The sequence below is a fragment of the Salvia hispanica genome, chromosome 3 (assembly GCF_023119035.1).
Source record: "Salvia hispanica cultivar TCC Black 2014 chromosome 3, UniMelb_Shisp_WGS_1.0, whole genome shotgun sequence".
Classification (NCBI taxonomy): Eukaryota; Viridiplantae; Streptophyta; class Magnoliopsida; order Lamiales; family Lamiaceae; genus Salvia; species Salvia hispanica.
The window spans coordinates 53,565,821-53,627,029 of NC_062967.1; the positions used below are offsets into that span (position 1 = coordinate 53,565,821).

Consider the following 61,209-nt stretch of genomic DNA (forward strand, 5'->3'; position numbering starts at 1 on the left):
AAATAAGTTGAAAACAATTTGCAATTAAATTGGTCAATGCTTTTCCTAAATAACAATAGTCAATATAGGCAATAAGTCTCAACTCTCAAGCCAATACATGGAATGATGGAAATGCACTATTGACTTCATCATACATCATGCCCCATCCTTCTTACAATTGAATATAACTGATTTTCAATCTTTAATTTATTTGATCCTTTGGAAAAATACCACTTGAATTTTTCTGTATTTGACTTCATGTCCAGCTCTTAGAATATTTTACACAGCTTGATAATGAACGTTGATTTTTATTTAACTTATTCGTATTTCTTTACTACTGATCCTAATTATTTATGATTAGAAAAAAAGACCAAATCATAAATTAACAAATATTTTATAGTATTGATGTCACTTTTTACCTTTTGTGCTAAAAATATTAGTAGCTACTTCCGCCGTCCTATTAGAAATAAAACATTTACTTTTTAAAATAAGATTTTATATGGTGTTGTATTGTGAGTTAATAAGGAGATGGTAAAAAGAGAGACATAAAAGTAGTGATGATGGAATAATCCAAAATGAAAAAATTTTCATTTTTAATGGGACAATCCAAAAAAGAAAATATTTATTTTTTAATGGGACGGAAGGAATACTTAAATCACAATAATTAATGAAATTCTAGTTCGTCTAATAAGATTTAAGATAGAATAACAAATTACAAAATATCAAATTTTTTCAATTATCTGTACAAAATAACATTTTTAGTGATGTTTTAATTAAAAAAAAAGAAAGAAAGGAAATGAAAACAAAAGGAAAATATACTTCTTATATAATCAAACAACGTCGATTTGAATATCACCGAAAGATTATTTTTACACATATGAGTCAGTTGTGACAAATTAAAACTTCATCATTTCATATTTAATTTTCAAATACCTTATAAGACTGTGACCAAAATTGAACCAAATTTTACATATGTACTGTATGCATTACGTAAGTAGATAAATTTTGAAACGTAGCATGATGAAATTTTTTGTTTTGGGGCGATTGAGAAAAATATCAATGTTATAATATAATTGGGCTTTTAATCAAGTTGCGGGATAAACCAGAATTTAACCAAAATTCATGAATATTTTAGCCATTTACCCTGTATTTAATTAATAAAAAACCCTGTATTTAATTGCTTTACGTGAATAAGAGCTGATTGACCTAGAGCTAATTATAGTGCAAACGTGCAATTAATGTATGTTTCTCTATTATACAGAAATAGGTGAGTTCACAATAATATTTAGAATATAAAGAACGATATAGAATCACATTTTTGTTATAGAAATTAATATGTATGTTATCAGAGAGTTTTTAGATGTATTTTGTTAAACTGTTTTATACACATTGTTCTTACATCGAATAAATATATTATGGATACTGAAAGTGGTGTATTTAGCTTGTATGAATGAATCAAACACTAAAAATAGATAACGTAACATGTACAATGTCTAATATGAATCTAGATCATGTTGTTCTCTTTTATTTCCATTATGTATCAAATATGTAATCTGAAGTCAGTTGGATTCTAGTAGTACTTTCATATATGCAATTTATTTATTGGTTGGCGTAATGTTTAGAGAGATTCTTGTTCTCGCACCCAAGACTAAGTCAGATTAATTACACTAATCATCGACAATATTTTTTGAAATGACCAATCACCAAAATTTGATTATTACTATATGTACATAGAGTTAGATGTCAATTATTGAGTTTTAAATATTAAAACCTCAAATATAATAAGATATGCGAGGTCTCGAAGTAGCTAATTTGGATATGAACGATCTACATGCATGTAATAATAGTTTAGCCTGTTGATTTTCAACTCTTTGCTAATAGTGATGACAAAACTTAATATATAAAATAACATAACTAACCTTAATTAATCCGCTTGACGCTGCAATAACCCTTCGCAATCAAATTAATCCAATTGTGCCCCTTCAGGCGACCTTTCTGGTTTCGAATATCCAATGTATAGTACTTACTCCGTTACCGTGGTTCCGTCCGCTATTTATAGTCTCATTTTAACTTGAAAATACGAGTTTTAAGAAATTGTTTGATTTTATAAAGAAAAATATAAAATGAGTTGATGGAAAGTGAACTATGAGTGTAATGAATTAGGTGAATTGTGAGTCCCTTTTCCTATAATGGTAAAAAATAAATGAGACTTTAAATCACGGACATCCCAGAATAACAAAATAAGATAGTATTATTTCACGGAAGGAGGGAGTAACCCTTTTCTTATCTCATTATTCATGTCTTAAGGGCAATACATACATATTAACATTATATATATACGCTGCATTGACTAATTTGAGGTAATTATTAGATTAGTTATCTATTTTATATACTACATACTCCATGGATATCTCCGCGAAGGAAAGATAAATGAAAAGAGTATATTATCTATTTATTTTTTTAAAAGTGAAATACTTTCTTCGTCTTAAGGCAGTTGAGTCGTATTTTCTTTTTTTATTTGTGTAAGATAGTTGAGTCATTTCATTTTTTAGTAAAAATTTTATCTCATCTCTTATTTTATTCTAGATTTCTTCATCTCTGTTACTTTATTCCTTCTCTTACATTCGTCTCTCCACTTTAACTTTTAACAAATCACTTTCTTAAATCACGTGCTTAACAAAATGTCTCAACTACCTTGGGTCGAAGGGAGTATAACTTTTCTAAAATAACCAACTTAAAGTAGAAAAGGTATATAGAAAAGTAAAATGGTGATTTCCAAATGATATAAAATGTTAAAAATTATTTAGAACATAAATGATATTAGAAATGAGCCACTCGCCCTTTTAAAAGCCTTATAAGGGGGAGGGTTATCCACACTTTTATAGTTGAGCTAGGATCGTTACCAAGTCAATGTGAGAAAAAATATTAGAATTTTAACACGCCCCCTCATGTGTGGGCCGGAATGACACATCGGACTTCCTGATACGTGGGTAGGCAAGAGAAGAGATAAAGAGTTAAATCCATCATCGGCTTGGGCCGCTCTGATACCAAATTAGAAATGGGCCACTCACCCCTTAAAATGTCTTATAAGGGGGAGGGTTATCCACACTTTTATAGGTGAGCTAGAATCGTTACCAAGCCGATGTGGGACAAGATATTAGAATTTTAACAAATGAGCTCTAAACTAATCAAATATACTCCCTCCGTATTCAATAAATTAAAAAACATTTGAAATGACATGAGTTTTAATGCACAATTGGTAACGTAAGTAAGAAGAATTGGTAAAGTAAGAGAGAGGAAGAGAAAAGTAGTGAAAGTAGAGTTAATGGATTGTGGGGTCCTTGTCTTAAAATAGAAAGATTCTAAAGTTTCTATTTTTAAGGAACGACCCAAAATGAAAATAGTTGCTATTTTTAAAAAATGGTGGGAGTAAAAAGGCAAAAGCATGCTCTATGAACCCAATTAATATTAAACAACATATTTAACAGATAATATATTATAACAAATACTCCCACCGCCCATGAAATATTGTCCAAGTTTAACTTGGCGCGATTTTTAAGAAATGTAAAAAAAATTGAGTTGAAAAAATTAGTGGAATGAATGTCCCACATTTATATATTAGTTTTATAATTGAATGTGGGTGTAAAGAATTAGTGGAAAGTGATGTCCATTTACCAAAAACAGATAAACAAAATGGACAACTTTTTACGAACGAACCAAAAGAGCAAAACTGGACAATATTTCACGGACGAAGGGAATAATATAAAGTGTTAAAAATATTCATGTTGGTTTCTGGATTTACAAGATATAAGCCGGACGTAATACAACCCAAAAGAAGGAATACAAAGAACTAACTGAATCGAAATTACAAAGGAAGATTCGAAACAAATAAACCTGGAAAGGAATTTAGCCGAGTCGAGTAGGCCTCTTTCCGCAAGACGAGATACGCCCGATAGTGCTCTTCGGATTGGCGTTTCGTCCCCAAAGATAAAACGGCTAGCATCTCTGATGAAGCAACCACTAGAATGGCTAGCCTATTTATAGGCTCGCTGACGTGGAAACGGTGGTGGTCTAAAAAGAACTAGACCTATTAGCCTTGGGCCAAGCCCACAACTAGGCCCACAACCAGGCCCAAAGAACAGCCCAAGTCCAAGGGCACGGGCACGTGGCGGGCGGCGCGCGCGTGTGGGCTCTACAGCCCATCTTAGTCCACTATAATTATTCCATGTAATAATCCTTCTTATTGAATACTAGTTTAATAAGGTTGTAACTTCCAATGAGGGATAATTAACTCTCTTAATTATTCCCTAAGCTTCTCTCATAGCTCATTAAGTTTGCAATTTTGCACAACTTTAATCCCTTATTTCTCACTCACCGGGAATCGGATTTGAGAAAATGAATATACCACGGTCATCTACTCCGAACGTAGATCAACGCTATATCATTTAATTTCACAAAATTAAATGTTTCGTTAAAATTATAATTGGTCAAAGTTTATTGACCGGGCATAGATTCCAACAATTCAAACATAAATCAGCCCAAAACTATTCGAATAAAATGGTTGAAGCCTATTCCACATGAACCCAGTTCCCTACTCTCTAATATGTTATCCCAATCCTTCAAACAAAGAACCAAAGTACTACCCTAATCCCTCGAACACAAATCTCTTTCCCTTATCTTCTTCTCTAAATTTGTACCTTTCAATTTTTTTATTTTTGTGATATAGAAAAGTAATTGATTGGCTTTCATTCATTTTCAAAAGTACCTCAACTATATTCTTTCTTCATTTTTCACTTTGACATGCATTACAACTAAAATCTAAATTGCTAATTACTATAAAAAAAAAGATAAATTGCCTAAAAAGTCACATATTTTGGGGAAAGTTTGATTTTTCCAACAAACTATAAAAGTTACGCCTAAAGTCACGAACTTTATCGGATCGTGCAAATTTCCCAAACTACCCGACCTGACAACATATTTCCGTTAAAAACTTATCCCACATAGCATGCCGGAGGCGTGACTTGGAAAAATTTCTGAATGGGCACAAAACGACATCGTTTTATGCTTTTATTTGATTGAATCTTCTTTACACGTAGCTGATTTCATCCCTAAACCGTTTGTTGACAATTCCACTCTTGTCGATTACGTTTTCCGGAATTGCATCGGGGTTGCGCTTTCAAAACAGCCAAAAAGAGAGTAGTAATAAAATGCAAACTCATATATTGTACAAACTCTAAACTTTTCAGCACAGTGTCAACACAACTTCAACAACTTCAACACAATGCAAACAGTATACAATTTCAAAATTTTGATGTCAACACAATGTCAATACAACAATGTCAACACAATATCAAAACAATGTCAACACGGTGTCAATCGTTGAAACTGTGTTGATATTTTCTGCTGCTATTATTTTGTAATCTGTTGACATGTTTTATCGGTTCAGATCATAGTTTAGAGTTTGTACAATATTTAGAGTTTAAATTTGATTACATTCCTATAAGGCTATTTCTACTATTTTATAGTACTAGTATTTCTATATTTCTTTATTAAGTTAAATAAATTTTAAAAATTTTGACAAATCAAATAAAAATACAAATGACGAATATGAACCACCACTCCTATACATTAATTATATCTATCACATTTTGAATATATAATTATTTGGTTCCATTAAAAGACTAAATAGCGTTCTTACCAAAAAAAAGATGGAATCACAACTTAAAAACATAAAGTGAAAACTTTTTTGGTGAAAATGTTATTAAAAAAACTAAAACTAGATATATTCAACTAACAGCTTTTCCGCAATACATTACCATTTTCCTACTATTTCATTTTCTGCAAAGTCGTCATCGTTAGAATAGTCAAATTAGATAAATTCAACTAACAGCTTTTCCACACGGCATCACCAAATCACTCTTTTGAATTTTCAATTTTCTGTATTTTCCTCAGGGACATAATAGTCATTCTACAAAATGCAATATGCAGCATGTGAATCCAGAATCTTTCCCACGAGATTCCCTCTCATTACAGTTTCTCAATAACCAATATATTATCATTGATTTGAGTATTTATGTACATTAACATTTAAATTAATTTCAATTGCTCTGATTTATTTTATTGCTAAAAACGGCTGACATATCAATGGAGTATATTTTTTATCAACGTCTACTATAAAAGCTACTCACCTCTCTAGTCAAGTACAACTAATTTTGAGAGAGAAAGACAGAGGAAAACCGGCTGAATTCCTTTCACAATGTCGCTTCTTACAGATCTCATCAACCTTAATATCTCAGAATCAACTGACAAGATCATTGCTGAATATGTTTGGTGATTGTTCCTTTTTTTTGTTCATACAAATTCATTGATTTTATAAATAATCTTTCTACCTTGTTTATTTCGATTTGATTTGGCTAAAGTGATTGATGCAAAATATTTGGCAGGATTGGCGGCTCTGGTATGGACCTCAGAAGCAAAGCTAGGGTGATAATCTAAATTACTCTTAAAATTTTCCCTTTTTTATTGTTTTGATTGAAGTAAAATTTTGATGAAATAAGCTGTTTCATATATGCAGACTCTTTCTGGCCCTGTTAGCAATCCTTCGGAGCTCCCAAAGTGGAACTACGATGGATCTAGCACCGGCCAAGCTCCCGGAGAGGACAGTGAAGTCATCCTATAGTATGTTTATAAATATTTATTTTCACTTATTTATTTGGAAAACTTTATGTACTGATGGATGAATTATGATGAAATAGTCCACAGGCAATTTTCAGGGATCCATTTAGAAGGGGACATAACATTCTGGTGAAATGTTTTTCTGCTTTTAAATATGTTGATTTCCCTATATTTGGATTGAATTATATTTGATGTATTGTGTTTTCTTGCTTGTAGGTCATCTGTGATGCGTATACGCCTGCTGGCGAGCCTATTCCAACGAACAACCGACACAGTGCAGCCAAGATTTTCAGCCATCCTGATGTTGTTGCAGAGGTTCCATGGTATTATAATGATTTCTTTTCCGTCTGTGAGTCTGTGACATGATTCACTAGGAAATCTTAATTTTTGGATCTCCGGATCGATCGTGTTATAGGTATGGTATCGAACAAGAATACACTCTTCTGCAGAAGGAAGTTAAGTGGCCTCTTGGATGGCCCGTTGGTGGTTTCCCTGGACCTCAGGTCACGATCTCTCCATATTCCTTGTTTTTTTGTCCCTTGATCACTTCTTGTCACAGTTACCGAATTTCTTGTTCTTAGAGTTAGACTTGGCTTATGAATGTGTTTTGTATCATTGTATGTTGTTTTCTAGTGTTGGTTTATGTTTATAACTGCGAGTTACATATTAGAGTATGGTTGGATATAGGGACCTTATTACTGTGGAATTGGAGCTGACAAAGCCTTCGGACGTGAGATCGTTGATGCACACTACAAGGCCTGCCTTTATGCTGGAGTCAACATCAGTGGCATCAACGGAGAAGTGATGCCTGGCCAGGTAAAGTTTGGTTTCTCGAAAATCTTGTCTTAGTCCGTTTCCTTTTGTTGGCTCTCGAAAAATATATTGTTATTGCAACATCTGCAGTGGGAATTTCAAGTTGGACCATCAGTTGGCATTTCAGCTGGAGACGAGCTGTGGATAGCTCGCTACATATTGGAGGTATTGATTCATTTTATCGTAAATGGAAAGTACCAACGACTTCACTGCTTGTGCTAAAACATGTTTTTCAATCTTGGCAGAGGATCACTGAGATTGCTGGAGTCGTTGTGTCGTTCGACCCCAAGCCCATTGAGGTGACTTTAGTGCATCTTTTCAGGACTTAGCTTATTAGTTGTGATTCTTATTTTTTTTATGTGATTAGGGTGATTGGAATGGGGCTGGTGCACACACCAACTACAGGTGAATGCTGTTGTTAATCCCATTATGTCGATGCAAACTCGTGTGTTCTCGTTGAGGGCTTGTTTGCTTACTTCGCTTCGTATACACTATTGCAGCACCAAGTCAATGAGGGAGGAAGGAGGCTACGAAGTCATCAAGAAGGCCATTGAGAAGCTCGGGCTGAGGCACAAAGAGCACATTGCTGCCTATGGGGAGGGCAACGAGCGTCGCCTCACTGGAAAGCACGAAACTGCTGACATCAACACCTTCAAATGGGTAGCATTTCTTATCATGTTAATCAACCTCAAAAATCATCATCATTTTCGTTTTCCATTCTGAAAAATGTGTGTGCACAGGGTGTTGCTAACCGCGGTGCATCCATCCGTGTGGGGCGTGACACGGAGAAAGAAGGCAAGGGCTACTTTGAGGACAGGCGGCCGGCTTCCAACATGGACCCCTATGTTGTGACCTCGATGATCGCGGAGACCACCCTCCTCGGAAAGCAGTGAGTCTGGTTCTCATCAGCTCAAACAAGGGATACTGTTTACTTCATATGTGATATGTAGCATAGTTTCTCATAGTCCCATCTCTCTCTGCATGTTGTTTTACTTGATTGAGTTCATTGGTGTATGTTAATAATTTCTGTGAGGGGTGATTTTCCATGCCTTGCTTGGAAATTCAACAAACAGTGTCTTTGAAATGTTTACCTCATGCTGTTATAGCATGTTACTTCATTTTCAATTTATTTGTTTTGTTTTATTATTATGTGGCTTTGTGCAACTTTATTTCTGGATGAAATAGGAAATTGAACTATAAAAAGGTGTACAGTTTGGCATATGGTATAGCATTATCATTTTCCCCTAAGCACTGTTTGGCTAAATTTGGGAAGTTGCTATATGCTACTAGTAATTAATACTATTTCTAATTGGTCATTAATGTAGACATTGAATTGGTTGTTGGCTTTCTGTATTTAACATTTAAAATAATTTTCTGTTTTGACGATGGACCCATAACAAAGTCTCAACTTGTTATGCGTTTGTTATATTTCCACTTTTGGATTCTATTGATTGTAACGAAATTTGTGTATATTGCTGTTACCAACTTGTTTACATATTGTAAATTTGTAACAACTAGATACTACTGCATATAATACAATACATACATGTGTTTTAAAAAATTCCCTTTAATAAATATATATAAAAATTTTTTTTAAAAAATTCCGTTACGTTTAAAGAGATTTCCCTATCTATTAAATTTTAAATTTTCCTTTTTTAAATTTTTTTATTAAAAATAAAAATTTAAAAAAGAAACAATCTTCTATTTTTTTTTCTTATTTTTTTCCCTCTCTTCATTAATTACAAAACAACACTCTAAAAACAAAAAAGCAAATGGTATTTAATATACGGGGGGAGTATACATTTTTAATGGGGAAAATTTTATTTTGCATTCTAAAACCATAGAACGGGTTTTTAGCAAAAAAAATTTGGTGACTCAACTTATTTTTTAAAACAAAAACCCCCAAGTAGATGTAATGTAGCAAACAAAAAGAATATCGTATCCCAAAGACAATGGGTCAACCTAAGTACCACAACCAACCTCAACTACTTTTAGATGAATAAAGTTTTGTTTTTCAAATCTACTTAAAAACAAAGTAAAAAAAAATTAAAAACAAGGGGAACTAAAAGCAAATAAAAGAAAACGGATGTAGATCAAGGATGAGGAAGATAGAATCCTACGGATCGATAACAACTATCATATGCTCAACTAATTTCCAAACTATGCCAACAAGTGGTCTCAAGGGTTATTAAGCTATCACTAAGGTAAAACGATATCTTCACCGAAGCATACAATTTGTAGATTGCTACCTAGAACCAAAGTTTCCTTCCTAGAACTAAGGCAACAACTCCTAAAAGCTCATAAGATACTTAGCTTCATTCAAAGGCTCAAATCTCTCGATTATATTGGCAAATGCGCGTCAATTTCTTCTCTTTCAAATTAAACTACTCACTTCCCAGGTATTTTAGTAAAATCCACAGGCATTTATAAGGTGATCAGTCAAATAAATGTACAAGCATAAGAAATCAAATAACCACGTGAGCCGCGACATAGAAAAAGGAAATCGATTTAACATAAGAATCACTATATCTCCCCCGTAGAATTCTACTAAGGGTTTAGCTACTCATGTTCATTACAAAAGTCAAAGAAATCAAAGAAATGTTCAAAAACATTGTTTGAACAAAGGTAAAACTAAATATGAACTCCTAGAATTATATTCGGCGGATTAGAGGCCTCGCCTTCAATCTTGGCGATGAATAATCGTCCTCTGCTCGTTCTCTTCTTTCTAGGTGAAAAACTATGATTTTAGGGGTTTGGGGGCGTGTAAAGTTGTGTTGGAGGCGTTTCCTAGGCATATATATACCTGGGTCGACTTTAGCAGAAATAAGTCGCTTAAAGAAGCTAGCGGGTCGCGGTTTGGTGTGCTAAAGCTGGCGAGTCGCCAGCTGTCTACGGGATTTTTCCCGTGCGATATTGGCGGGTCGCCAGGTTCGTTTGCACGCGAACCGCGCAGTCGCGCATGTCAAAATGCTCGCGCAGTCTTTGTAAAACGGCAATAACTTCTTCTACCAAACTCCATGAGACGTTTAAGATATCCACGTGAAGTTTTTTCATAGACAAAGCGAATGGTATGCATTATGGGCTGATCAGACTTCGAAATCTCCAGAAAAACTGTCTCAAACCAAAGTTGTTGCACATCAATATATTTTGTACATTTTTCTACACATTCTTCACAAAATGATCAAAATATGATACACTCGGATTTTGGATTGTTTTAAGGCCATTATTTGATCCGTTTTGGTATTTTGACATGTTTTGTGAGAAATGTGCATATTTGAGCCTAAAAAGGGAGTCAAAATGCGAAAGTTGGAAATCTGGAGTTTCAGGTAGCGTCCGGCGACCTCCGCAACACTTCCGGCGACCGCGGCGCTCGCAGACAAAGACACGCCCGACGACCGCCCGGAAGTTCGTGGCAACCGCCAGAGTCGAAGCTTCGATTTACGCTACGCGACGGCTCAAGGTGCGGCGGTCCGCCACAAAAACGCGATGCACGACAGCTGTGTTCAAACTCAATTTTCTGGCGATCCTAAAGTCCGATCAGGGCGTTCTACATGTCATTCTCTTCGTTTTCAAAAGAGCTTCGCGTTGGTGTCACGAACACCTCAATCGGAGTTCTGTGGAGAAGGTTATGGTTGGAGAGCTTATTTTTGCAACATAATTCCCAGAGATTAAAAGTTAGATTACGTCATTGTGCAAGGAGTTGAAGAATGATTTCAAGAACATCAAGAACAACAAAAATTCAACCTACAGGTTTTATTTGCTTTAGTTTTATGTTCAAATTGTCTTCACTTCAATCTATGTGTTTAGATTATTCCATTATGTGTAACTAAACTCATAGGATTCTAAAAATGTGTTAGTAACGACTTTGGTTATACAATTCCTATTTTTTATTTAATTACTTTGTTTCTTTCCTAAGTTATTCTTGACGCTTCATGTCTAAGTGACACATTCTGTGTTGATCTGAGAGAGTTCTAGCGAATTAGGTCCACTTAGTAGACACTACAATTAGCTTCCCTTAAACGCACGTTGATTGAGAGTGAGGATTCCCCTTATCTCTATATTTTATCTTCGTGTTTTATCTGCAACTAGTTCTTATTTGCTTTTAATTATTTTCAGTTTTTAAAAGTTTCCAAAATCTTTCGGTTCTCCAAATAGTAATTGAGTTTTAGTAGAAGATAGACACTTTGTGTTTGTTTTCCCCGTGTTTGATATCCAGTCTGACCTTTAGCTATGTTGCCACTCGTATTACTTGGCAGTATTAATAGTGCTAAAAAATAGCTGCATCAAAATACCAACATAATAGAGAAGTAGGTATAACCATACCTCAAAGTACACAATATATGATTAAAACCAAGTAAAATACTCTCTAAAACCATGCAAAAACCAGTGAATCACATGGTTAACCCCTAGAGCATTTACATTACTCACGAATGATGTCATTTTTCATCATGTTAGAAATTTTTGACGAGAACGCCTCTAGGCCTTAGTGCGCTTTTGTCCATTCCAACTCCCTCAACTTGCACCAAACCGTCGCGCCGTGATGGTGTCAAATATGTCATTTTTTAGATATTTACTAAACCATGCTCTTTTGTGTTCCTCTCTCCTCTCTTTTAGTAATCTTTCTTCTCTCTTTAATTGTTCTTTCTTACCTCGCAACTTTTTTGAGTTTCATTAAAATGACGATTACTTCTTCCACAACCTACTCCACTTAAGGCCATGCGAATGATTGCAATAGTTGTAGGTGACTAAGGTTCACGTCAAAATTGTTGGTATCAATGATAATGCTTACAAAGTGGATCTTCAGGTAGTATAATGTGTCGGCCACATTAAATGTGGTCGACACATTATCTTACCCGTAGATCCACTTTATAAGCATTATCATTGATGCCTTCACAATTCGAAAGGACCATTCGCCCTGGCTGCAACTTCCCCAACCCCCTCTAGGAAAACGTTCCTTCCTTAGATGAATCCACATCGATCGCCTTCCACAAAAGCCACCTTTTTTCTACTCCTATCGCTCGCAACTTATAGTATCATTCGTTGGATAATGCGACGCCGTACCTGCTCATGCAACTCCTTAATCTGCACTTTTGCTCCTCGGCATCACAAAAGCGTGTCGTTGTCGGTTAAGGTACCAAATCCAACGGAGTAATCGATTACGTCCATAAACAATTTGAAACGGACTCCTCCATGTGGTTGTTCATTGATTGATTATAGCAAATTACGCATGTGCTAACACCAAGTCCAAACTGTCGAGGTTATCTCCAATCAAATTACGGCGAGATTCCCTAAACTTCGATTAACAACTCGCTCGGCCATCGGTCCGCGGGTAGTGGGAGCTTGAACCGAAGGCGTGAACCCACTCGTCTCCATAATGTGCGCCAAAAATGACTCACAAACTTCACATCTCGGTCAAAAGTCAGAGACTTGGGGACTCCATGGAGTTTCACGCTCTCTCGAATATATAATTGTGCCACTTGACTTGCGTCAAATGTTTTGTTGCAAGGAACAAAATGTGCCATCTTTGAGAATCTATCCACAACAACCATAATTGAGTCCTTCGTCTTTGCGTACGTTGCACCGACACAAAATCCAGCGACATCCTCCCACCGGTGCGTCGGGACGGAAGAGGTTTGTACAAACCCCGCATTGTTGTGGTGGGTTTTAGCGATGTGGCATGTCCGATATCTCTCCACAAAACGAGCCACATCCCGCTACATTCTTGGCCAATAGAAAGTAAGAGCGAGTAAGGTCAAAGTCTTGTCCTTGCCAAAATGGCCAAGGCCACCCCATGCGCCCGAAATAATGGCTGCTCCAGTGAGCATTGCGGGAAAACATAACACGTGTCCTTTAAATAGGAATTTGTCGTGTATCATGAACTGCTGGAAACTCCCATTAGCACATCTTACCCAATTATCACGAAAATCTAGATCGTCACAATACAAGTCACTAAAAGTGTCAAATCCCACGACTTTGAGTTTGCATCGTTGACAATAGAGAGTGTCGGCGGCTCAAAGCATCAGCTACCCTATACTATGTTCCCAACTTGTGCTTGATCACAAAATTGAATAATTGAATGAATTCAACCCATTTGGCATATCGAAAATTCAACTTGTGCTCTTTAATTTAAAAGGTTGGAAAAACGCCGCCTCCTCTCCACACGAACACCCCTTTGGACACTCGGTGATGGGAGAAATAATGCTACATAAAACCCTTAAGAAACGACGGTAAAATGAAGAAAGGTGGAAACCCCGAACATCATGAATCTTTCTTTTGGCCGGGCTAGTGATACTTTTTATCTCCTATTCCCCCGGGTGATTCCCCATCCCAAAAGGTTCCTCTCGGTTAGAAAATGGAACTTCTTCGCGTTATCGGTTTTTCGGCAAAAAAATATGGCTCGTGCTCTGGTGTTGTCTCGACGTAAAAACTAGGATGTCTCGAAGAAAATCAAACTTGCCAATAAATGGTAAAAAAACCTGGTTCATGAGCATAATATGCTCGGTGCATTCGCAATCAATGGCATAACCATCCACTTCAACCCTCCGTCTTAGGGCTCTTCCCACTCTCTCGGGAGAAGAATCGATGGTCCCCCGCAAATCAAATTTTGAAAATACCGAACCTAGCGGTCGGTAAATCATCAAACCAGGGAGGGGAAAATTTTTGTTTTGATCGTGATCTTGTTGATCCCCCTACTACCCATCGCATTCTTATTGATCCTCGCTTTGGAACCATTAAAGGTGGAAGGCCTGGACATCTCTCTCGAATAACACCTTAAAGCCTCAACACTTTTACGCAACTCTTGATCCTTTGACCCCAAACGGTACAACCTTGTTGGGGATAGAGGAACTGTAATTAGATCAATACAAATTTTTATATCTCGCATAGGAGGTAAACCGGCAAAAATTCCGGAAAACATTTGGCAAAATTTTACAAGGGCTTGGTGGAGGGGTTTTTATCTCGGTTTTACTCTCGATCCCACAACAGTAGCATGTTGGTGTCTCCTTTTGTACCATGAAAGTTGACCTTTCAAGGTTACTATTTCGTTCTTGTTTTTTTACAAGGGGAAACATCGTTCTTATCCCGGACAAAAACACCCCTGATAGTACCTGTCTTTCTGAATTTTTCGTATTTTTAAAACCCTCATCGACCTTGTGATCAAATTGGCCAGGGCAAACAAAAAATGACTCTCCATGGGGAAATTTCTCACACAAAACCTTTCATATGTTTCAAATGGCAATTTTGATCCCAAAAGATTCGACCCGAAACCCAAAATTAACCCGAAAACCAAAGTTTAGATTTGGTCCTTTTGGGGCCCCGATAAGAACCCGAAAATTTTGGGGTTTGGGTTTGGGGTTTGGGTCGGGGCGAGTTGGGTATCCTTTAAAAAAAAAATTATTTTGATTATTTTTATTAATTAAAATAATATATTAAATTTAAATTTTTTAAATTTTTTTTATTAATTTAAAAAAAAATTATAATTTTTAATTTTTTTAGTAAAAATATGATTAATCTATTATTAATTATTTTTTATGATAAAAAAATCGAATATTTAAATTTTTTTAAAAAATAATTATTTTAATTATTTTAAATTTATTTATTAGATTTAATTTTAATATACTTTAATTTTATTATTTGGATTTAAATATTAAAATTTAAATTTAAATTTTAATTATATAATATCATATGTCTTTACTTCTATAGCTTTTTTATATTGTGTAATAACTTACTATCTTAAAAGATGCCCAATATTTTTTGGATGACCGAACCCCACGAATCGACCACAAAATTTTTTTGGGATGACAATCCACAATCGACAAAAACTTTTGGGGGTTAACCCCAATAAAACCCATGATTTTTTTGGGGCCCCGTAAGATTGTGATATTTTCCCCGAGGGACCAATCCTTTTTTGGTCTTCTCCATCGTTATGGGTGGATACATCTGTATCCGAATTTGCATCTGTCCATGACGTGAAAGTTATGGAATGCTTTATTTTGTGTGTGTGAAAATAAAGGCAAGTTGATTGAAGAGCAGATGTTCAGTTGACCACTACAACAAAAAAATCCGTTTAAGACGATTTTTAGTGCAATCAAGGATGCTAATTTGTGTTCCTAAATATACCACCAACGCTTCAAAAAGCGTCCTTATTGTTGGTATCAAAACTAAAATTAGAGGACGGAAGTGGAAGTGTCTCATAAAAAGTAAAAGATTAAGTTAATTTGTCATTAATTTAGGAACACTTTTCTTTGGACCCTAAAATTGTTATTATTTTTTAAAAAATTTCAAGGCAAGTAATTGCGTCTGGATTTTTGTATCCTTAAAAAATAAGTTTTTTTGTAGTGGGCGGAGAAGAAATGTTAGGTTTTTGGTGTTAACCTAAAGGCTCTGGATACCACAATTGTTGATACTTATACACGAAAATACTACAAAGGAAATGATGGGGTTGGTAGCGGAAGCACAAATAAATCAGAGACTAAGATCTATTTAGCAAATTACTCAGACAAAATCTATTCGCGTAATTATCACATGTATCATGCTCATAACTTGAATTAAAACATGCTTTTGATTAATTGAAACCTAAAACATGCTTTTCTACGGAATAGAAGTTATACCTTCTTGATTCTCCAAAGAATCGCAGATTGCTCGTTACTTCTCTACATGAAGATCTTGAGTACTAGACCACATATCTTCTAACTGGTTCCCGAACTGTATTCTGAAATCAATGTGAGCTAAGCTTATCAGAACACTAGGACTTGAATAAAGAAGACAGAAAAATCTCACGGAGGAGAGCTGAAGAAATTGTTAGAGTATTGTATAATAAAAATCACCTTTCGAGTGATTGAATACTGTAGTAACTCTTATTTTATTTTTCAAGAAATGAAACAGATTATTTTTATCATAATGATGTTATGTTTTACATTTAATGGTTGTTTATTACATATTTAAATGTTATAAGAAACGTAACAATTCAATTTCTTTGTTTTAGTAGACTGGTTGTGGGCGACATCCACTTTAAGGTAACACAGTCAATTCTGAACAAAGAAAAAGAATGAATTTCACAACATAGATAGGCCTTGACTACCTATCGTGAAAGGTTGCAATATCAGTCCGCATATTTCTAAGCAGTACTGAAACAAGAAGACATTGGTGTGGTATAGCACTGAACGGATCTAACAGCAAGACATGTCTTTATGCTATCTACTGAAAGAAGAGGTCTTGATAAATAACTATTTCTTAAACAACATATGTTAGCATTGAGCATACGATATTGATTCCACACTACTTGGACTTATCAAATGGCACGGGTTTTTTATATCCCAATAATCCTGATATATTGGGTAGTGGTGATTAATGTCTAGTTGTGCTAGTAGGCATGCACAAACCGAACCGAACATGCGGTTATCCTAGAACCGGAACCGGAAGTGGCGGTTCGGATGGTTCGGTTCAGGTTCAAGAATTTGAGAAACCGAAACTGGCGGATCAACGGTTCAAGTAGGTTTTTTGGCTAGGTCCTAGGCTTTTCAGGTGTAGTGTTGCAGAAAATTGGTCAGGAACTGCCGGTTTTCCATCATAAACCTGCGATTTTGGTCAGAAACCGTGGACTGAACCGCCGGTTCCGGCAGTAAACAAGCTAAAATTTCAAATTTCAATTTTTTTTAATCTATTTTTTCCCAATTTTGCTCCTATAAATACCCCATTCCCCATCATTTCTACTCACCCCATTCTTGTGCTGACAATGATTTCTCTTCTCAATTTCTATTTTCTACTCTCATTCTCGTACTTCAATTTCAACATGTCTTCTTCTTAAAATTTACAAGTATATTTTAATTCATTGTTTAAAACTTCAAGTCTTTTGTAAATTGTAATTGTTGTAACTTGTAGTCTCGTTTAAATTTAAATCAATAAAGTTGCAATTTTCATCGTTATTGTTTGAATTTTATTGATGCACATTTCATAGATAAATAAAGACTAAAACACACACAAAAAAATTGAACCGCCGAACTGGCCCTAAATGGTTTTGGCCAAAAATCGGCATTTTTTTGAACCGGAACCTGAACCGCCAAAACCCTTGGCAAGTCGGTTCATGTTCATGAATTTTTTGAACCGTGAACCGCCGGTTCCGAACCGGAATCGGCGGTTTTTGAATCGTGTGCATACCTAGGTACTAGGATTGCTATTATGTTGGAATGCACGTGAGAGGATCCGGATGTCCTACGGAAAGGGGCTACCCGTAGGTGTGACCAAAGGGGAGCCACCAAAAAATGTGGGCCCGAAGGAAAAGGGCAGCAAAGGGGATGGTGGGCCCGTGGCTTTGGGTTTGCCACCCGGCGTGTGCCGTCCGTGGACGTCCGGTTTAAAAGAGGGATGGATTGATACGATCCCACATCGGTTTCACACGAAAGTGTGGAATAGCATATAATAGGGAGTCAACCATTTACCTTTGACCATGGTTTTAGGTTAAGTTAGGGCTTCCTATCTTATATGCTTATCAGTGTACAAAGAGAACTAAATCACTATATAAGTCTCATGGGCCCCTCCTCCTATTACCAATTGGTTTTAGGATGGAACACATGGATTTCTATCATGGTATCAGAGCAGGTCTCCGACTGTGGGTCAGACTGACCCAGCAGTATATCTAGCAGTACACCTGGACTTAATTTGGGCCAAATGGTCCAACCGATCGAAAAAAATTGGACCAGTTGTCCAATCGATCAAAAAAAGTCCAACTCTTCCAAGGTTCACCTTGAAGGATTTGAGGGAGGGTGTTAGCAATTGAAACTAAAAAAGTATATTACAATTATCCCACATCGGTATACAAAGAGTACTGAAATCACTATATAAGTCTCATGGGCCCTTCCTATCACCAATTGGTTTTAGGATATAACTCATGGATTTCTATCACAAAGAAATATGAATGAATATGTAATGTTATCAAATTCATTGAATATTGTATTTTTAAGATCATCTTTATGGAGAAACAAGTGCATAATTACCAGAACTGCTATAGAAATAGATAAATTAATTTATTGATATCGTAATAGAGAAGTGTGCTCTTAGTATATTATCTAAATCGAGGAGCAAAAACTTTTAGTTATCCGAAAGTTTTATATGAAATGACAAATCATTCTAAATTAATTTTACCACCGAGCTTGTTTGTGAAATGAGAAATCCATGACCGGTTCATAATTTTTGTGAGGTTGAAGGTGGAGCTTCAATCATGTCATTCCAATAGCAACTCTCCCAATTGTCACCTTCAAAAAAAGCCAGCGTGAAGAGACTGCAAAAAAAAAACATGAGAAAGAACCGGATAATAACAGGCAATCTATACATCCACCAACATGTACCTGGAACCTATTATACCATCACAAAGTAGATATATAAGTTGAATAAAAGAGATCATATATCAACATAGAACAATGATTAGAAAGCTAAAACATCCAACAATTAAACTATATCCATAAAAATACATAGGAGAAATAATTTAAAAATAGTTGCATACTTGTATTAGTCATTAATTTCTTGAGCATGAGATATCCAAGTTTATGCAAAACCATCACCATAAAGCCACATTTATAGAATATTGGAAGCCCTTCGAATTCTGCTCCTGGGCCTTCTTCTGTATCATTTCACAAATTAAATTAATGATAAACGTCTTGACCTTTCAAATTATTGTCTATTAAACAAAATTAATTTTATTTAATAAATATTTTTTAATTGAAATGACAATCTTGTAAATTTTTCTAAAACTCCCCTTTTATGTATGTATGTATACATAGATTGATATACTAGTACCCCATATAAAAGTATGACCCACATGTCATCGACTTTTTCAATCCACTCTCTATTACATATCTTAAAACTCGTGCCGAGCAAATGATGACAAATTATGGCGACTGAGGGAGTAATATTTTTTTATAATATATATTTAATTATGTACAGTATTTCGGTCCGACCAGTGGTTCAATCGGTCGGACCAGTTAAACAATGAACCAGTAGCCTCGACGGTTCGCTTACTGGTCCGATTTTTAAAACATTGGTCGGCATCAACTCAACGACATTAGGAATTGGGTAACCCTTGTAAGCATTAACTCACGACGTCGTTTAGGAGTTGGGGCGTGCAGAGGGTTTAGGGCTTTTGATCTCACAAAACTCATTCACATTTGATTTACTAATCTAAAAAGAAATGTCTTTTCGGCAAGCAGTTCGCAAATTGTGCAAGGAGCTTGCTAATTCTGCATCACTACAGACTAAACCCTTCAATTCTCTTCCTAATGCAGGTACTTCCTCACCTCATACTGTGTATAGTGACAATACCGTTGAAGCAATTGATGAAATGAGATTTATCTGATAAAGGGAAAAACACAGCTAAAAACTTGGATTTTTTGTGCATTTTCATTTTTTTTCCATTTTTCTGGTTGTTTTAATCAGTGAATTCTGATATTCTAGGTAGCTGAACCATCTGATTTTGTTCTGATTGGTATAGCCATATCTTATTTGATTTAGCTAATATGATTTTATATCCAGGAAAGCTATTTGAACTTGGAGGTCATACACGGACTAAGTCCCGTTTGGAAATACTTCAATGGATTTTTCTGTCTGGACAAGCTGGTATGTAGCATATATTGGGTTATCTTGGCATAATGTTATTGTTAGTACTCCATCCGTCCCATAGAAATAGGCTAATTGGGGATGACACAGGTTTAATACGTAATTGGTAAAGTAAGAGAGAAGGAGAGGAAACATCTCCTAGAACAGTGGTGTGTAGTGAACAAGTTTTAAGTGGTCTGATTCAACTGAGAATGTGATGCATATATGTGATTTTAGACGTTGTTATGCATTGGACAAGTACTACTATTGGAATCGGCCTAATTAATGTGAAAAGGGTGGAAGGATAGGAGCCTCATGGTTTGATCATTTTCATAAAAGATGATGCTGGCAAAGATAATAGCACAGAGATCTTCTATAGGAAATTGTTGTATAATATACAGATTTAATAGAAATGCTAAGCTCGGGGAAGGTACAGAAATAAACGTTCTTCACATAATTATCCCCAGTCAGGTATCTGGGTGCGAGTTAAATAATTTCAGTTTTAGTTTTATGTGGAAGCTGTGCTTATATGGCATGTATTTTTGGATAAAACTCGTTTTGCAGCATTCATTGTTGGAGCATGTTCATCAACTTCAATGGCTGAAGATGCGTCAACTGCATCAAGTTCTAAAAATGCTACGAGTACTGATGACTTTAGTGGCTTGCTAAAAGTAGAGGATGAATCAGTGATATCGAATGAGCATACATCTAAATGGAGAGTTTTTACTGATAATGGAAGGGAGTACTTTCTGAAGGCAAGTTCTTTTGTGATTCCTTTTCTAAATAGTCCATTTTTGTGCTCTTTCATCTGGAAATTTTGTTTAATAGTCTTTTTTTATGTCATCTAGGGAAATATTCCTCAAGCTGAAAGATTCTTTTTGTCTGCATTACAAGAAGCTAAACAAGGTTTTGGGGAAAGGGATCCTCATGTTGCATCTGCATGCAACAACCTGGTGGGTCTGGTCTACCTTATAAGACAGTTAGTATTATGATTATAAATTTTAATATATTTTTCTCATGGTCTTTTTCTGGCCATGATACTCATACTGAGTTCTGGGTTTACTTATGAAACCTGTAAGACCTACCGTTTTGTTTGACGTTGCTTGCTCTAGTGCTGCTTATACGTTGTTGAGCAATGCTTTTTAAAGATTTATACACATAATTAGTAACTTACATTCACAAACGTTTCTAACTTAATGTCATTTTAGTACGGACTAGAAGTTGCATGTTTTCTTCATTCCAGTTAATGAAGTGCTGCATGTTTATTTCATCATTTCATGGGAAGCCTGATTCCTTTGAAGAATTTGTCAGCACAAACTCCCTCTCTCTCATGCAGCACAGTCAATTTTAGTCTTTCATGTGTATTTGGTTTATGTAATTTCAGGCTGAGCTGTACAGAGTCAGCAAGGACTTCGACAAGGCAGAACCCTTATATGTGGAGGCCATTAATATACTAGAGGAATATTTTGGAGTAAATGACGTAAGGTACATAATGCTGTCTGTCATAAATCAGTTCTTATGTGACAGTATATGGGGGGGAGAGATTAATAAATTTATTATCTGGTAGAGTCGGTGCTGCCCTTCATAATCTTGGCCATTTCTACCTTGGACAGCGAAAATTGGAGAATGCTCGTGTATGCTATGAGGTAATAATCACACAGGTTTCTGCCGATGTAGCTTGGCTTCATTGCATCTGTTTTATAATTGATGTTACTACTCAGTTTATAAATTGCTCAATCTAGATACTACATTGAATTGTCTCAGCTTATCCACTATGTAAACGACATATAGAAAACTTGAATGATTACTTATTGCCATATTTTCGTTCTTAAACATCAAATTGCTTCTGATATATAGTCAGATCCAAATGAGCCTTTTTATTTGAAATTGTCGTCTACTAAGAATAATAATCTATTAATCAACATAAGAGCAATTATAGTTGATAAATTTGACATATGAACTGATTGAAGCTCATGACATTCCAATGTAATAACTATCCTGTTTCTCTACGTAGTCTTTCCTAAATAAACATGTTAAAGTTTGTGGTTGATTGGGTTCACCCAGTTAGCTTATTGTGGATTAAAATCTCTTTTAACTTCGTAAATATTCGAGCTATACTATTTACTTAATGACTTGGTCCAAACTATCCTGTAGGCATATTCAATCTATACTAACATGCCTTGAACACCATAACTAAGTAAACAAATATTCTTATTTCTAACACCCAAACAACTACATGATGTACGGATAATAGATATTGGTACTTGGTGGTTAATGTTGTCAAAGTTGAAGTATGATAAAACTGTAAAGGAAATTTGGCCCTGGCACCATTTCCCGTAATCAGCTATAAATGTGGAAGTACACCTCTTGGCCTTGATTGATGACCATCTGCATTTGGGAACCTAAGTCGGCTTGGCTTGTTAGAGTGACAATGTTGAATGTCTTCCTTTATCAATTGCTTTGAGATTATGGGATAGTCATCCCATAAACATGAAATATCACTGAGAACTCTATTATGTGAATAATATCTACTCTTTTGTTATATATGTGCCTTATTTGAAAGGTTGCCCCTTCTTTTCATCTAATACTGACAAACTTATATTTCTTTGTGGCCAATTTTCACAGCGTGCATTGAAGGTTAGTCTAAATCACTGTAATCAATCTTTGTCTTCTTTAGTTGTGAATTTTGGGGAAAACACTTCTCATACAACAGATTTTGATTGATTAGATAAAGCGCCGTGTTTTGGGAGAAGCTCACACAGAATATGCTGATACTATGTACCATTTGGGGACTGTAAGCATGAAAACCTCCTCCTTGTGAATCACACAAAAACTTTTGGACCATGGAACTGATGCTACTTTATGAAAAAATTTTGTGATACTTACATCTGACCAATAAATTCAAACTGCAGGTTTTATACTTGCAAGGGAAAGAGAAGGATGCCGAGGACCTAATTCTAGACTCTATAGATATCATGGAGGTCTGCAATATATATTCAAACTGAATGCTGATGGGTCTTCTTCTTTTTTATAGAATTTGTCTTCCTTACTGCTTTGCATTATCATGTAGGCAGGTGGCCACGGAGAATCTATATCATGTGTCAGAAGAATGCAGCATCTGGCTCAGGTTAGTTCCATGTCGAGCAGTTTGAAGCATGCACAGTTTATGCAAGCATCTCAGCAGCGGGATTGAATACCCTGATCGAATCCCTAGAGAATCAATTTCACTCAAATATAAACCCAGCCATGCCTACTAGTGCCCATCTTTTTTCGCAAGTCAATAACTCAATAACCATTTTGTTAATATCTATTCCTGCAATGAAGTTATGTTCACCCATCCATGGCAGACTTGGTACATATAAGCATACAGAAGTTCTCATCATTCAACTTTTAAGCCATGAGACATTCCAAAATTGTGAAATCATGTGGTATGACCTGTTTCTCCTTATTTCAAGGGATGGAACAAAAAGAGAGAATGAGAAGAAGCAATATTCGTAAAGAGAATTGCAATATATGTTCTCAAGTTTCACCTAAGCCACTTCCTACGCACCATACCATGTCAACTTAAATTCATAGCTCAATATACTCTTGCAAGAAAGGTTGCTGTAGAACTGAGGGAATATGTATAGTTTCTGGGTTGAGTATGTCATGAGTGATAGAGTGAGAGACTACATGACAAGTAAATTGATCTTTAGTTAATTAAAAAACGTCTTTTGACCATTGTACTTTTGTGTTATGCGGCAATGCTTCTTTTTGGAACCTTTTGAAGTGCACATATATTCTATTCTAGGTGTGTTCAGTACTATTTTCTTCCTGGTGATTGTAGATATACAACAAGTCCAACCGATTTCCTGAAGCTGAGAATATATTGAGAAAGATTCTTCATATGATGGAATTATCAAAGGTTTATCATTTTCTGCTATTTATGATCTATTCTACAAAATCTTTCAACTCTATTGTAGCTCAGTCATTGGCCTTTTGTATTCATTATCTACCTCTTCCTATTACTTTATTGATTTAACTGGGAGTCGAAATTTTCTGTTGTAGTACTTATTTTTTATATTAATATTTGTAGATTATTTTATGCCACAGGGTTGGAAATCTTTAGATACTGTTGTTATAGCTGAACGGCTTGCATTAACCCTTGAAGCAGCAGGGAAATTAAAGGAAGCAGTAGAACTGTTAGAGAGGTACATTAATTTTAAGCACTAAAAGTAGGAGCAAATCCAAATGGTTCCTAATGGATATTAACAAATTCTCTTCTGTGGCAGATGTCTTGATGCCAGGAAAAACTTGCTTCATCGCGAACATATTCAGGTTTAATGGATTTAGGGCCATGTCCTTTCCTAAACTTGCTTCTACATGTGCATTGACAATTTCATAATTCTGCTGGTTCAAAACTCATGGCAATAGAGTACATGAATCATCTTAAAACTTGACTGTGTTAATAGACTGTCAATAGGAATTAGAAGTAAAAGGGCCTTAATTTATTTATTCGCTTTTCACTCTTATCGTGGGACCCCTTATTGTCCTCAAGTCTTATTGCAACAAAATTTCCTGTCAATAGACTGCTGCTGACATGCTCCACATTGCAAGAATGAATATTCTCATAATCAAGGAGCTACCAGAGGCCAACAATTCTCAAGCTATAGCTGAGCGTGATAAAGCCAAAAGTCTATTGAACGAGTCAGTAAGGTTAGCATGCATGAGCATTATAACATAGTCTCGCTTGATGGAAAAAACTCTAACCATAGCTGTCGTAGTATCAGGCAGATACGCTAATAAAAGCAATTTTTTATTCACTTTATGGATGTGGCTTTTGACTGTTTAATGGCCATCTTTGCAGGATAGCTCGAAAACTCATTGATCGATTTCTGGAACAGAAAGAAAAGACAGAACGCTTTGGAGTATCCCAAAGAACTAGAAAAGATGGTCATTCAGCAGTTGTAATACTAGTAAGTTTTCCCTTTCTGATACTGGCAAGAGAAAAAATCGATATTTGGTATGAGAATGAGATATAGGAGTCCCGGTTCACTTTTACTATAAAATGTAGGTAGGCTCCATGTTTCACTTACTCATTCCACTCACATTTTATTCTAAAATTAATATTGAAATGGGATTCACATTCCACTATCTTTTTCCACTAAATACGTGCCGAACTTAACCGGGACTCCTAGTTGTGGACGGAGGGAGTATTTCATTACCACTTTTCAGTATTTCTATCTGTTACTAACAAAAGAACTCTAGCCTTTCAATATTTCTCTCTCTTTTTGTTTATTGGAAAACTTAACTCGTTCAACTTACAAGTGATCATAATTTAATATTCGTTCTACACGCGTTTGTAGCTACAATCGTTCAATGCTCTTGGTGCGTTGGAGATCATGGAGCAGGGCTTTCTCAGCTCACAGGTCAGTCAATCAATTTTCATTTACTATGTTATGCAATGAGTTCAGAGAGTAATAGTTGTGGACGATTTTATATAGATGCTGTCAAACATCAAATTCTGATCAAAGCATATTGATTCCTAGCCATTAATAATCTAATGTGACATTCCCTGTGAGGAAATGGATTGTAAAATCATTAGTCATTCTAATTGACTCGGTAATTTGCTCTAGTACATTTTATCCATCTATATATGAGCTCTGATGCTGGAATATATGCATGTATGATGCTCTTAGACACAGGAGCACAATAAGGCCGAGGCTAATGCTTCTCTCCGTCAATGCATTTCCACGTTTCAGGAGGTATGTTCAATCCAAACCCTGAAAGCTTACTCTGATCTTTGAATTATTTTCCATGTAATTGTGTTTAAAGTCGAGTATGTGTCCTTTGATGTTTTTATCGATGGAAACCAATTTTGGCGGTTTTATCGAATTCAGTCTGCTAATAAATTGCCTGTCCCCAGTTTAGGAACAACAAACGTTCTCAAAATTCTTGATGAACTTTAAACTTCCTTGGTTTCACATGATATGACAACAGGGGAGTATTACTCTGTCTAGCGATTTTGTTGACATGTGATCTAGTGCAGTCCACTGGCATATAGATTAGACCCGATTTTCGTCTTTTTAATCCATTTCTAATAGTTTGTCACTAAACTTTTATGTATCTTGTGCAGTTGAGATCTGAACAATCAATATCCGATTCTCCAGAAATCAAAGCAGAGTATCTCTCGTGTTTACGGAGCCTTTATCTCTCGATTAGGAAAGGTGCTGCAAGGCAAGCGGGCGAAGAAAAGGAAATACAAGAAGAAATTAGACGTGTCGAAGACGAGATATCTAACGCTGGAAAAACTTGAATTTTACAATAATACATTTCCGAATATTACACCATCAAAGGTTAGTTTGAAATAGTCAAGCAAATATTTTTTTTTAATAAACCCTCAATTGCTTTGGAAAATAGAATAAGACGTGTTTCCTTTTATTTTCTAGTTTTATTTGCGTTGGTGCAAAATTATGTATTAGTACATTGATAAAAATTTTATCAAGATTCTTATAAAATCGACCTTTGATAGAATGGGAATAGAAGACTATGGCTAAATATGTTAACAATTATGCCCTTCTAGGCCTTTTGACTTAGGTCTCAATCTCATATATGGACTGCTGAATCATTGGTCCATTTAGTTGTTAATTTTTATTGTATATTACTCCCTCCATCCACGAAAAATAGGACACATTGTGAATGACACGGGTTTTAATGTGGAATTGGTAAACTAAGAGAGAAGGAAAAAAAATAAGAGAAAAGTAGTGTTAGTGGAATGTGGTATTCATATTATTAGTAAGAGAGAAGTAGTGTTAGTGGAATGTGAGGTTCATATTATTTGTAAGAGAGAAGGGGAAAAAAAGTAAAAGAGAAGTTGTTCAAAACTTTTCTTTTTTAAATGTGCTCTATTTTTTGTGGACAACAAAAAATGAAAAATGTGTTCTATTTTTCGTGGACCGAGGGAGCAGTAATTATTAAGTAGTATTTAGTTTTAAATTGATTTTTTTTCAGTTAATTCGTATTATGCAGATCGTACCGATAATTTACTATCACAAATATAAACAATTAAGTCATAAAATTTGAGTTAGTGTTACATCATTTATTTTTTAATTCATCACTTTTTATCAATCTCTAATTACATATATTAATTTAAATTGTAATAAGTTTACGTTAAAAATAATTAAAATATATAAATTACTATATAATTAAAATCTTAATTTTTGAAAAACTTCATGATTAAAATTAAAGATCTCTCAATTCATGTGATCGTTTGAACATTCCTATGCATGAACATATTCTCATGGCTGATCTTTTCTCCGACCCCACCACCTGCCCCGCAGTGCCACTGGAAAGCTATTTTCTTCGGCCTCCGACCCTACGGCGTTAACGTCTCCGCCCCCACCTCACGTCGTCACGCCGTGTGAGTGTGAGATGATGAGGAGACTGAGCAGAGAGAAAGGAAGAAAGTGAGGCAGCCGGATGTCGGCATCACGGTAGCCGGCAGGGGAGACCGTTGTCGAGAACGAAGGAGTTGGAGGGGAAGAGTCCTTCCGCGGTTTTTGTTTTCAAAGAGAAAGAGGAATCGAGTTGGAGATGTAATTATTGATTTCTCATTCCTATATTAACGTGAACTAGAATAAACTGGCATCAATAAATATATATGCTCACACAATTTGACTAAATTTAAAAGATTAAATATCTTAAATATGTTATCTAATTGTAAAATAGGCTTTGAAATATTTTTCTTTATTTGCATTAATTCTTAGAAGTCCATTAAAAATGTATTCTCTATCTTAAAATACCAAATAATGTTAAATAGTAGTAGTACAGTATATCAAAATCAACTTATCTTAATGAAACACGTACTTATATGAAGTAAATATTTTTTTAATTTCTTCTAATTTTAGTTTTATAATTTAAATTTTCAACCTTATTATTTATATTCAATTTTTTAAATCTTTAAAATTTTGGTATGTTACAAAAAAATTATGCTATGTCCCACCATAAGCGTCTCGTATTAGTTTTAGTACGTCCCAACCCAGGGATGTCATTTTTTTTGTCAAAATACGTACTCCATAACATAATTGTTTGCTCTTACTTTATTATTTATTTGCACCTTTGTTTTATCTAACCTCCTATTTTATTCTTTCTTCACTTAACTCCGTAAACGTTTTTTTCTTAAATTATGAAGCGTCTCACTTATGACGAGACGTAGAAAGTGGAGTATGTTGCTTTAAGAATATCGATACTCCCATGAATTATTTATATTAAAATATATATTTATAAAAAATAATTAATTTAAATAATTATTTTACATAAATATTTACTATCTTGTTCGACCCCACGATATTATGTTCCTGGATTGAACATTCCTATGCATGAACATATTCTCATGGCTGATCTTTTTTCAAAGAAACACTAATGAAAAATATACCAATCTCGTGGTATAGTGGATTGAAAAAAGTCCTAATTCTTCAACCAGATGATCGTTTCCGCTATCTCAGGTCTAGCTCAACTTCTTTTTCTTAATGTTGAAAAATAACCTTTAAGGACCCTTCAAAGTAGGTGAATTCATTTCCCATCATCTATGGCTTGGGGTGATAAAAGATGGGATGATGGAATTGAGAAATATACTAATGTCTATGATCTTGAAAAAGGCCTAGGCATGTAAGAAGATACTTGTTTACTTTTTTATTAATGAAATTAATCGGTTGTAACTGGACAACTACGTAGTCTCTCTGTTTCATGTTAATTGAGTCATTTTATTATTTTGAGAAGTTCAAAGATAATTGAATCATTTCTACTTTTGGCAAAAAGTAACTATATCTCGTACTTTATTCTCTATTCATCTCTCTTACTTTATACACAATCCACTTAACACACTACTCTTAATCACTGTGCCGAAAATAAGTGCATCTATTAACAAGGAACGGAGGGATTATGTATTTAACTGAATTCTTAATCAATTCAATTTTGATCACTTGCTAGTGAGGTTATTTCATTTAGGTAATCGATCGATTTGGTTCAATTTTATTTGAGACCAATACTTCCTCCGTCCCTTAAAAATACGAACTTATGAAATGACATAGATTTTAATGCATAATTGGGAAAGTAATAGAGATGAAAGAAAAATATGTTAGTAGAAAATTAGTCACATCTTATTAGAGATAAAAGAAATTTCCTTAAACAGAAAATTTCTATTTTTAAGCCATGAACCAAAAATGAAAAGAGTTTCTATTTTTAGGGGACGGATAGCGTATTACACTTCACTCAATATTTTCACATAGTTACGTTTTCTCTCTTACTAATTTTAAAACAATTACAGCAACCAAACAGCACCTACTAAACGTGCGGGAAGATACAGTTAATCCCAACTGAAATTTGAAAAACTTCACCTGAGACTAACTGTTAACCCTCTGTTAAATCATCAATCAATCTTCTCCTTTCTCTCACAAATTCAACCAAAATCCTCCAATCAATGTAATCACAATGGAAAATCCCCCAAAATTCTACGGCTTCCACACTTTCGCAGAGCCCGGCTGCCCCATCATCCTCACCGCCTCATTCCGAGACAACATCCGCCGGTTCCTCCAAGAATGCGCCTCCATTGAGGGTTACCTTATCAATGGCATGCCTCTTTGGCGCACATTTCTCGTCTACGAGAGCAAAGGCACGGTTCTCCCCCTTTACACCATCGAAGAAAATGTCGAGGACTCTGATCGCCCATTCTGCGATTACTGCCGCTGTGTTGGTTAGTTCGAATCTCATCTCAACCGAATTGGGGATTTTCCGTCGAATTCTTGATCACTTAATTTATCGTTCCCGATTGCAGGATGGAGCCATCACTTCGTGTCGAAGAGGAAATACCATCTGATTATTCCGGTGAATGATCAGTGGGATGATCCGATTGATGAGGGCGTTTTTGACCTGCAAACACACCTCTTGCACGGCTTGATCCATTGCAATGGATTCGGGCATTTGATTTGTATCAACGGGATTGAAGGCAGTTCCAAATTCATCCGTGGTAAAGAGATTATGGATCTATGGGATCGCATCTGTACTACTCTTAGTGTTAGGTAAAATTATGTGTAAATTTTATTTTCTTTAAATTTTTTAGTTTCATGATTGATGTATGTTTGAAATGTTTACTGGTTTGGATATGATAAGAGATGAAATGTTTGAATGAATGAATATCTTCCAAAATTGTTACCAATAGTATTCCAAATGTTTGAATCTTTTCTGTGATGTGTGATGAACACAATCATTTGAAATTTCTGTTGTAAATTATTAGGATAAAACACCTCAAATTTGAAGGAAATTAAACAGAATATGACTAGTTGCTTGTTTTTGTAGGCAAATTACAGTGGAAGATTTGTCAAAGAAGAACAAAATGGAGCTCCGGTTGCTTCATGGGGTTGCGTACGGTCACTCGTGGTTTGGTAAATGGGGGTACCGGTTCTGCCACGGGCGTTTCGGTGTAAAGGAGCACAACTACAAAAGTGCCATCGATCTTCTAAGCTCGTTGGAGCTTGACCAAATAGTTGTCGATTTCAGTTTTGTGAAGGCTTGCTTTGATATCAAACAGATGATTCAGTACTACAGAAACATGAGTGGCAGCAATTTGGTTACAATTAGAGACTTGTTGAGATTTTTGTTCACAGTGAAGTCGACAACTTCAATGACACGATCCTTTAGATGGTCATCGAAATTTCCTACTAAGTTTGCTCTAATGAACAGATCCTTTAGAAAGGAGAAGCCTACAAAGTGCAGAAAATTCTCCAATGTTGCTGCGAAGATGGATAGTAGGTGGCCGGTTAGAAGGCTCGAGCACGTCTCACAAGTCATAGTTGAAGCCTTGAAGGAGAAACGAGCAGCAAAAAACACCGGCAGCAGTGGGATGACTAGGCAAGAGGCACGTGATGCAGCACGCCTCCACATTGGTGACACGGGGTTGATAGATCATGTCCTCAAGGCGATGACCAATGTTATTGTCAGGGATCACATTGTGCGCTGTTCGGTTAACAGATCCACCAAGGTGCTGGAGTATACGATTCAAGATCTGAAGTGTGAAGACGAGAAGCAGTCGTTGTACCCCTCAAAAGTTGAGAAGCCATTTTGGAGATTTTGTCTTGGTCCCGGGAGGAGCGTTTACAACGACATCTCGTGTCTGTATAAGAATGTGTTGTTGGGCTATCCAGAGTGTGAATCAGTAGACTGTGCTGCTCAGATGATCCTTCACAGTAAGCACTTTGTGAAGGAGTTTCCTTTTAGGAATGATGATGCTGAGTCACTGATGTTCATTTGCATACTGATTTTGAGCTCTGTTGATCTCAAAACTGATCTCTCGTACGAATTCACGGCTATGGAGAAGGTAGAAGTTCCACTGTACGCTACAGTCGGTGATCTCAAGAAGGCAGTGGAGGCCGCCTTTCGTGACACCTACTGCGTGTTGGATAGGCTGCGAGTGACAGAGATTTTGGAGCTTGAAGAAGTCGAAGACGGGGAAGTTCTGTTTGGGGTGGTTCAGTCGGGTATGGAGATCCACGTCAAGGGCTATGGAACGGATACGGAGAGTAGCTTCTTGAGATACGAAGGTGGGATAGAGAAGTGGACTGTAAAATGCAAGTGTGGGGCGAGAGATGACGACGGGGAGAGGATGGTTGCCTGTGATATATGTGAGGCGTGGCAGCATACGCACTGCTGTGGCATCGAAGAATCCGAGGCCGTCCCAAGGTTGTTCGTGTGTGAGGCGTGCTGTACCTTACTTGTAACAACAAAGATACCCTGTGGCTTGACATACGACTACGGGCCGTATGTGGAAGAGCCATTTGTCTAAAATGTTGGTTGTTCTTTTGTGAATTCTGTACAGTTTATGTACATGTGCAAAGTAGTAGAATTTGAGCATTTTCAAGAAAGTTGAAGTATGACAACATTTTCTCCAATCATGAAACTGTATCTGTATGTTTGTTTACAAAGAATTGAATGAATTCTACAAAACTATTGTGATTGTATCTGTATGTTTGTTCTAAAATGAGTAAAATTAGTTAGATCTTTTGATGTACTTGAATCCCATGGAGGAATCAAAGCAATCCAACTTATCTCTATACAGATTCATTAGTTTGAGCAAATCAGTGAGTTTGTCCTTAAATCTCTCTCCACTCCCAATTTGAAGCACAACCAAGAGCTTCTGAAAAGCACCAAGCTGCACTGCCTCAACCAGAGCACTCTCATTCTCTCCCAAGCAGAGCTTCCAAAGAGTGGAGACGGCGAGCTCTGTTGCAGCGTCCGAGACGCGCAGAATCTTCTTCACGAGCAAGGGGACTGTGAGCGCGTTCTCGTTGGCGCTCTCCCTCCCTTGCTTCGAATTGCAGATGGTGTCCATCACAGCCAAGGCCTTTTCACAAACACTCTTGTCACCATCAACCAGGATTTCTAGAATGAATGGGATGAGCCCCATTTGGACTAATCTTAAAGCAGTTTTTTCATCCTTTTCAATCAAGTAATTGATCACTACCAAACATGCCTTAGTGGCCTTGGGGCAAATTGGTACTTTCACAATCTGAAACAGAGCTTCCTTTACACCTTCAATCCCCATTACTCCATCAATCACAATTCCCCCTTGATCCGCAGAGATGAGCTCTCGCAACACACACACCGCGTTCTGTCTCGACGACAGATCGTCCTCGGCCTTCAACAGCCGCGCTATCCATCGCAGCGAAACCGCCGATTTCAGCCTCGAAATTCCGTCCTGATCGGCCGGAAACGACCACGTCAGCGCGGATAGGATCTCTTTGATTAGGTTTTCGTTATCTTCGGCGGAAAATTGCGCCAAGGACTCGAACGATTCGGCCAGCGCAGATCCGAAGCCGTTGGCGGAGATGCACCGCTTGTTGTGGTCGCTCTCCTTGGCGGAATTTCTAGTCCTGAGAAGCAGCTCCTGTAACTTCGCGGCGTCGGAACATCGCGCCGCCGCCACCAATCTGGCGCAGATCTCGGAGACCTCGTAGCGGGAGATCGGGATCCGCGGCGTGGGGATCCTCTCGACGCCGTGGGACTTGTTGGCGACGCACCAGTCCTGGATCATCTTCCTGATGGAGTGGTTGGGGATTAGGTCGAAATTGAGCAGCACCTGGTTGGTGACGGGGCAGGTAACCTTGCCGGAGTCGATCCACTTCTCGATGCTGTCGCGGTCGTAGGTGATCCCCGTCGAGAGCGTGACCGGATCCTTCATCAAATCGAGCGAGATAGGGCAGCGGAAATGGGTGGGGATTGTGAGCTCAATTTCGTGGGCGATCGCGGTGATCTGATTCTTCCCCCTCCTCCGCCTCCATGAAAACGTCATCGTTTTAGCCTTTTAGGGTTTTGTTTGTAAACCTTTTTTCTGCTTTAATTGAAAATTGGATTGGATTAAGGAGTATATATATGTGAGGTGATGGTCAAAGTGGAGGGAGTTAGGGGCATTATTTTGACTAAAAGGAAATATTCAAATTGGTAGAAATTTGGAATATTGATTTGAATATTTGACCGTTGATTGCATAGTCGGTTTGACTGGTAACGGGTCAGCGTGGGTAGTCGGTGATTAAAGGTCTGCCGTTGGATCATGACTTGCGTTTGGTAATCCGTCTTTGTTTAATCCCTACGCTAATGCCTAATTGTGCCAACAATTCTTTTATTTTTTTTTTTATTTCACCTAATGTATAATGAATTCATTATATTCGTTCTACATAAATCGCTGTCCATGTTATACGGACTACTTTATTACAAATCTTTGTTTATTAACACCAATTTTAATTTTTCTACTTATTGGGCCAACCTTAGAAAGCATCCTAAGGAAAAAAAAAAGTATGAGTTTACCTCAAAGAGGAATATCATATTAATGCAATGTTTTAAAAATAAAATCGGACCGGTGAATGAACTGGAGAAGTTATTGGTTCTCAGTTCTCGGTTTAACCGGTCCAACCGATTTAATCACTGGTCGAACTGTTATACTATTTTAAATACATATAATTAAATATAAAATATAGAAAATATATTAAATTTATATATAATTAATTGTATTATAAAAAAAATTAACGTTATATATAACTAGTTGCAGGGAAGTGATCAATTGTTAACTCATCATTTAATTGCTAACTGTAACTAATTTAAGACCATAGGATTTTAGAAAACTTGTGGTCTACAATTTGCCACGTGTAATTTTCATTTTTATTAATTAAATCGAAAAAGATAAAAAAAATCAAATTAGGGTTTTCTTTGAGAATGTTAACACATACTCCCTCCGTCCCAAGGAAGATGACCCATTTCATGGATGGCACGGGATTTTATGCAAATTTATTTTGTGTGTTGAGGGGAGAGAGTAAAGTAAGAGAGAGGGAATAAAGTAGAGATAAAAGTGTTTCTATTTTAAGTAATGAGTCATCTTAGTTGGGACAAACTAAAAAGGAAAGTGGGTCATCTTCAATGGGACGGAGGGAGTACTAGCTTATATTAACATTCTACATGTATTATATTGATATATTTTATATATCATGTTGACATTTGTTGTTGCACGAAGAAATTGAAAATATTTGAATTTTTTTTCAAATTTTGACATCGAAACATATGCAAGTGAGATCGCATTAGAATCTTTATGAAATTATCTTTAATTTGATATATGTTGTGCAAAAAAATAATTTAAATCGAGAAAGTTATATGCGTTTTAAAGTTATGAGATATTTTTCAAAAGTTAGTTACAACTAATTTATTGTAAATTGACCTTAGAGCATTCTCAACAGTTTCCCTAAAACCTCCCTTATTTCTCCCTAACTCCTGCCACATCAGCGCCACATCAACACCATAATTTATCTCCAGTTTTTAGCCAACTGCTCCAATGGTTTCTCCCTTATTTCTCCCTAACTCAACATTTCATTTTTACATCATCACTAATTTAATTGTTTTATTTTTGTATATAATAAAGCTAGCTAATTTAATTTATAAGACAAAACAAATAATAGTAATAAAGATCGTTGTATTAAACACGGGTAAACATTACAACGACGAAAATTAATAAAAAAAATAGTATAGGAATGGAAAAAAAAATTCATATCTCCTCGTCGGACCGAGAATGAGAAGACGATTCAGAATTCATTAAATATAGATGGAGAGAGAGAAAATAAATGAAGAGAGAAAAGGGATGAGGATGAGGAGAGAATGAAGAGAGAAAAGGGATGAGGATGGGGAGAGAATGAAGAGAAGGTGTGTATTTATAGGGGGAAATTAAAAATAAAAATAAAAAATATATTTATCGCCGAATTATCGCCCACAGTGGTCGGCGATAATCCGACGATTTTTCGCCGGTTGGCGATAAAACGGGAGGAAAAATCGCCGAATTATCGCCGACCTCTCCCATTGGTCGGCGATAACTCGGCGATAGACGGCGAAAAAACGCCGACTTTTAGCCGGCACCATTGGGAGTGCTCTTAATACTCTTATTGATGTTTTTGGTTGATCATATTGACATTCCGGAGCTAATGTCTAGGCCTTTAATTTGAATATCTAATAGCTATTATTTAGTTATAGTTAGCAATTAAGTATTGAGTTAGCAATATAACACTCCCCACTAGTTGTAAGTATAAATATTAAAATTTCATAAATAATAAAATTTCATAAAATTTTTGTAGATAAATAAAATTAAATATATAAATGATTAGTCACATAATATTAAAAACTATTAAATTCTATGTATAATTATAAACTCCTATATTGTAAAATATTATTGATTGTAAAAGTATAATTAAAATATAAAAAATATAAAATTAAAATTAAGTAGTATTAGTTTAGTAGAAAAAAAAATCAGATTTAATGTATAATATTTCAAAATGACCATGTGGTGGAGTGGTAAAGGATTTGGTATTTAGAGATGAGGTCATGTGTTCAATACCTAGCAATAACAAATTTTGAAAAAATATTTTGAAAAGTGAAAAAATTAAAAAATCGGCGGTTGGACCGGTCCGTCCAGCCGGTTCCACCGGTTCACAGTAGTTCAACATGCTAGTGGTTTTTAAGGGTGAACCGGACTGGCCAGTTCGACCGGTTCAACCCTCACGGTGGTACTGAATTAAGTTAAAATAGACAAGCAGTATATAAGTGGAAATTTTACTGCATTAAAATGAGCGTAGTCCAATACGAACAATATTATACTAGTGGAGTGTATTCCGCAATGCGAAAAATATCATATTGATGGAGTTCAAGTGTGCATCCCTCTACTTCGGATGAGTGAGTGATGTCAGATACAATACCATAATAATAGAGTTTGGGTGTGCATCACCCTATCAGATGTGTAAATCGAAAGAGTGGGGGATGTTAGATATGACAATACTATAATAATAGAGTTTGGGTGTGCATCACCCTACATCCGATGTGTGAATCGGATGAGTAAGGGATGTTAGGTACGATAATATCATAATAATAGAGTTTGAATGTGCATCACCCTACATCAGATGTGTGTGGGATGTTGGAAATTAAGTAGCATACTAATGGAGTTTGTGTGTGCATCACCCTATACTATTGCGAATAATATTATGCTAATGAAGTTTGGGTATACATCACCCCATGCCAAACGAGTGAGGGATGTTGGAAACTAGCCCGATGACTGTGTACTATTGCAACATCTAAAGAAAACTATAATTAAAATATAAAATGGTGGTTTATTATTGCAAAGAGATTTTAAGTCATCTCGTTTATCAAAATTTATTGCAGTAATAGCTACATTGCTTTGTGTTTCAATGTTTACAATCATAACTAATTCAATAATTTTGTTTAAGTAGCTTAAACACCGATATATCTTTATTTGAACCGAGAAAGTAGACAATTTTTTTAATTCGGATATTATGGTGCATAATAATGTTATATCAATTTCATATTTATAAAAGAATGTACCATGGATGACTAGATAAAATATAAAAGACAATGTGTGTTGTTATAGAATATATTAATCACTTCAGATTCCGTATTTTAATTATATTTATAAGTATTAATTCGGAATTAATATGCTAAATATATTAATACAGTGACATCTAATATGTTCTGTTATTATTTTATTACTAAAATAATGAACATGATATATATGATACTGACACACCCTTATCACAAGTGGAGAACCTAATAAAAATAAAAATACAAATAAAAACAAAAACAAAAGATAAATAATGTGGATATAGTTGTAGTCAAATATAAGATGGTCCACAATCTGATCTGTATTTTGTGTAAGCATACTTCAACTGACAGCTGATACAAGGCTGTCTAATTTAGTGAAATAATTGGTAACACCATGTGAGCCAGCCTTAATATTCACATGTTGCTTTCATAACATAACTTCTTTGTATTATTAAACCTTTCTCTTCACAAATTGACCGCACTTTTGATTGAGCAACGAATCAATGTCGGAGTTTCAAAATTTATGGCTAAAAAATTACAATTAGAATTAGAATTAGAATTCAAGAAATAGAAATGCAAAACTGGCTTATATGGAACTGGAGATATATGTCAAATAACAAACACATAAATACAACAAAGCTACAAGCATAAAAAACTAAAGTTTCAGAGTGCTTTCAATGCCACTGCTGAAAATGAAATAATCTTCACATCCAAATAGAGTTTATAAAAAAAAAATTTGGTAACAGACACAACTAAATTGGGGAAGGAACACAGAATAAACATGTAAAATTAGTTGCAACAACAAACAAAACGACACCGTATGTCAATCTTCTTGATCACCTTCCATCACAAGACGTGAACGACTCCGCAAATCCGAATGGCCGAGTTGGGATGCTCGTCTGCGTGTTGTCCAAGCTCGGAAGATAAGACGAGGACGACGAGTCCATGTGGCTCGTTGTCCCTTCAAACGCCTGCCACTTCTTTAGTGCCTGAGGCAACGACATCTCAAGATCAATGCCATACATGTCGTCAGGGCTCTGATCTGCCGGCTTCCACTGCTCCACCAGGGACGAGAGCACATTCACAGCATGGCCCATGTCAGGCCTTTGGTACGGCTCCCTCGCGCAGCAGTGGCCAGCCAGCTCAGCAACGGTGCTGATGTTGGTCAAGGTCTCTTCATCGAGCTCGATGGTCGGATCAATGGCCTTACGGAAGGTCTCCTTGTTGAGGTGCATTCTTCTGAACCATGTCACGAGGTGCATGCTCTCCTCGGGCTGGCTCTCGTCGAGTGCCTTTCTTCCCGTGATCATCTCCATCAAGATCACACCGAAGCTGAAGACATCGACTTTGGTTGTCACTCTCCCTGTCACTGTAGATAACATATCAAATGATTAACTCTAACTACTTAACAAGTTTTATTTAAGCATTGATTAAAACAATAATGATTGATAGTTGTATTAGATTTCGAGTCATTTCAAACATATGCTCACATCAATCAGAAATTTAACAGAATTCAGCATAGAAATATAGTTAGGGAGATAAATTATACCTGCATATTCGGGTGCTAAGTACCCGAACGTTCCAGCTATTCTCGTCTCAATGGAGGCTTTTCCTTCTGGGGCAAGGCGCACGAGGCCAAAATCGGCAACCTTGGCCCTCATATCATCTCCAAGAAGAATATTGGAAGGTTTGAGGTCCCTGTGTATGAAGCTTTGGTGAGCTAATCCATGGAGGTATTCAACGCCCCTTGCAACGTCCAACGCTATTGTCAGCCTCTTCTTCCACTCCAACGGCTTTAAGCCCTCCTCGCCCCAGTTGAAAAGATGGCTGCTCAGAGGCCCTTGGGGCATGTACTCGTACACGAGGAGCTTCTCATTTCCATCGAGACAGTAACCAAGAAGCGCGACTAGATGCCTATGTCGAACCTTTGTCAAGACAGCGATCTCAGACTTGAACTCAGCGATTCCTTTCCCTGCGATGACTCCACACTCCATTCTCTTCACGGCAATCTTTGTTCCATCGTGCAGCTCGCCTTTGTAGACTGTGCCAAAACCTCCCCGCCCAAGTATGTTCTCTTCGCTGAAATTATCAGTCACGGTTCTCAGCACTTGGATAGAGATCACCATGTTTCCAGCCTCGACCATCTGAATGTCGTTAGTCTCACTGGCAGAGACGGTATGTGCTTCACTCACAGCGCCCACACTGACACTTGACCCTGCAACCGTGATCTTCACACTCTCGTTGTCTGATCCCGAATGGCGAGGATGGACCACCATAGCATTCGGGCTCTGCACTCTGCTGAAACGCTTCTGCTTGCTCTTGTACAAACAGAAAGCAGCCACTCCAATCAAACAAAGCACAAAAGCACCTCCAACTACCGAAAACACAACAACTCCAACAACGCTCTTAGACTTCCCATCATTCTTTCGCAGATCATTATCCGAGCCAGGACCAGCAGCACCAGCAGAAGATCCGCCCGGATCAACCCTATCCTTCCCAATATCAGGATTCCCATCGGTTTTCAAAATCATGTTACTTCTGAAAGAGGGAAGTTTCCCATAAAGATGGTTGTTCGACACATCCAACTCAGCCAGCGCAGGCAGAGACGCAAGCTCCTCGGGGATGGTCCCAGTAAGATTGTTGTTGGCAAGAACCAGCCTCTGCAGAGACTTAAGTGAAGCAAAAGCTGGCGAAATGGTCCCTGCAAGCCCCATATTCTCAAAGTTAACTATGGTGATATTCCCTTTGTTGCAATTGATCCCAAACCAATCAACACATGGATCATTCCCCTTCCAATTCTCAGCAAACTTTCTAGGGTAATCCATCAGCTTCACAATTGAGAGCAACACATCAACTCTAGGATCACAATCCCCAGGCTTAGGCAAGCAGAAACTATTAGTATCCGCAGTCATGTCGACCGCAACAGAACCCTTAAACTCAGGCATTGGTCCTTGAAACAAATTATTAGTCAAATTAACAGATTTTAAAGATTCAAGATTCACCAAAGACACAGGAACAGGCCCAGTAAACGAATTATCCCTCAAACTCAAAGTCTCCAAACTATTCAACCCAGAAAAGTCAGGCAATGGACCTGAGAATCCATTCCCGTGCAACCAAACCTCTTTCAAGAATGTCATATTCTGCATCACATCAATCCTCCCACTAAGCTTCTGCCCATTCAGCCACAGAGACTCAATCTGAGAGCCAGAAAACGACGCTGGCAGCTCTCCCTCCAAGCTATTCAGAGCCAAATGCAGATTAATCAAGCCAGGAAACGCATCTGGGCCAAAGAAAGATGGGATTTTCCCACTAATATTGGCCGAATTAGCTGAGAAATTGGTCAAAGTCGAAGCATTTCGAAGGCTATCAGGAATCTCCCAAGCGGAAAACGGGTTGTTGTCGATCTCAACAGATAGCAAAGACGACATCCCCTCGAAGAAATCAGGAGGAATCGAAGTGAACTGATTGTTGCTAAGCATTAGAACTTGCAAAGAATCCAATCCTTTCAGAGAGGGCAAAGGGCCAGAGATATTGTTCCATTGCAGCTCTAAACGCTCGAGCTCAGCCAAGGAAGAGAGTTCTTGAGGGAGCGTACCTGCGAGATTTTGGTGGCCGATTTGAATCCGTTTGACCCGATTCTCGGCGCAGAAGACCCGGGCCCACTTACAGGGATCCGGGTCGGACCAGGAGAGCTGATCCGGAGATGGGTTTAGGCTTTTCTTGAGTGCGAGCATGGCGGCTGCATCTTCTGAGGCGGTGGGCTGCGATTTTACGGAGAGAAATGCGGAGAATAGCAGAAGCCCTTGTAAGAAAGATTCCAAAGATTGAATCTTTAGCCCTGAAGTGGGCTTCATTTGGATGAAATCTGCAGAAATGAATGCTTTCTTTGTCAATGGCGAAAGATGAAGAAATGTTTTCTTTGGGTTTTGGTTAGGACTTGGGAGTAGGACGAAAATGGACGAAAACTGAAGTGTAAAGGAAAATGCAGGCATAGAGAAAGGAGCTGGAGCACATGCAAAGGTGTCCCCACAAATTGCAGATAATTTTGTGAATAAAGATGACAGAGTTTAAAAGCTGTATAATAAGTGGATGATTCTTTGGAACATGGCCCAAACCTAAACACTCTTGCTCCCTTTTTAAGATAGATAAATACACAAACTCAGTATCTGTCCCTAATATATTTCCTCTGTTCCGCCTAATTGAGACATTTTTATTTTGATACAAAAATTTAGAGAGTAATGTTTAGTTGATTAAATTGTTAATAGTAAAATAAAAGATAAAATAAAATAAGAAAGAGAAAGAAAAAATAAAATAAAAGAAAACAAGTAAGAAAGATAAGAGGATAAAGTAGGAAATAATAGTGACTTAATTATTATCAAACAAGGAAATGTCTTATTTAAGTTGTGACGATAAAAAAAGGAAAACGTCTCGCTTTAGACTGTAACATTAAGAATAATTAGTAGGAAGAGTATTGCTATATGTTTATGGGCAAAAAAAATTGGTTGGTCTTAAGTTGTTTATGCAGAGATACAACATGTACTTATAAACTTCTATTACACGCCTAAATTGCAGAACAAAGCAAAAAGCTCGTGATTGAATTTATAGTAGACTTTTATGAGTCTATTGTTTGAATTACTATAAATAAGATACGAGAAAAAAAGTATTGAATTTAATTTGTTTGCTTAAATAAACCAAATAATTGTAGTTAGAACTTGACAAATCAACATTGGTAATAAACAAACCCACTTGCATCAGCAGCCACTCTTATTACCGAGTAATTAATTATAACTCAAATTAAAAAAGAAAAGAACATTGTTCAATTTGGGCCTTTTGAGGTTCAAGTGATCTAAAATTAGTATAAAAAATTTTAAGTTTGCATAAATTATATAAAATTTTTGATTAGTGCTTTAAATTAATACATTCCGTTAAGTTTCTTTAACATCGCTTTAAAAAACAGCTATTAAGGTTAGTTTTTAATTTTTTATCTTTAAAAACTAAGTTTGATGCCCTATTTTAAAAACAAAAGGTTTAAAAACACCGTTTAGATTTTTGCTATAGCAAAAAAACTGTTTAAAAGTTCCCCATTGCATATAATGATATAGTATTAGAGAGAAGGTTTACTGTATAAAAATTCTCCAAATGATATAGAGAGTAAATGCTATAGCAAAATATCTTTAAAAAATAATACTTTGAAGCTCCTTTTTTTTTAAAACAAATAACAAAAAAAAGTTAAACTTTTAGTTATTTAAAAGGCTTGTAGAGGTTCATCTTCCTAAATTTTCATCAAGAACTAAAAAAATTCTAAGTGGCCATTCATCTTTTTAATTTTCCATATCAATAAAATAATTTGATTGAAAATACATTCAAAAGACTTTAGCAGAAGTGTGAAAGACGGGAATTTTAATAAAAAAATCCTAAGCTTCAATAGAGGTTCTCGACCCTTTTTTTCAAAGCCTGTAAAAATTTAGATAAAAATCTAAGTTTACCTTATACTGAGAATTGAGAGAGAGAGAGATAAGTTCTCAAGAATTTTTTGGAGAGGTCAGTTATTGGAAAGTATTGATAATTTCATCTTCTTGAGTGTAAAATCTATTTTTTCTAATATTTTACTGATATGTTGGATGAAAAATGCTAAAAAAACTAACGGTGTTAAAGAATTTTAACAGGATGTATTAGTATAAAACATAAATCAAACTTTTTGTGTGATTAATATAAACTTAAAAATTTTTATATCAATTTGAAATATTGAAAAAATATTTTGTTTGTATGGGATAATTTTCCCAAAATATAATGGCCTCCAGAACAAATAAGACCAATCGAGTCCACCTTAAATATAACCAATCGAGTCCACCGACCGACTTTTTAGATCAAACTTATTTGCTTTAAAAATAAAAATGTTTTTTATTTTGTTTTGTCCGTTAAAATTAAAAACTTCTTATTACAGATATTTTTCCTTTATTAATAAGCTGCTACTCATTTTTCATTCACAATATTTAATCATTTTTTTCTTTCTATAGCTCTTTATTTAACAATTATGTATTTTAATCCATAATATTTCCGTATTTAAAAGACGGAGTTAGTATATATTACTCCCTGCGTCCTAGATTAAGTGTCCTAAATTGACTTACATAGATTATAAGAAATTAATAGAAAATGAGTAGAAAAAATTAGTGAAATATATGTCCTATTATGAAAAATTAATGAAAAGTGGATAGAAAAATTACATTTAACCTTTTAAGCAATGTTTTAAAAACCGGACCGGACCGGCCGGTTCAACCGCGAACCGATAGGTGATCCGGTCCGGTTTGCCCTATAGAACCAGTGACATGTTCAACCGCCATGAACCGTCGAAACCGGCCGGCCGGACCGCTGTGGCCGGGAATCAGAAACCGGTTTAAATGCTTTTCAAAATTGAATTTTAAAATTTTGGTCTTGATAGGGGTCGAACTCAAGACCTCATGGTGAACTTACCAAGAATTCTACCACTACACCACAAGAACTTCTTGATAGCAATATGAATATAAGTTAGTTTTATATATTAAACACGAAATATTATATCTATATAAACTAATAATTCGTGTTAAATAGCAAAGTAATTAGCAGTGATATTAATTATCATCCACTTTATTTATGCATCACTAATTGCTTGTTTTATTATTATTTGTATAATACGTATATGTATATTATGAATATGTGATTAACTATATTAAAGTGTACTACTATTTGATTATATACTATTTACTCAATATATATTTTTAATTCATGTTTATTAATATATCTTTATGTATAATATTATTTTGCTGCATTAATTTTTGAAAATAATACTATGAACTTATTTATTTTTATACATAAACTATTAAAAAAATTTATTTACAATAACTTACTAGTAGTATAATTTATATATTTAATCATATTTATTATTAAAATAATTAATAAAATTCTATCATTCACTAAACTTTTATAGGTGGAGGTGTAATGTTTTTGGGATATACTAAAAATATTTGGTATATTATTTAATTATTTATATACACATTTATAATAGTATAACGATTCGACCAGTGATTAAACCGGTTGGACCGGTTGAACCATGAACCAGTAGCTTCGCCGGTTCACCGGCCGATCCGATTTTTAAAACATTGCTTTTAAGTCTTTCTGAACTCAAAAGTAAGTCGCTGCTATGAAAAATGCAAAATATCAATTGAAAAGTCTCTTGATCTTCTTTCTTCATCTCAAAATAAAATCAGTTTCATTTATATATTACTTTCGTCCTTAAATATAGAAACTATTTCTATTTTGAGTAGTACTTTAAAAATAATTATTTTCTTAACTTTTTATTTTAAAACATGGACCCCACAATCCACTAACACTATTTTCACTATTTTTTTTTCTTTTCCTTTCTTTTACTTTAACCATTTTTCTTTTCCTTTCTCTTACTTACTAATTCTTCTTTTTCACTTTACCAATTGCGCATTAAAATCTATGTCGTTTCAAAAGTTTCTATTATTCAAGGACGGAGGTAGTATATAGTTTTACTTTATGTTGGAAGTATCATCTTTTCTTTGTGGCTACAAATTCGTATCTAATGGCATCTCCGACCATACTGCATATCCTCATATTTGTTGTATTTTCGAGTTGATAGTTGACGGAGAAGCAAAGAGAAAATTAAAAAGAGAGAAAAGAGGGAAGAAGATGAACGCGCTTGTAAAAAAGAGAGAAAAAAAATGTAGGTTTAATATGTTTAATGGGACTGGGCTTATTTCCATTTTATGTATTTAAGTATTTGATCAATTTTAGATGGCCACATATTTTTTAATGTACTTCATTCGTCCCAAAAGAATATGCACTCTTTCCTTTTAGTCAGTCCCACAAGAATACACTTTTTTAATTTTAGAATTTCTTTTCTCTCTAATGAGGTGAGACTCATTTTCCACAAACAATACTTTAACTACTTTTTCTCTCTATCTCTTTCTTATTTTAGCGTTTATACATTAAAACATGTGTCCAACCCAAAATGCATTTTTTTTGGGACGGAGGGTGTATTATTTATTTAAATTCATATACTACTACTATTTAGTTCAGTTTTATTTATTAGTGGTTTCTTTTAAATAGATGGGTGGTGGTTTTCATGTATTAATTATTACATATTTATAATATTTAATATTATAAAAAAATAAAATAAATAATATTTAATAATAAAAAATACAACCTCCGTCCACAAATACATGAATAGGAGTCTCATTTCTGTTTGGCACGAGTTTTAAGAAAAATGGGTGGAAGAAAGTTAGTGAAATATATGTGACACTTGTATATTAGTTTTAAATAATATATGAGTGAAATGAGTTGGTAGAATGTGAGGCATCTTTATCATTTATGATGATTATAAACCACGACTCCTACTCGCGGACAGAGATAGTACATAACATAACACAAAGTGGTGTTAAAAGTAGAAATTCCATTACAACGAAATAAAGGTAAAATAAAAGTCAGATGACAAATTACAATAACTAAATGAAAAACTTAATCTAATAATCCGATAAATCAGAACCTGATCCTCCAATATTATCAAAGTACGAAGGATATGTTCTACTTGCGTAGTCATTTAGTTGTTCTTGTTGTTGGCTCTTATTATATAATGCGTCTTTTCTCGGCTTGAAAATAAGCACGACTATCAGGACCAACTATGGAGCTCAAGTTAGCCATGATTTTATTCTCTTCCCTCATAGTTTTGAGATCATGGCCATTCTTTTGTTGTTCAAAAACTTGGCCATATTATTGTTTGCTTGTTTCATTCCCTCATTAAAATGCGGTTTTTGTTTTTCAGTTGGTCAATGTGGCCCTCCATTCATCCGTTAGGAATTGTGTTCGAATTCCATAAAGCACATTTGATATTTTCTTTTGCAAAACACTAGATATACTTCCTTCACTTAGTTTTCTTTATGCACACCACTAAGCTGATTCTATTTATTTTTTCAATTTATATATTTTGTTTATTTCCAAGTTGTTTATATATTCTGTTCATTTTATAAATTTTCATGTTGGCCACTATACAAAACCTTTTTACAACTTATAATTTTTATCATTCATAAATTTCTTACTTTTTTACACATCCACATCTACTAATTAATCTAGTTTTAATGCTTATTATTTGTGTCACTCTGCAACATTTGATTATTTTAAACAATGCATAGTTGATAAATTACATACTTTTAGACTTCAATAATACTCCTTATATATGAAAAATATTTTATACTATAATATTAATAAATTTTAGTCTAAGAATATACTCCATAATCTTTATTCATTTCTTTATAATTATCATTCAATTCCATCTCAAAGTTCTCTTGTTAAAGATTCATAGAAAATTAATCAAAGTTCTCAAAGATTCATAGAAAATTAACAAGTAAATATCATAAGATTTAATCATTAAATTAATGAAAAAGGTAGTATTTTTTCTTATGATATTTAGTCATCAATAAAAATATTTGGACCCCCCAATAAAAAATTTTTGGCTTCGTCTCTGTATGAAAGATATGCAGCGTAGAATCGACAACAAAAACATGTTGATTCAATATCTTCATGACCATCACTGTCCACAAATATATCGTGGATCAGTTCCAAGGCTTATTGTCATCAATCGTGATAGAGAGGGTGCTCACGCTAAATTGTACATTGATTATTTTGTAGATAATCCATTGCACAATGAAGTCATGTTTCGTAGGAGATTCCAGATGTCTCGTCCATTGTTCCTTCGAATTGTAGATGCAGTTAAGGAACATGATGACTACTTCACACAATGATCAAATGGAACTGGAAGGCTTGGACTATCATCTTTTTAAAAGGTAACAACTACTATTCGTATATTGACCTATGGTTTACCAACTGATGCAACTGATGAGTATATAAAAATAAGTGAGAGTAGTGCGATAAAAAATCTAAACATTTTTGTCGCGTAGTAATAGAAATTTTTTCAACTCAAGTATTTGAGAAGTCCGACAGCTAATATATGGTGACACAGTATTAGGTAGAGTATTGCTGCATGTTATGGGCAAAAAAGATTGGTTGGTCATAAGTTATTTATGCAGAGATACAATTATGTACTTATAAAGTATTACACGCCAAAAATCACAAATCTCGTAATTGAATTTATAGTAGACTTTTATGGAGTATAAAAGTAATGCGCGGTCTATTGTTTGAATGGCTACAAATAAAATACCAGAAAACAGTGTAAAATTTAATTTGTTTGCTTAAAAGTAAACCAACTAATTATTGTTGGAGCTTGACTTATCCATATTGGCACTCCCTCGTACACCATTTATAATATCATTTTAGCTAAGCAAAAATTTTAGGAAATTATTTAACTATGTGAAGAAAAATGAGGAAATGGATTAGTGGAAAGTCAAACCCCGCTTTTATATATTGATTTTATAATACTTTATGTGTTCCCGAAAAATAGACTAGTTTTATTATTTTGGGCCATCCCCCAAAATTAAACAAGTCTAAATATCAAAAGTTTTTAACCAATTACACACCACTAATAATGTGAACCCCACAATTCATTTACACTACTTTCACTATCTTTTTTCCCTTTCTTACTTTTTTTCATCTCTCTCTTACTTTACCATTTAAACATTAAAACTTATGTCATATACAAGTTTAACTATTTTTTGCGGACGAAGACATTAGAATGTGAGTGTAATGAGTTAGGTCTCCTTATCTAAAATAGAAAAAAGCAAATAAGACTATAAATCACGGACATTCCAAAATAGCAAAATGAAACATTATTTATCGAATGGAAGAAGTGATAAACAAACCCACTTGACGCAGCTAGCCACTTCTATTATGAGTAATTACTCTCTCCGTCCCATAATAATATGGACTTTCCAATTTCGGAAACTATTTTCTCTCCAATGAGGTGGAACTCATTCCTCACTAACAATACTTTAATTACTTTTTCTCTGTATCTCTCTTACTTTATCAATTTTGTATTAAAATTCATGTCGAACCCAAAGTGCATATTCTTTGGGAACAGGAGAGTGTAACCTAAATAAAAATGAACGTTGTTCAGTTTGGGCCTTTGCAGTCACTTGGGCCTTAAATTTGACATTAAAAGTCAATACGATAATATATAATTGGCCTCCAGAACGAATAAGACCAATTGAGTCCACCTTGAATATGACCAATCAAGCCCACCTATCGACTTTTAAATCAAACTCAGTCCTTTAGAAATAGTAAAAATTAGTTCTATTTTAGTGCATTTTTTAAAATAATAATTTTTTTATTATACTATAATTATTTTTTCTTTTACGAGATGTGACTCATTCTCTACTAATAATATTTTAATTATTTTTTCTTTCTATTTCTATTTTACTTTACTACTTATGCATTTAAACTTATAACATTGCAAAATTTCTATATTTAAAAGAAAGTAGTATATATTAATATTAATATTACTAAAATGTAGTGGTTTATTTTTTTCGTTCATCATATACTAGCCTACTTTGATTCAGCATATGTTTTAAGGATGCGAGAAAATAAGTAGAAAAAAAAAATTGTGTCTGATAATTCACCAGGGAAACACCCATAATCCCATATCGCAAGTGAATATAATTCACTCCTTTTATTAACCAACTACAATTTAGTACAGTGTCTGATAACAATACCAACTGCATTTAAAAAACTACAACTCCGTTAAATGGAATAACAAGAAATCAGAAACCAACAAACATTTCGATGAAAACCATTGGTCTTCTTTTTTATCTTCTTGCAAAGCTTAACAAACACTTCGACAACCTCCTCAAAATCTTGATCCCTTTTAACTGGAGCATCCTCACTCATGCCCTTGTCGCCATCACCGCGGGACTTCTCAAGCATTATCGATAGGGGTTCAACCCTTAACAGAGCACCTGCTTGAGAAGGCGGTGATGGGAGGAGTGCTAGCTGCATGAGTGAGATGATCCGGCTTAAAGGGGATCAAGAGATCGAGGAGGTTGTAGAAGCGTTTGTCATTTGTCAAGCCTTTGTTAGAAGAAGAAAGTAGGCGTGAACTAGGGTTTAGCAAGAATTTGAGAGACAAGTATTTGGAGAAATATCAATTTATTATTGTATTTTTATTGTTGATGTTTCCCATATTTATAAGAAAAAAATAAGACCTAGTCCTAGGCCCGTGAAAGCCCGACTCACTACATAAATTAAATAACAAAATAATTAACTAAAAAGTAAATACTTCAAAAAGGGAAAAGGTAGGCCATATTTAGGGTTTTGACTTTCGTTTTTGTCTCAATAGGAGAATTCTAGAAGGTTTAGAATATCTTTTTTTCGTAAAGGAAGGTTTAGAATTAAGATCCTAGCCTAATATATAAGTCTTGTCCCCAATTTAGGGTTTATATATAATGATTTGCATGGGATATTAGTTTTTATCATACGGATTTATGATTCTTGTAAATAAATTCAACGGTTGAGAAAAAGTTGAAAGGTATATTCCGAGCAAATATATACTTGGGTGATTGAATGTATCTTGTAAAATTATTGTTTTATCTGCAGAGAGATCTTGATAAGGATATTTGAACGAAAATACGAAATAGCAGCATATTTAGACAATCCAACTAAATTGGTACTACTGTACTAGTTGATCAGCTATGTACTTCATGATTAATTAAAATAATATTTTTGGCTTAATCTACAAACTCGGTCGAGCAGGATTAGTCGGATTCTGCTAAAAGGCGAGTTCGGTACACCTGTGGTTAAACCAAAAAAAATAATAATAATATTTTTGGATGTTTCAAAAGCCATACCACGCAACCTCATATTGCATTCTCAAAGCCTAATTTTTTTCATGTATTTTATAAGTCCATTCAGTGTTGGACATAAGATTTTATCGTTGGAGGTCCAGTATATTGATAACAATTGTAGGGTATTTTATTATGTCCAAGGACGGAACCAGATGTTAAAATGAGCCAGTGCTAAAATTTTACAACAAATATGGCAGGACCCGTCGAATTCTCCCTCATTCTATAGTAGTGGGTGTATTTTTTTTCAGCACGAAAATTAAGAAAAAAATGTATATTAAATAAAAAGATAATAAAGTAGGAGAGATGAAAAAGTAGAGATAATAAAGTAGAAGAGATGAAAAAGTAGAGATAATAAAGTAGGAGAGAGAGAAAAATAAAAATAAGAAAATGTGTTACCTTTAACTAAAAAAAGAAATGACTCTATTATTTATGAGAGGAAAAAGAAATGACTCTACTATTTATGATAGGGAAAAGTAAGAGTAGGAAGATATACGATGAAATATCATACACAAAAAATGAATAAATAATTGATACGTAAAATTTTAAATAACACGAGTAGTAATTGATTATTAAAACCTTTTTTAGAAATAGAAGAACAAGATGGTAGTATATTCTTAAATTAATAATCACAATAAATAATAAATGAAATACTCCCTCCGTTCCCCATTAAAAGTCACATTTTTCCATTTCGGTTCGTCCCCAATTAAGAGTCACACTTCATTTTTACCATAAATAGTAAGTAGGTCTCACATTCCACTAATTCAATTCACTCACATTTTATTATAAAACCCATATAAAAAAATAGGTCCCACATTCCACTAACTTTTTCAACCAACTTTTCTTTACATTTCTTAAAACTCGTGTCCGGTCAAAGAGTAACTCCTAATAGGGAACGGAGGGAGTAATCAACTACTCCTAATCACAAAAATCAAGAGAGAGATATAAACGAGTGGTTTCTATTCCCTAGGTCATAATTATACTCCTCCTGTATTCCTCTTTTCCGTTTATTTCTTCTGTATCTTCTCTCCAGTCCATCTCTCTTTATAAACAAAATCCAAAAAACACTATAGGTGAGTACGGCTGACCCAAAGCCCCGCTGAAGCGGCGGCTTGTCATATGCTATCTCCGTCCCTGATTCTGTCAGCGTATTGCAACAAAGATGCGCGAGATGAATAATGAGATAGAAATAAAATGATATGAAAACTCGAGATATGGGTAGCATGAATATTTTTGTGTATAATAGTTGTAGATAAATAAATAAACATCACAAAATTTAGTAAAGAGAATGATATTATCAATTATGAATAAATTTCGATATAAGTTAATTAATAAATTCCTATAAAACAGAAAATATTTTTATAAATAATAGTTGTAAGAAAAATAAAAGACTTCACAAAAAATTATAAAAAGATAAATTTAAATAATAAAAAACCAAGTGAGCCTGATGGGAATAGAACTCAGGTTGTGAGGTTGCTAGTCTGCGCAACTAAGTGAATACATTATTAAAATAAATATATATAATATATAGTGTTATTAGAAATTGTTGGGAATTCCATGGATGTCCAAAACCTACACTGCTGTGGACAGAGGGAGTATCAAACATCAAAAGTGCACATGTATGAGCGCAAAATAAAGTTGGTATAGTCGAAATAATATATGGGTGTCTTGAAAATATGCTTTTTTATTTGCCCAACACAGACGCAGAAAATAGTCACAACCGCGGAAGGTTGTGACAAGATAATTATGTAATAATTATCAGCAGGTCTGTCGCATTGTAGGACAAGGAAGCAACCGCTTTTGTCATGGGAAACTCGCATGGAAGAATGTGGCTCCGCCGCGTGCACAACTCCTCGTTTGGTTTGTCCTACATGGCAGACTAAATACAAAGGAGAGACTTTTCAGATTTCGATTCCCCCAAGTTGAGGATGAGCTTTGTGTATTTTGTGGGGAGGATTATCATATTATTTTTGGTTGCAGGTTGTCTAGTAGCTTGTGGTATTTCGGATGCAAATGCTGGAACCTTGCTTTTTGTCTCCCCAAAGATCCGATGGCTTGCTTCCTTACATGGATGGATGCACCTTTTACGAGATTTGACTTTAAAATTTGGAGTTCCTTATTCTAGGTGATCTCATGGTCTATTTGGTGGCTCAGAAATAAAGTTATATTTCAAAAAATGAACCGAACTGAGAAACTGAGAAGAGACTCATTATTTATAGGCTTGGAGCATGGACTAAAGGTTGGTGCCCGGAATTTTCTTTCTCACCGAGCCAAATGTGTGAGGACTTACTTAAAGCTAGAAGATGGACGGAGCATAATCACAGAAGCAACTCTGATAAACACAAAGGTGCATTATAGCTCGCCTTGCCTCCTAGTTAATTGGTTGATGTTTGTTTAGTTTTTGTTTTCTTTGTTCTGCTTCGGGGGTGCATTTCCTTTGCTTAGCTTGCTTTTTCTGATTTGAGGTATTTTTGTTGCTTGTTTTCTTGGGCTAGTTTGTTGATACTGAACTTTGGTTCCTTTGCTCATCGATCTCTAAGCGGTTTGAGCCTTTTCTCTCGTATAAAAAAAGAAGAAGATAATTATATAACATGTAAAGCGACTTTTCAGAGCAACGTCGATTGCAGAAGATGGAACCATATGATATTTCATTTTATAAAATAACACCAATATAAAATTTCATGGCCTTATATAGATTATATACGTGGAAGCATGATTAGGAAATCTTAGTTAGTCCTCTTATATTAAATTTTGTCATTATGATTAGTCATGCCTAATATGTGATTACATCCTAGAATTATTAGTATTTTTATTCAAAACAATATAGATTGAGACTGAAGTTCTTAACTTTAAAGTGAATATGGCGAGTATCGCTATATCTATAAATTTTTAATTAATCTTCCATTCATTAGTTGGTGATGTTAATCTCAGGTCCAGATTACCAGATTCATAAGATTAGTTATTTCTTCATTTCTTTCATTCAATTTCAAATCACACATTAGTAATTAAAACAAGAAAAACACATCTAATGGTTTTTTTATCTATAAATATTGCATGAAAAGTCATGAACTTTACCGAACTGTGTAAATTTTTCATCCGACCCGACCCGATAGATTTCCAACACAAACTTATCCAAGTGACGCGCTAGAGGTGTGACTAGGCAAATGACAAATTTAGGATTCAATTCAAATTGTTGAATTAATGCACTTTTATGATAAATTCGATTTGTGAAATTCGATTTGTATATTTATGTTGATTTTTATATCGAATTCGATTTATATGTTTTCATTTGTTCTACTTGTATTTTTGTGATAAGTCTAGGGTCAGAGATTACAAAGATAGAAAAGAAATAATCAGAATTAGTGAAGGGTTTAGGGTTTAGGGTTTAGGGAATCCCCCCAAAATAGATTGATATGATTGGAAAATAGATTGATATCATTATAATGAGATTGATATTATTCCTTGTATACATATTTGTAATACCTATTTAAAGGGGTACAAGATGAAGCAATAAACATAAAGGAATTATCGATCATATCTTCTTCTCTACTAATCCCCTCCCTAAAATCCTAAAACATGCCTGATTAACCATTCAAGATGGTATCAGAGCAGGGGTGAGACTCAGAGTAGTCTCATCACTGTCTCGGACCAATCTCGGACCCTTTAACCAAAATAAGCAGATATGTTAAAACCAACAAATATGTCAGCTGAAGAAGATAAACCAAAACCAACGGAAACGGAGCAATTCGCTCGAATGTTCACCGAGTTTATGCGCTCCAGTATGTCGCTTAACCAAAGCCAAATAATACCCACAAACCAACCAGTAGAAACCCACAAAATTGATTCATCACCATTAGTAATCAGCGAGAGGCTGAATGGTGACAACTACGCCCTCTGGGCCGTCCTCATGAAGGCGGCAATCAGCGGGAGGGGGATGATATCTCACATGACTGGAGTCCCAACCCCTCCAGCGAAGACCGATCCAGCCTTCGGGAGATGGCAGCAGGCGGATCACTGCGTTTTCACGTGGTTAACGCAAAACGTTGAACAGAGGCTTGTTAGCCGTATCTCACAATACCCAACAGCCAGGGAGATATGGAAGAGCCTGGAAATCACGTATGCTAGCGAGGAGACAAGATTCAAGTGTATGACCTATACATCAAAGCAATCACATTAAGGCGGAAAGAGGAATCGTTGGAAGACTTATGGACTAGATTGAATGATATTTGGATCTCCATAGACCGGAGACACCCAAACCCGATGAAACATCGACATATGCAACACCGAAAAGCAAGAACAGAGGCTATTTCAATTGCTAGTGGCACTAAACAGCAAATACGAAGGTATCAAGAAGGAAATACTGAGAACAGAACCACTTCCCTCAACCGAAGTCGCACATGCCATCCTCCGACAAGAAGATGCCAGATCCAATGTTCTACAGACAGAATACCCAAATCAGCAGGGGATAGGAGCTGGACTAGCCGTGACCCAACCGTGGCAACATCAAAACCGAGGCGGCGGCAGTAGTGGGAGTAGTCGGAATTGGAGCAAACGCCTCGAAGAAGGTAAGTTAAAACTCAGTTGCTCTCACCGTGGAAAGAAAAAACACACAAGGGAAACATGCTTTGAACTCCACGGCTATCTGGAGTGGTGGCAGGAGAGGAAGAGCAAGAACAACTAGCCACCAGCGTCGTTCCGAGGAGGACTGGCGGCGGCTGCAGTAGCCGGGGGTGAAACCCCAATCACCGGAGTCGGGAGCAACTCAGGGGTCGCTATCAACCGAGGCGGCGAAAATCTAGGAACAGAGGAAAAAGCAATTGGGACGGCGTCGGTCGCTAGAGGAGGAGGCGGCGAAATCTCACCGGCGAAGGAGAGCGTGGAGGCGCCGAACTTGGTTGGAGGTAAATTAGGGTTTGAGAAATTAATCTCAAACCCTTCGTCTCCTAAAGCCCCAAATAATGAACCCCCTCTCAAAAATTATATCCGAAATTCCCTACCAATTTTTAAAAATTCTCACAGTGACCACCGAAATTTCAGAAACTCAAAAATTAACCCCAAATGTCCACAGAATAAGAATACCAGACCAGGCCCTGAATTTAGTGATGAACTCGAAACTGCCCCAATACTTTGTGAAAATAGATTTCAAGTACTTGAAAACTTACCCACATCATGTGCCTTGTCTGCGTCCTTAGAGAGTAAAAACGATAAGTGAATTTTTTACTGCGGGGCCATTGACACTATTACTTATGATAATTCTGATATATCTGATATGCATAGGGCACCAAAGAGTCATATCCAAACTGCCAATGGGGAATTGACCTCTGTGCAAGGAGCAGGGACTGTTAGAATTTCGCCCACTCTAACCTTATCCAACTGCCTATATGCTCCGTCCATGTCACATAAATTTCTATCAATTAGTCATGTGACAAAGGAATTAAATTGCACTATTCTGATGCAACCTAATTTCTGTCTCTTGCAGGATATCAGGACAGGGGAAATTATTGGACGTGACACTGAGCGGGACGGACTGTATTACGTGGACGAAATAGCTCAACAAGGAACACAAAAAAGATTAAATATTTGTTAAATATTATAGTACAAATAGGTTGATGGGAAAAAAAGACTCCTGTCCTGGAAATAAAATATACGAAAATTTAAATCGAGTATCTTGTGTTTTTTTTTGTTAAAAAACTTTGTTTGAATTCGGTCAAAGTAAACAGAAGAATTCCATTTCCTATTGATTAATTCACCAGGAAATGGAATTGGGGAATTTTTTTTGAAATGGAAGGATTCCATTTTTGAGTCAGGTCGATTTATATTGTTGTAAGGTTTTCCGCTTTATTTCTTAATAACTTATTTTTTTATTTTATTTGTTTGTCGCACAAAAAAACTTTTTGAAGTCCCATTAGAAAGAGATTTCCCCAAAGAAAATGCTTTTAACGCCGCCCAATAGCCTTTCCTTTTCCAAAAATTTTTACGAATACGCTTTTTTGATGCAGAAGTAATTCATGAACGATTCTGGGATTTTAATTTCAAATTGTGTTTTCCTAATGACAACATACAAATTAAAGCAGAACTAATCAGTATTGATTTTTCAATTAAAAAAAGATTTCTCAATTTCAATTATAACAAAACATATGAGTATGTGTAAACCCCAGAACATAAATACAGATATCTATTATTTAGATATATTATCAATAAGGAATTATCCTAAAATTATCCTACTTCATTTCATGCATGAATGGAAATTTTCTTTTGATAGAGCACGCTCGGGGCTGTGCCGAATAGAACCGTCAATAAAAGAGAAGTCTATAGCTATCTGTATACGTGTTTAATATTAATAAACGAAACCCTTCTTATATTATACAATATTATACGATACACTTCAAATAATATTCTACTCAAAAATAAGTAAAGTACAAAAATATCTCTTCTCTTTGAATCGTTTTTTGAACAATGAAATCCCTAATGCTAAAAAACGGATTCTATCTGCTTTTTTTTGATTGTCTGATAATGAGCAAGGAATACCCGTCTTTCTGCTAAAGAGGATGTATTGAACTCATAATTCAATAGATACTTTTTATGAATGTCAACTAAGTATCGTAAGTAAATTGCTCCCGGTTGTTCAATCATTTGATAACCAGAGTCATTCTTTGATAAATGATCACTATGAGTCAGACTCAATAGAATTTGATCAATCCTTTTTTCTGTCGTTAAGGCGGAGAACTGAACCAAGAATTCTTTTTCTTCATCATCAATCGAATCACTGTTCGCGACCCAGAATTCTATTTTATCATCAATCCAACCCCCATTCACGTTTTTTCTTTTTCTTATCAATGAATAGATCTCTTTACTTGTATGACTTAGATGTCTCGTATTTCTCGAAAAAGTGATTCGATTGATGGGATTTGGTATGAGATCGATGATATCGATGAGATTGATACTCAAATATTTAATTATGAGATCCTTCCGAACGGGCTAAAAGAATGCCTAGAATTATTAGTTTTTTTCTTTCATTTGCCTAATTGAAAAAATAATTGGAAAATAAAACAGCAAGTACAAAAATGAGTAATAACCCCCAGTAGAGACTGGTACGATTCAATTCAACACTTTGTTCATTCGGGTTTGATTGTGTCATAGCTATATAATTCGGGATTAGGTTTATCGTTGGATGAACTGCATTGCTGATATTGACCCCAAAAAAAAGACGGTAGGTACAGCCAGGCCATGAACAGCCAACCATCGCACTGTAAAAATAGGATAGGTTCGGTCTATAGTCATTTGATTAGGGCCTCCTAAAACGATCTACTAAATTCATCGAGTTGTTCCAAAGAATCAAAACGGCCAGTTATTAATGGAATTCCTTGTCGGCTCTCTGTGAAATACTCGTTTGGCCGAGGGCTTCCAAATACATCGTAAGCTAAACCGGTACTGACAAATAACCAACCCGCAATGAATAGGGAAGGTATAGTAATGCTATGAATGACCCAATATCGAATACTGGTGGATTAGTCCATCAAACTACCTGCCCATACATCCCTGATCAGAACGGTGTGTTTAGAAATGACTCGAGCCATGCTCATTGAATCCAACACCCCAAGAAAATTCTGGCCCGAAGCCATTGCCGCATCAGTCTATCTCACGAACTGGTTACCTTCTAGTACCCTGGAATACAAGACACCACTAGAGGTCCTCTCTACATTAGCCCAAGTACCTTTAGCCCTGACACTTCAGCCTCGGGTTTTCGGGTGCTCGGTTTTTGTACACATACCAAAACATGAACGAACCAAACTTTCACCTTGCGCAGTGAAATGTGTTTTCGTTGGGTATGGGACATCTCAGAAAGGGTACCAGTGCTTCGATCCTAAGTCCAATCGCATGTTTACTACCTTAAACTGCGACTTCCTTTAAACCGATTACATTTTTAACCACCTTAGTGGTCAGGGAGAGAATAATAGTGACCCACTAAGCCGGTTACCAACACCCAACTCTCCAGCAGGCCTATCAGAAGAAGATATCTCAAGCCAAGAAGCTGAAATACAACCCTCACCTATCAGTGACACCGTTCCAGTAAATCCTCTACTGATATCCGATGTAAGTACCTCTGATTCTCCACCTGAGCATGAGAATACTACTAATGTTGGTGATGATATTCCTATACTTGGTGAGACTGACCTTGAAATAGATATTGAGCAAAATTCTGATGACGGGAATGAGATAGAAATATGTGATTTGTTGGAAGAACAGGTTAGTGAAGGAGTTAGGGGATATAAACTACCGCCAAATCCCAACAGAGGGGTTCCACCGAAGAGGTATAGCCCAGAGATCATAGGCAAAAAGGCCAAGTACTCAATAGCTAACTTGGCTAGAGGACAACTATCAGAAATGGCCCATGCGTTTGAGACTGCACTATATGAGGAGGAAGAAATCCCCTGCACTGTCGAAGAAGCTTGGAGACACAAGCATTGGCGGAGGCAGTGCTAAAAGAAATGGGCGCTCTAGAGAGGAACGACACATGGATAAAATGCAAGGTACCAGATGGGAAGAAAGCAGTTGGGTGTAAATGGATGTTCACTATTAAACGCAGACCAGATGGTTCCATAGAGTGATACAAGGCTCGTTTGGTAGCAAAAGGATACACACAGACTTATGGGGTAGATTATGATGAGACCTTTTCTCCGGTGGCAAAGATGAATACCATTCGAGTACTATTAACAGTTGCTGCAAATAGAGATTGGTTACTGCACCAGTTTGATGTCACGAACGCCTTTCTCCATGGTGAATTAAAAAGAGAAGTGTATGCAGGCACCACCAGGATTCACAGAAGGGTATAAAGAAGGCGAAGGGTGTAGGCTGAAGAAAACTTTGTATGGACTCAAGCAGTCCCCCATAGTCTGGTTTGGAAGGTTCACTGAGGCCATGGCAAAATACGGGTTCAAATAGAGTCAATCAGACCATACACTATTTCTGAAGAAGCGAGATGGACGACTGACGTGCCTCATTATCTATGTAGATGACATGATTATTACTGGAGATGATACAAAGGAAATCGAGAGACTTAAGGGAAGCCTATTCCAGGAATTCGAGATGAAGGACTTAGGAAACCTTAAGTATTTTTTGGGGATAGAAGTGTTGAGATCTGAAGGAGGCATTTTCTTGAGGCAAAAGAAGTACATCTTGGACATTCTGGCAGAGACGGGACTTCTGGATTGCAAGCCGGTGGACACACCAATCTTGGTGAATCACGGTCTACAAATCCTAGAAGGGGCGGAACCTGCAAACCAAGGCAAGTATCAACGCCTAGTTGGGAAACTCATCTACCTCTCCCACACTAGGCCCAACATCGCATATACCGTGGGGATTGTGAGTCAGTTCATGCACAAACCACAAAAGCATCACTATGAAGCTGCATTACGAATTGTCAAGTATCTTAAGGGGACCGTTGGACATGGGATAATGTTCAAGAAGAATGAACAGAGAGGAATTTATGGATATACAGATGCTGATTGGGCAAGCAACCCAATAGATAGAAGGTCAACCGCATGTTATTTCACCTTTGTTGAGGGGAACCTAGTCACTTGGAAGAGTAAGAAATAGAAGGTGGTTGCTTTATCCAGTGCCGAAGCCGAATTCAGAGGAATTAAAAGCGGACTAATGGAGATCTTATGGCTGAGAAGATTATTGAAAGAAATTGGGCTTGCCCCAGAGAAAAGTCAACTCTTCAGTGACAATAAAGCATATTTCCGAGAACCCAGTGCAGCATGATAGGACCAAACATGTCGAAGTCGATAGGCACTAACTTTTCATGCAACATTTAAAGTTCACGGGACCAACCAAACTATGTTGAAAGTTCATGACTTTACAGGTAATTTATCCTAAAACAAAATGCATTGATACATAGATTTAAAGAACCAAACATTTATAGGACTCAATGAAACAAAATGTATTAGTACAAGACATTGAAATGTGTTTTGCCATTAAAAAATCACTATGCTTGTAAGGCATGCAATGTGGTCTTCAATCACGACAAGAGTTGGTCAAGCGATAGAGAAGTAATGCTTGAGGCCAAAAATCTCAGATTCGAGTCCTCCGTGGAGGGGCCGTTAAATTTATTTTCTTTTACATGTAAAAATGTAATCAACCTAAATAATCTTGGCTCTCATTTAAAAACAAAAAAATTACTTCCTACATCACCATTAATTGTCCACTTTGATTCTGACACGAGTTCTAGGAAATGTATAAGTAAGTGGGTATAAAGTAAGTGGAATGTGAGTCCCACTTTTATTTATTGGCTTTATAATAAAATGTGAGTGGAATTAGTTAGTAGAATGTAGGGTATACTTATCATTTATAGTAAAAGTAAAAATGGACAATTAATAGGGGACAGACGAAAATGGCAAAAGTAGAGAACTAATGAAAGACGGAGGGAGTATCATATTAAGCTGTTCATCATTACACAATTTCTACTCACAAAAAATGAACTCATAAAACATTAAGTAAAGACTAACGAAAAAGGAAATCATATGATTGGAAAGACGAAGGATTCTCCGCAAAAGGGAAAAACCTTAATTTTGGAGATGGGTAGAGAAAAATATTACATCTATATATAAAAATCAAAGTCGTGGGGTCGAAATTTAATAAATATATAGTAAAAATATTTAAAAAATTAATATTACAATTTAAATATTATATTCTCTTTAGTCAGAAATTAATTACTATGATCTTCGTATTTTCAAAGTGTAAAAATCACATAACACAACTTTATACAGTTAAAATTGTTTTAGGTTGTGATATTTTTTTTTAATATTTCAAAGAATTTTATTTAAATTAGTGATATCCTATGCATTTTTAACCATTTTTTTTGTTTAAATTGTAATCCTACTTTTGTTAACTTCTTCATATACCATTTAACTTTAATTGTAATTATACAAAAATTAAGGTAATCATTACCTATAAATTAATATTCAAATTAATGAGTTATACTTATTAACAATTTCTTTATATTTTGCACATTTTCCAATTCACTTAGACTATATCGATAAAGTCATAAAACCCCACTAAACAAGCACATTTTAAAGTGTACTTATTAATTAACTTTAAAATATAAGAAAAAAAATTAAATATACTAGCATTCATCAACACTACAAAAAGAACCTAGGTTTAATAAACTCTCATCTTCAAAAAAACTATTCAATGGACACGAAGCAGCCATAGCGTTGGGTTGGAGCTGGAGCAGCCATGGGTCGACGGCCGAGATATTCACGGACCCCACCTGGGTCCGTCATTGGGAGGCCTACAATCAAGCTTCATTCGCGACACAGGGGGACGAAAGTATGAAACTATGCATTTAAATGGAGTAACAAGAAATTGGAATGAAGCCATTGGTCTTCTTCCTCTCACAAAGCTTGTCAAACACTTCGACAACCTCGTCAATCTCTTGATCCCATTTAACTTGTTGCTTCTCACCCATGCCATGCAA

General features: G+C 35.7%; 6 protein-coding genes across 6 annotated transcripts; 4 read left to right on the plus strand and 2 right to left on the minus strand.

Annotated features, from left to right (window-relative positions):
• The first annotated feature begins 6,148 nt into the window (after positions 1-6,148).
• LOC125214104 (glutamine synthetase cytosolic isozyme-like) lies at positions 6,149-8,613 on the plus strand. Its single transcript, XM_048114987.1, has 12 exons — positions 6,149-6,309; positions 6,423-6,462; positions 6,554-6,657; positions 6,735-6,783; positions 6,871-6,977; positions 7,070-7,157; positions 7,342-7,470; positions 7,558-7,632; positions 7,713-7,766; positions 7,835-7,872; positions 7,968-8,127; positions 8,208-8,613. The coding sequence occupies exons 1-12, from the start codon at positions 6,236-6,238 to the stop codon at positions 8,358-8,360; spliced, it is 1,071 nt and encodes a 356-aa protein (XP_047970944.1). The 5' UTR covers positions 6,149-6,235; the 3' UTR covers positions 8,361-8,613.
• Positions 8,614-19,609: 10,996 nt separating this feature from the next.
• LOC125211463 (kinesin light chain 3) lies at positions 19,610-26,656 on the plus strand. Its single transcript, XM_048111268.1, has 18 exons — positions 19,610-19,742; positions 19,990-20,073; positions 20,617-20,807; positions 20,901-21,005; positions 21,437-21,537; positions 21,620-21,698; positions 22,678-22,689; positions 22,781-22,846; positions 22,965-23,033; positions 23,123-23,179; positions 23,879-23,956; positions 24,145-24,242; positions 24,324-24,369; positions 24,620-24,747; positions 24,899-25,007; positions 25,398-25,460; positions 25,731-25,796; positions 26,168-26,656. Exons 1-18 carry the CDS (start codon positions 19,649-19,651, stop codon positions 26,345-26,347), a joined length of 1,626 nt encoding a protein of 541 aa, XP_047967225.1. The 5' UTR covers positions 19,610-19,648; the 3' UTR covers positions 26,348-26,656.
• Positions 26,657-29,520: 2,864 nt separating this feature from the next.
• On the plus strand, positions 29,521-31,926 carry LOC125210508 (PHD finger protein MALE MEIOCYTE DEATH 1-like). Its single transcript, XM_048110056.1, has 3 exons — positions 29,521-29,782; positions 29,864-30,107; positions 30,385-31,926. Exons 1-3 carry the CDS (start codon positions 29,521-29,523, stop codon positions 31,865-31,867), a joined length of 1,989 nt encoding a protein of 662 aa, XP_047966013.1. The 3' UTR covers positions 31,868-31,926.
• A 27-nt stretch (positions 31,927-31,953) lies between these two features.
• Positions 31,954-33,458, minus strand: LOC125209514 (U-box domain-containing protein 21). The gene has a single exon (XM_048109115.1). It carries the CDS (start codon positions 33,371-33,373, stop codon positions 32,072-32,074), a length of 1,302 nt encoding a protein of 433 aa, XP_047965072.1. The 5' UTR covers positions 33,374-33,458; the 3' UTR covers positions 31,954-32,071.
• Positions 33,459-37,513: 4,055 nt separating this feature from the next.
• Positions 37,514-40,942, minus strand: LOC125214299 (receptor protein kinase TMK1). The gene is made up of 2 exons (XM_048115255.1): positions 38,495-40,942; positions 37,514-38,314 (listed from the first exon to the last, which is right to left on the minus strand). Exons 1-2 carry the CDS (start codon positions 40,935-40,937, stop codon positions 37,782-37,784), a joined length of 2,976 nt encoding a protein of 991 aa, XP_047971212.1. The 5' UTR covers positions 40,938-40,942; the 3' UTR covers positions 37,514-37,781.
• A 17,806-nt stretch (positions 40,943-58,748) lies between these two features.
• On the plus strand, positions 58,749-59,327 carry LOC125210509 (uncharacterized mitochondrial protein AtMg00810-like). Its single transcript, XM_048110057.1, has one exon. It carries the CDS (start codon positions 58,749-58,751, stop codon positions 59,325-59,327), a length of 579 nt encoding a protein of 192 aa, XP_047966014.1.
• The last annotated feature ends 1,882 nt before the right edge of the window (positions 59,328-61,209 follow it).

What these genes read in the sequence shown, in the direction of transcription:
- LOC125214104 (XM_048114987.1), top strand. Translation starts at nt 6,236, where the DNA reads ATGTCGCTTCTTACAGATCTCATCAACCTTAATATCTCAGAATCAACT. An exon ending in ACCTCAGAAGCAAAGCTAGG is followed by an intron (nt 6,463 to 6,553) that starts GTGATAATCTAA and finishes TCATATATGCAG; the next exon opens with ACTCTTTCTGGCCCTGTTAG. An exon ending in GGTGCACACACCAACTACAG is followed by an intron (nt 7,873 to 7,967) that starts GTGAATGCTGTT and finishes ACACTATTGCAG; the next exon opens with CACCAAGTCAATGAGGGAGG.
- LOC125211463 (XM_048111268.1), top strand. Translation starts at nt 19,649, where the DNA reads ATGTCTTTTCGGCAAGCAGTTCGCAAATTGTGCAAGGAGCTTGCTAAT. An exon ending in CTATGTACCATTTGGGGACT is followed by an intron (nt 22,847 to 22,964) that starts GTAAGCATGAAA and finishes TTCAAACTGCAG; the next exon opens with GTTTTATACTTGCAAGGGAA. An exon ending in AGGGCTTTCTCAGCTCACAG is followed by an intron (nt 25,461 to 25,730) that starts GTCAGTCAATCA and finishes TGATGCTCTTAG; the next exon opens with ACACAGGAGCACAATAAGGC.
- LOC125210508 (XM_048110056.1), top strand. Translation starts at nt 29,521, where the DNA reads ATGGAAAATCCCCCAAAATTCTACGGCTTCCACACTTTCGCAGAGCCC. An exon ending in CGATTACTGCCGCTGTGTTG is followed by an intron (nt 29,783 to 29,863) that starts GTTAGTTCGAAT and finishes TCCCGATTGCAG; the next exon opens with GATGGAGCCATCACTTCGTG. An exon ending in TGTACTACTCTTAGTGTTAG is followed by an intron (nt 30,108 to 30,384) that starts GTAAAATTATGT and finishes TTGTTTTTGTAG; the next exon opens with GCAAATTACAGTGGAAGATT.
- LOC125209514 (XM_048109115.1), bottom strand. Translation starts at nt 33,373, where the DNA reads ATGACGTTTTCATGGAGGCGGAGGAGGGGGAAGAATCAGATCACCGCG.
- LOC125214299 (XM_048115255.1), bottom strand. Translation starts at nt 40,937, where the DNA reads ATGCCTGCATTTTCCTTTACACTTCAGTTTTCGTCCATTTTCGTCCTA. An exon ending in CTTAGCACCCGAATATGCAG is followed by an intron (nt 38,315 to 38,494) that starts GTATAATTTATC and finishes TGTTATCTACAG; the next exon opens with TGACAGGGAGAGTGACAACC.
- LOC125210509 (XM_048110057.1), top strand. Translation starts at nt 58,749, where the DNA reads ATGATTATTACTGGAGATGATACAAAGGAAATCGAGAGACTTAAGGGA.